Raw genomic sequence first — 70,756 nt, 5'->3', positions numbered from 1 at the left:
AATAAAAAAGCTAGTATCAGTAATGGTGACCATGAAACTACCGGATTGTCGTAAAAACCCATCTGGTTCACTAATGTCCTTTAGGGAAGGAAATCTGCCGTCCTTACCCGGTCTGGCCTATATGTGACTCCAGACCCACAGCAATGTGGTTGACTCTTAACTGCCCTCTGAAATGGCCGAGCGAGTCACTCAGTTGTAACAAATCGCTACGAAAAACAATAATAAGAATGAAACCAGACGGACCACCCGGCATCGACCGCGGCACCGGCTACAGACACGGCAACGGCTCACCCAGCTCAGTCGACCCTGCAAAGTCCTCCTCACCAACATCTGGGGACTTGTGCCAAAATTGGCAGAGCTGTCCCACAGACTAGTCAAGCAACAGCCTGACATAGTCATACTCACAGAATCATACCTTTAGCCAATGTCCCAAACTCCTCCATCACCATCCCTGGGTATGTCCTGTCCCACCGACAGGACAGATCCACCAGGGGTGGCAGCACAGTGGTATACAGTCGGGAGGGAGTGGCCCTGGGAGTCGTCAACATTAACACCGGACCCCAAAAAGTCTCATGGCTTCAGGTCAAGCATGGGCAAGGAAACCTCCTGCTGATTACCACCTACTGTCCTCTCTCAGCTGATGAATCAGTACTCCGACATGTTGAACACCACTTGGAAGAAGCACTGAGAGTAGCAAGGACACAGAATGTACTCTGGGTGGGGGACTTCAATGTCCATCACCAAGAGTGGCTCGGTAGCACCACTACTGACCGAGCTGGCCGAGCCCTGAAGGACATAACTGCCAGTCTGGGCCTGCGACAGGTGGTGAGTGAACCAACACGAGGGAAAAACCTACTTGACCTCATCTTCACCAATCTACCTGTCGCAGATGCATCTGTCCATGACAGCATTGGCAGCAGTGACCACCGCACAGTCATTGTGGAGACAAAGTCCCGTCTTCACACTGAGGACACCCTCCAACATGTGTGGCACTACCACCGTGCTAAATGGGATAGATTCAGAACAGATCTAGCAGCTCAAAACTGGGCATCCATGAGGCGCTGTGGGCCATCCGCAGCAGCAGAATTGTATTCCACTACAATCTGTAACCTCATGGCCAGGCATATCCCTCACTCTACCATGACCAACTGTGGTTCAATGAGGAGTGTAGAAGAGCATGCCAGGAGCAGCACCAGGCATATCTAAAAATGCGGTGCCAACCTGGGGAAGCTGCAACACAGGACTACATGCATGCTAAAAAGCGGAAGCAGCATGCTATAGACAGGGTTAAGCAATCCCACAATCAACGGATCAGATCAAAGCTCTGCAGTCCTGCCACATCCAGTCGTGAATGGTGGTGGACCATTAAACAACTAAAGGGAGGAGGAAGCTCCAAGAATATCCCCATCCTCAATGATGGGGGAGCCCAGCACGAGAGTGCAAAAGACAAGGCTGAAGCATTTGCAACCAACTTCAGCCAGAAGTGCCGAGTGGATGATCCATATCGGCCTACTCCCAAGGTCTCCACCATCACAGAAGCCAGTCTTCAGCCAATTCGATTCACTCCACGTGATATCAAGAAATGGCTGAGCGCACTGGATACAGCAAAGGCTATGGGCCCCGACAACATCCCGGCTATCGCACTGAAGGCTTGTGCTCCAGAACAAGCCGCGCCTCTAGCCAAGCTGTTCCAGTACAGCTACAACACTGGCATCTATCCGACAATGTGGAAAACTGCCCAGGTATGTCCTGTCCACAAAAAGCAGGACAAATCCAACCCGGCCAATTACCGCCCCATCAGTCTACTCTCAATCATCAGCAAAGTGATGGAAGGTGTCATTGACAGTGCTATCAAGCGGCACGTACTCACCAATAACTTGCTCACTGATGCATAGTTTGGGTTCTGCCAAGACCACTTGGCTCCCGACCTCATTACAGCCTTGGTCCAAACATGGACAAAGGAGCTGAATTCCAGAAGTGAGGTGAGATTGACTGCCCTTGACATCAAGGCAGCATTTGACCGAGTCTGGCGTCAAGGAGCCCTAGTAAAACTGAAGTCAATGGGAATCAGGAAAAATGTTCCACTGGCTGGAGTCATACCTAGCACAAAGGAAGATGGTTGTGGTGGTTGAAGGTCAATCATCACAGCCCCAGGACATCGCTGCAGGAGTTCCTCAGGGCAGTGTCCTAGGCCCAACCATATTCAGCTGCTTCATCAATGACCTTCCCTCCAACATAAGGTCAGAAATGGGGATGTTCGCTGATGACTGCACAGTGTTCAGCCCCATTCACAACTCCTCAGATAATGAAGCAGTCCATGCTCGCATGCAACAAGACCTGGACGACATTTAGGCTTGGGCTGATAAGTGGCAGGTAACATTCGATTCACAGAAGTGCCAGGCAATGACTATCTCCAACAAGCGAAAGTCTAATCATCTCCCCTTGACATTCAATGGCATTACCATCGCCAAATCCCCTATCAACATCCTGGGGGGGTCACCATTAACCAGATACTTAACCGGACTGTGGTGTATGTAACCTGTTCCACCTTAAAGAGAACTACCTTAAGAGATGTACTACTTTCTCTTGGCTGCTGTATACTGTAATACCGGTGGTGACCACACCGGTATATAAGTGTTGTGCAAGGATTTGCTGGGCAGTTCAGCCCTGACCTTCGAATAGTAAAGACCTGTTAAAAGTTATTCTTGTTGTCTGTGTCCAGTGATTGATCCTAAACATAACTGGGACATACAGACTCAACAGTGGCGACGAGTCCGATCTTACCCTGCGGCAAATTTACATCTAAGGCAGCTTCGTCCTCAAAACGGGCGTCGAGAAGAGGCATCCGCCCTCATCATCCTGCTGAGCACCAGCGCACGGGAGGCATCGAGAACCCGGGTTAAAAAGAAAAAGAATTCTGACCACGAAGCCCTCCATCAGCGACAGGCAGTGATCATCCCTTCTACCACGGTGGTGGGTAAGCCGATCAGCGACACGAGCAGAAAGTCGGCCGCGTTGACTGTGGAGTAGGGGAGGGAAAACGGAGGAATAAGGGCGGAGAGCTCGACCACGGCCGGTAGAAAGGGCCGGGCTGCAATCGAGGCCGAGAGGCGCAGCGACTGGGGCAGCTTAAGGCTCGAGAGCCGCGGAGAACTCAAACGCAGCCGGTGTACAGGACCGGGCTGCGAGCGGGGCTGTGAGGCAAAGCAGCGTCGGGGAGTTGAGAAGCTTAAGGCACGAGAGCCGCGGAGAATTCAAACGCAGCCGGTGTAAAGGACCGGGCTGCAAGCGGGGCTGCAAGGCAAAGCAGCGTCGGGGAGTGAGAACCGCTGGGGAGGTGAGAACGGCAGCAGCAAGGCAATCGCCATTGCAGCCAGCGGGGGGGAAGAAGGCAAACGCGGGAATCCGCCATTGTAGTCGGCGGGGAAGAAGACGAGCGTGGGAAAGACCGCCAAGCACGGGAAGCCGCCATTTTAGTAGGCGGGGGAAGAAGACAAGCGCAGGAAGCCGCCATTTAAAAAAAAACTTTAAAAATTTTAAAAACTTGCAAGGATGCCTAAACATGGGAGCATTAATACCTTTGATAGTGATGTCGAAGATTGGACCACGTATGTAGAACGCCTGGAAGTTTATTGTAAAGCAAATAAGGTACCAGATGATGAGAAAGCATTAACCTTATTAAGCTCAATGGGGGCGAAGACATACGGGCTATTGAAGCACCTTCTATCACCAAATAAACCGGCGGATCAGACCTTCGCGAATATTGTTACTGTCCTGAAAAATCATTTAAACCCCACGCCGCTGATGATAGCAGAACGATTTAAATTTTACAGAAGAACGCAGTTGAAAGACGAAAGCAACGCTGAATTTTTAATTGAACTACGTAAGCTATCGAAGTACTGTCAGTTTGGGACAGGGCTAGCAGATGCGCTGAGAGATTAATTTGTGTGTGGATTGTTAAAAGGAACACAAAAGCGACTGCTTGAAGAGAATGATCTTACGCTTGATAAAGCTGTCACTATTGCAGCATCGCAAGAAGCCACAGCAAGAGGCACTGCGGAAATGCAGCTACGGTCACCGGAACTCTATACCAATCAAATGGTCTTGAGTACAGTAAAATGTTATCGTTGTGGAAAGACAACACACGATCAGAACCAGTGCTGGTTCAAAAATCAGGAATGCAGAAAATGTGGCAGGCTTGGTCACATAGCTAAAGTATGCCGGTCAGGAAAGAAGACCAGCAACAAAAAGTCACCGCAGGAAAAGTACAAAAAGGTACACAAGGTGACAGAGAACAGTTCGAACGAACAGAAGTCAGATTCAGACGCCAGCAGTAATGAACTGGGTAGTCTAAGAGTACACAATGTTGGGAAGGAAGCAGACCTCCAAACAATTTGGGTCACACTTCAGATAGCAGGAGTCCAAGTGAAGATGGAATTGGACACTGGATCGGCATTGACGGTCATGAATAAGAAAGATTACAAAAGGTTATTCCCACATATTCCCCTACAGGATACGGAGATTGTATTGAAAACATACACGGGGCAAAGAGTATACCCCATCGGGAAGATAGAGGTAAAGGTGGTCCACAAGGGCAAAGAAAACCGAGGAATGGACTTATATGTGCTACCTGAGGGAGGTCCACCACTACTGGGACGGGAGTGGATTAGGAAAATAGATATGGACTGGCATTCCTTAAAAGCACTAACGGTAGATCCCGGTACAAAAGATGTCAAACCAAAACGATTGTCCAGAATATTGGACGATGCTAAAGAGGTGTTCCAACAAGGACTGGGAACACTGAGAGGAATTATGGCAAACATCAAGGTTGAAGAACATGCAAACCCGAAATTTTTCAAAGCCAGACCGGTACCTTATGCAATACGACCTGCTGTGGAAGCTGAGCTGGAAGGGCTAGAACGTTCAGGAGTACTGTCTAAGGTAGACTGGAGTGAGTGGGCCACGCCCATTGTCCCAGTCATGAAGCGTTCATCGAGCAACAAGCCGGGGGAACCGGGGAAGGTTCGCATCTGTGGTGATTTCAAGATCACTGTTAATCCGGTGCTTCACACGGTGCAGTATCCGCTTCCATGGATTGAGGATATCTTCGCTTCGTTGTCTGGCGGGAAACACTTCACCAAGATAGACCTGGCGCAGGCGTACTTACAGATGGAAGTTGAGGAAGAGTCATGCCAGTATCTCACGATCAACACGCATAGAGGCTTGTACCGGTACAATAGACTGGTTTTTGGAGTGGCATCGGCTCCAGCAATTTGGCAGAGGGCCATGGAGCAGGTATTACAGGGAATTCCAGGTACACAATGTTACCTGGACGATATTCTGATTACAGGAGATGATGACGAGGAACACCTTGCAAACTTGGAACTGGTGCTCACCAGATTGAAAGAATATGGTCTTCGAGTTAATCGCCAGAAATGTGAATTCTTTCAGAAGCGGATCTCGCACTGTGGTCATGTCATTGACCAGGAGGGGCTTCATAAGTCTCCTGACAAGATCGAAGCTGTTGTGAAGGCTCCCGCTCTGGATAATGTATCCCAATTGAGGTCGTTTCTAGGGTTGATTAACTATTACCATAAGTTTCTGCCAAATTTATCCACGGTGCTGCACCCGCTGAACGCTCTTTTGCAGAAGGGAGTACCATGGAAGTGGAGCGAGGACTGTAAGAGGGCCTTTCGCAAAAGCAAGGCATTGATCACCTCAGAGGAAGTGTTGGCTCACTTCAACCCAACGCTGCCTATTCGTTTGGCTTGTGATGCTTCTCCATATGGTATTGGGGCAGTACTCTCACACAAGTTGCCAAATGGCCAGGAGAGGCCAGTTGCGTTCGCATCCAGATCATTGACCTCCGCTGAGCGCAACTATGCTCAGATAGATAGGGAGGCTCTCAGCCTTGTGTGGGGAGTAAAGAAGTTTAATCATTACCTGCAGGGCCAAAAGTTTACGCTTCTGACAGACCACCAGCCGTTGGTATCCATTTTTAACCCTAAGAAGGGTGTTTCGGTGATGACAGCACAGAGACTCCAGAGATGGTCCCTTTTCCTAGGGGCACATCAATATCAGATAGAATTCAAAGGTACAAAGCAGCATGGTAATGCTGATGGGCTGTCGCGCCTGCCACTACCTACAGAGGAGGAGGCACCGACGGTTGACCCTGTTGAGTTATTTCACTTGACCATCATCGAATGTTTACCAGTCACCAATGCAAGTATTGAAAGAGAAACCAGGAATGACCCGACACTGTCCAGGGTCTACGAAGTGACAGTGAAGGGATGGCCAGCACATGGTGATCCACTGTTACCGGCATTCTCAGCAAGACGAGAACAGCTGTCCGTCTGTCAAGGAACACTGATGTATGGAACAAGGGTGATTATTCCTCCTAAGTTAAGAGAGAGAGTTCTAAAGGAACTGCATGAAGGTCATCTGGGGGGAGTCAAGATGAAAAGCCTTGCTAGGGCTTATGTGTGGTGGCCGGGTATCGACCAACAGATAGAGGAGCTGATGAAAAGCTGCTCAGGGTGCCAAAAAGTGCAAAATGCACCTCCGATTGCACCGCTGCATCCATGGGAATGGCCTTCAACCCCATGGCAACGTGTACATATTGACTTTGCTGGTCCTTTCATGGACTCCATGTTTTTAATTGCGGTGGACGCACATTCTAAATGGCCAGAAGTGATTAAGATGACTACCACTACCTCGGAAAAGATGATCGCGGTGTTAAGAACGATATTTGCGAGAAATGGATTGCCAGAACAAATATGTTCAGACAACGGACCGCAGTTCGTGTCAGAAGAATTCCAGAGATTCATGAAGAAGAATGGGGTGAAACATTATACCTCTGCCCCATATCATCCGGCTACAAACGGGTTGGCCGAGAGATTTGTACAAACGTTTAAAAAAGCAATAAAGGCCATGAGCGAAGATCAGATTCCACTACAACACAAGGTGGACAAATTCCTACTGGCATATCGAAACGCCACTTATGCAGTGACAAACCAAAGTCCTGCCATGATGTTCTACAACAGGAGGTTGCAGTCCAGGTTGGACTTGTTAAAACCAAATGTGCGGAGGGAAGTTGAAAACAAACAGTTCCAGCATATAAATAACAAGACCACTCGGAGTTTCGAAATAGGACAACCAGTGTTAGCCCGGGACTATAAAAACGAGAAATGGCAATCTGGAACAATTCGGGCCAGACAAGGACCCCTGATGTACACGGTAGATATTGGTGAAAATGTAATACGGCGTCATGCTGACCAACTGGTAGAATCGAGAACAAGGGTCGAACCCATGGTTACGGCAGAGACAACCGTGAAAGAAGTTAGTGAACCTGAAGCATCTACCTCAGAAGTGAATGTACCTGATGATGATGTCCAATCCATAAGAGACCAACTAGATGAGTCACCCCAGCAACGAGAATCAGAGACCCCTGAAAGGCGTTATCCAACTCGAATCAGGAGGCCTCCTCAGAGACTGAATCTTTGAACTGTTTTGCATGAAGTTGTATATATATATGTTATTATGTTATGTTAAATGGGGATATAACTGTTAAGCTAAAAAGGGAGGATTGTGGTGTATGTAACCTGTTCCACCTTAAAGAGAACTACCTTAAGAGATGTACTACTTTCTCTTGGCTGCTGTATACTGTAATACTGTAATACCGGTGGTGACCACACCGGTATATAAGTGTTGTGCAAGGATTTGCTGGGCAGTTCAGCCCTGACCTTCGAATAGTAAAGACCTGTTAAAAGTTATTCTTGTTGTCTGTGTCCAGTGATTGATCCTAAACATAACTGGGACATACAGACTCAACACGGACCAGCCACATAAATACTGTGACAACAAGAGCAGGTCAGAGGCTAGGTATTCCGCGGTGTGTGTCTCACCACCTGACTCCCCAAAGCCTTTCCACCACCTACAAGGCACAAGTCAGAAGTGTGATGGAATACTCTCCGCTTGCCTGGATGAGTGCAGCTCCAACAACACTCAAGAAGCTCAACACCATCCAGGACAAAGCAGCCCGCTTGATTGGCACCCCATCCACCACCTTAATCATTCACTCCCTCCACCACCGGCGTACCGTGGCTGCAGTGTGTACCATCTACAAGATGCACTGCAGCAACTCGCCAAGGCTTCTTCGGCAGCACCTCCCAAACCCGCGACTTCTTCCACCTAGAAGGACAAGGGCAGCAGGCGCATCGGAATACCACAACCTCCAAGTTCCCCTCCAAGTCACACACCATCCTGACTTAGAAGTATATCGCCGATCCTTCATCGTCGCTGGGTCAAAATCCTGAAACTCCCTCCCTAACAGCACTGTGGGAGTACCATCACCACACGGACTGCAGCGGTTCAAGAAGGCGGCTCACCACCACCTTCTCAAGAACAACTAGGGATGGGCAATAAATGCTGGCCTTGCCAGCGACGCCCAGATCCCATAAACAAATATAAAAAAAACCCTCTGTGGGTGGAGTACTGACCTTCGGCGCTCCACTGCGCCAACCAGAGCCACCAAGGCCTGGTCGCTGAAGCGCTGAGCTCTTTCCCTGGGCCTCTCCATTCTTCTTTGCAGCAGAATTCAAGTTCAGGTCTGTCCAAGCCAAGATTCAAGGTTGCAATGAGCAGGGTGTGGCTGGAGAGCAAGATTGACCCGCCCCTTTAAGAACTGGCCGGCGCCAGTGTGTCTGTGTTCCATTGCTAACTGACATTACCTGAGCTTCGCCAGCGCTCTGAGGTAGCACATCACTCCTCGGCGTTAGCGCCTTAAGAGAGGTGTGTAGCGCCTGATTTAGCGCTCCAATCACTTCCAAGGGCAATAGAAGCCAAGTTTGCAGTCGGAGGCGATATAATTAAGGATAGGGTGGCTGAACACCTTGAAAATTTTCAGTTGATCAGAGAGAGCCAGCATGGATTTGTGAAAGGTCGGTCATGCCTGACAAACCTGACTGAATTTTTTGAGGTGACTAAAGTAATGGACAGGGGAATATCTATGGATGTTATTTATATGGACTTCCAGAAGGCATTTGATAAAGTCCCACATAAGAGACTGTTATCTAAGGTAGAAGCCCACGGGGTTGAGGGCAAATTATTGACCTGGTTAGGAAATTGGCTGAGCGGCAGGAGTCAGGCAGTAGGGATAATGGGTAGGTACTCAAATTGGCAGGCTGTGACTAGTGGTGTCCCGCAGGGATCTGTGTTGGAACCTCAACTATTCACAGTATTTATTAACGACTTAGATAATGGCATGGAAATTTGCTGATGACACAAAGATAGGCGGCGTTGAGGCAGTGTAGATGAAAGCATAAAATTACAAAGGGATATCGATAAATTAAGTGAATGGGCAAAACTGTGGCAAATGGATTTTAATGTAAGCAAATGCTAGGTCATCCACTTTGGACCTATAAAGGATAGAACAGGGTACTTTCTAAATTGTGAAAAGCTAAAAACAGTGGAGGTTCAAAGAGACTTGGGGTCCAGGTACATAGATCATTAAAATGTCATGAACAGGTACAGAAAATAATCAAAAAGGCTAAAGGAATGCTGGCCTTTATATCGAGATGATTAGAGTACAAGGGGGTAGAAGTTATGCTGCAGCTATACAAAACCCTGGTTAGACCACACCTGGGGTAGTTCTGGGCATCACACCTTCGGAAAGATATATTGTCCTTGGAGGGAGTGCAGCGTAGGTTTACCAGAATGATACCCGGACTCCAAGCGTTAAATTACGAGGAGAGATTACACAAATTAGGGTTGTATTCCCTAGAATTTAGAAGGTTAAGGGGTGATCTAATCAAAGTTTTCAGGATATTAAGGGGAACAGATGGGGTAGAGAGAAACTATTTCCGCTGGTTGGGGAGTCTAGGACGAGGGGGCAGAGTCTAAAAATTAGAGCCAGACCGTTCAGGAGTGAAGTTAGGAAACACTTCTACACACAAAGGGTGGTAGAAGTTTGGAACTCTCTTCCGCAAACAGTAGTTGATGCTAAATCAATTGTTAATTTTAAATCAGAGATTGATAGCTTTTTGTTAACTAAAGGTATTAAGGGATATGGGCCAATGGCAGGTATATGGAGTTAGATCGCAGATCAGCCATGATCAATCGAATGGCAGAACAGGCTTGAGGGGCTGAATGGCCCACTCCTGTTCCTGTGTTCCTGTTCCTGTGTTCCTATGTTATAAAGCAGGAGGGCGAGATTAGCCTGGGTGTCTCATGTAAAGAAAAACATCGGTGAACACTTGATGTTTCTGTGTCTGCGCTTGAACATTCTACAAGGTCCCCACTCCAAATCCTGCAATTAACCCTGACACTGGCCCCAACAACCTTTTATAAGTTGATGAAGAATGACAATCATACATTTTAATGTAAAAATGTAACTCGCATTCAGAAAAGCACAGCCCCATGTGTTTAAGTGGGTTTGCAATCTGTCTCAGTCTTAGTGATGATAAAGCTCCCTGGGAGAAATACTCCAGAATGGCATCCTACAACTACCTCAATCCTCAGTGATTGACAAGTGAAGGCCATGTGGCCACATAGGCAACGGAGCCCAGCGCAATGGATGAGAGCCGATCGATGTTTGCCGGTGGGGGCAGTTAGGTCTGGCCGGGAGCGGGAGCGGGAGCGAGGCCGCAGTGACGTGTTCAGTTGGGGAGTGGAGGCCGCAGCGAGCGAGTGGCTGCTCAGGTGAGAGAGGCCGGGGAAGTGAGCGCGGGGAGCGGCGTGGGCCGCCTTAATCTGGCAACACCACGGAAAATACCCGAACTCTAAGGGTTGCGCGTCGCCGCCTTCTTTCCCTTCGGCCTCCCGCAGCGCTTTTTTTTGCCTCAGGGAAACGCTACGGCCTTTGACGGATCGAAAGACCGGACGTTGCCGGCGAGGGTGCGGTGCATGCCGGTACTTGTAGTTATATTGCGTCGCCGGTAGCTGCGTCCTTGCGATGTGACGTCAGAGGTGGACACCAAGTCCCAGCGTGCATTGGGGCGCCTGTAGGCCGCATAGATAATTTTTTCCTTACACATCAACCTGCCAGCATTATTGAATGAGAGTTGGACTTTTACGCTGCAGTTCATTCTTCTTTCAGCTTTGAACTCAATTGTACCGATTTTAAGAACGTTCTGGAGTTAAAAGGATACGAGAGTAAATCCCGAGCGGTGCATTGTGAGGGTGTAGTTCCTGACTTGCAAACGCTTATGGGAGGAGTGGACGGGAGGACTACAGTTCCCACAATGCGCCGCGGGGCCGGCGCCTGCATGGATCTTCTCTTACCTGTCTTCTGAGTGCTGTCAGTCGAGCCACGTTGCTTCCAATTGGTGTCTTAATAGTTGAAGCTCTCACCTTCTGCAGAGGTAAAGACCTCGGGCTGAGGCTATGACTAACTGTTTGCAGATGACAGGTGTTTCCTTTGTGGTGTCCTGAATCTTGGGTTTCAGTTTCAGAGAAAGGCAGATCTGTTGTAACTTTGGCATTTAAGGAAAGCTATTACAAATATAAAACCAATTTGATTTTTCACAGTCTGATATTCAAATCACCTAGTTTTGGGAGATGGTTCTTTTGCCATTGATTGTCCCATCATTTTGAGCAGTGCTGACAAGGGCAATGAGATGTGAGCTTTTTGTTGTCACCCATAGTTTTATTTGACCTCAGTCACTGTGACACGAACTCTTCAGTAACCAGTTCAGGGTTAATGTATATGAATTAACTTGCTGTACCACCGGATGTTGTAATCTCAAGAAAAGTACAAATTGCCTTTTTGAGCATTCTGATTTACTGTCTGAAATAGTTTTTCTATTTTTACTTTCTGTGGGGGTGGGGCACTTTGCTTCTTGTTCTAGAGATTAGTGAACGCTCATTGCCGTGTTTCAGTCTTCCCTTGTTTCCTTTTTTATTGTTGCTGTGCAGCTGTTAGAAGCATCCTGGGTGCATTTGTTGATTGTGACGTCAAGAACTGCTACTGGAGGAGTGATGTCGTACTCCAGTGATATCACTGTGAGAACATAGGAACAGGAGTGGGCCATTCAGCCCCTCGAGCCTTTTCTGGCATACAGTTGAATGATCTGTATCTTAACTCCATCTACCTGCCTTGGTTCCGTAGCCCTTAATGCCCTTGCCTAACAAAAATCTAACAATCTCAGTTTTGAAATTTTCAATTGATCCCCAGCCTGGACAGCTTTTTGGGAGTTAAATTGCACCAAAAATGTCCCTTCATGTTGTGTCCGACTTGCAATTTCTGTGAAAGAATATATTTAAGCTTGCTCAGTTCAGAATATACGCTCATCTCTTTATCTAGTAATTTATTATCAATAGGGCTTTGTGGATCTGCTACCACAGAGATTAAGATATTGGCAAATGCTATTACAAAAGCCAAAACAATGTAGGCACATAAAACACCACATAACTCGGCACACAGACCAGAGAATCCCAGATTGGATCACTGGTCTGTGCTGAGTTAGCCAGGCTCAGCCAGAGCAGCAGTTAGGACATTACAGTTGACAGTGCCCTGAGTGACAGCTCCTAATTGTTATCCAGTGATTCCTGCTGAAATCGTACCCCAAGCACGAGCCAGTGTCTTCGGCAGAGGGAGGGTGACAGAGAAAAGTAAACTGCTCCACTGTGTTTAATCTGCACTGAGCATTTTTTAAATATCTGAAATCATTTTCCATTTTTGAAAGTGTTAAGCTCCTGGTGGGTCTCTGTGTGGCCTTTTAACAGCTTTGAGTTATGGGCGAACAGGAGCAATCTGGACTGAATTAACACCGGCTGATCTAACTCTCACTTTAAGCGTATGGTTAACGGTTTCAAACCATTGCCATATCTTGAACACACTGGGATTTCTCAGTGAAACTCAGAATGTGCTAACTTCACATACTCAGTAACAGCAGTTAAGAATATTGCTGCTGATTTTTTTTTTAATATAATGCAGTGTGTGTTTTAGGTAATTCAGGGCAAGCTTTGAAAGGAAGCTCCAGGAATCCCATTGCCTGAAGTAAACTTTTATTGCAGCAAACTTGTGTGCCTCCACTTTCCTGAATTTCAAATGAGGAAATGTTGTTAATTATATGATTACTCAAGTTGTAAGAATCTGGAACATGGTATGATTACGTATAATTACACAGAAGTTACAACATGCAAGCAGGCCGTTCCCTCCCAACCAGCCCGTGTTGGTGTTTATCCTCCACATGAGCAGTATTCTAATCCCATGTGCCTGCTCCGTTCCCATAACCCTTTATCCCCCCTTTTCTTCAACCAATTATCTAATCTATTAAATCTTGACATGGTCTCTGTTTTGGTCCAGCTGGGTGGGACTGCACTCGCCTGGTTCCATTCTTATCGATCTAATCGTAGCCAGAAAATCACCTGCAGTGGCTTCTCTTCCCGCTCCCGCATCGTTACCTCTGGTGTCCCCCAAGGATCGATCCTTGGCCCCCCTCCTATTTCTCATCTACCTGCTGCCCCTTGGCGACATCATCCGAAAACGCAGCGTCAGTTTCCACGTGTACGCTGACGACACCCAGCTCTACCTCACTACCACTTCTCTTGACCCCTCCACTGTCTCTGATTTGTCAGACTGCTTGTCCGACATCCAGTACTGGATGAGCAGAAATTTTCTTCAATTAAATATTGGGAAGACCGAAGTCATTGTCCTCGGGCCTCGCCACAAACTCCGTTCCCTAGCCACTGACTCCATCCCTCTCCCTAGCATCTATCTGAGGCTGAACCACACTGTTTGCAACCTTGGTGTCATATTTGACCCTGAAATGAGCTTCCGACCACCTATCTGCAGCATAACTAAGACCGCCTATTTCCACCTCTGTAACATCGCCCGTCTCCGCCCTCGCCTCACCTCATCCGCTGCTGAAACGCTCATCCATGCCTTTGTTACCTCTAGACTTGACTATTCCAACGCACTCCTGGCTGGCCTCCCACATTCTACCCTACGTAAACTTGAGGTTATCCTAAACTCGGCTGCCCGTGTCCTAACCCGCACCAAGTCCCGTTCGCCCATCACCCCCGTGCTCACTGACCTACATTGGCTCCCGGTTAAGCAACGCCTTGATTTCAAAATTCTCATCCTTCTTTTCAAATCCCTCCATGGCCTCGCCCCTCCCTATCTCTGTAATCTCCTCGAGCCCCACAACCCCCGAGATATCTCTGCTCTTCAAATTCTGGCCTCTTGAGCATCCCTGATTTTCATCGCTCCACCATTGCCGGCCGTGCCTTCAGCTGTCTCAGCCCTAAACTCTGGAATTCCCTCCCTGAACCTCTCCGCCTCTCTACCTCTCTTTCCTCCTTTAAGACGCTTCTTAAAACCTTCCTCTTTGACCAAGCTTTTGGTCACCTTCCCTAATTTCTTATGTGGCTCGGTGTCAATTTTTTGTCATACTGCACTCACGTGCAGTGCCTTGGTCGTTTTACTACGTTAAAGGCACTATATAAATACAAGTTTTTGTTGTTCTTGATCTCATTGAATCTCATTGAAATGTATAAAATTCTGACAGGGCTAGACAGACTGGATGCAGGATGTTTCCCCTGGCTGGGGGGTCTAGAACAAGGGGTCACAGTCTCAGGATATGGGGTAGGACATTTAGGACTGAGATGAGGAGAAATTTCTTCACTCAGAGGGTGGTGAAGCTGTGGAATTCTCTACCACAGAAGGCTGTGGAGGCCAAGTCACTGAATATAGTTAAGAAGGAGATACTGTAGATAGATTTCTACACACAAAAGGCATCAAGGAGTATGGGGAGAGAGCGGGAATATGGTATTGAGATAGAGGATCAGCCATGATCATATTGAATGGCGGAGCAGGCTTGAAGGGCCGAATGGCCTCCTCCTGCTCCTATTTTTCTATGTTTCAATGTTTCTACCACTAACATGCATTCCACAGAATCACAGCCCTTTGTATAAAAAAAAAAGTTTCTCCTGCTCTATCCCAAATCTCTTAAAACCTTTAAGTCCTTCTTAATCTTTGCAGTAGGTTGGTGTTGCAGGTGTCGTTTATTGTTTAAAGATCCAGTGGCGGCATTTGAGAGAGAGCGTTGATATTCCTCCCTCAACCAACACCCCCAGAACAGGTTAACTGGCCATTTATGTCATTTGCCCTTTTGTGGGACCTTGCTGTGCACAAATTGACTGCTGCGTTTGCCTACATATCATTGTCTGCACGTCTAAGTATTTTGTTGGATGTGAAGCACATTGGGTTGCGGTGAGGACATGATAAAGTTCGATTTGAGTGCACATTCTTTCATTTCCTGCCATCCCTTAAAAAAGAGAATGATTGCTAGCAAGAGTGAACCTGACTTACCTGAGGCAGCTTGGGTGGAAACTTCTGACACCAAGCTGTTAATGAATGGCGATTGCTGTAGCAGACCAGGGAAAACGGAAGTAGTTGATATGGAATTAATGCTAGAGTCCATTATAAAAGATGTAATAGCAGAGCACTTGGAAAACAGTGACAGGATCGGACAAAGTCAACATGGATTTACAAAAGGTAAATCGTGCTTGACTAATCTACTGGAATTTTTTGAGGATGTAACTAGTAAAATAGATAAGGGAGAACCAGTGGATGTGGTGTATTTGGACTTTCAGAGGGCTTTCGATAGGGTCCCACATAAGAGATTAGCATGCAAAATTAAGGCACATGGGATTGGGGGCAAGGTATTGACTTGGATAGAGAACTGGTTGGCGGACAGAAGGCAAAGAGTTGGAATAAACGGGTCGTTTTCCGAGTGGCAGGCAGTGACTAGTGGGGTACCGCAAGGATCGGTCCTAGGATCCCAGCTGTTCACAATATATATTAATGATCTGGACGAGGGAATTGGATGTAATATCTCCAAATTTGCAGACGACACAAAGCTGGGTGGGAGGGTATGCTGTGAGGAGGATGTCGTGAAATTCCAGTACGATTTGGACAGGTTGGGTGATTGGGCAGAAACATGGCAAATGCACTATAATGTGGATAAATGTGAGGTTATCCACTTTGGTGGCAAAAACAGGAAGGCAGATTATTATTATTTGAATGGCAATAGATTGGGAGAAGGGGAAGTACAAAGAGACCTGGGTGTTCTTGTGCACCAGTCGCTGAAGGTAAGCATGCAGATGCAGCAGGCGGTTAAGAAGGCAAATGGTATGTTGGCCTTCGTAGCAAGAGGGTTCGAATACAGGAACAAGGATGTCTTGCTACAGTTGTACAGGGCCTTGGTGAGACCGCACCTTGAGTATTGTGTGCAGTTTTGGTCGCCTTACCTGAGGAAGGACGTTCTTGCCATGGAAGGAGTTCAGCGAAGATTCACCAGGCTGATACCTGGGATGGCAGGAATGACGTATGAGGAGAGATTGTGTCGATTGGGCTTATACTCACTGGAGTTTAGAAGATTGAGAGGGGATCTCATCGAAACCTATAAAATTCTGTCAGGCCTGGACAGACTTGATGCAGGAAGGATGTTTCTGATGGCCGGGGAGTCCAGAACCAGGGGTCATAGTCTAAGGATAAGGGGTAAGCCATTTAGGACTGAAATGAGGAGGAATTTCTTCACCCAGAGAGTGGTGAACCTGTGGAATTCTCTGCCACAGAGGGCGGTGGAGGCCAGTTCATTAAATATATTCAAGAAAGAGTTGGATATATTTCTTAAGGCTAAAGGGATCAAGGGATATGGGGAGAAGGCAGGGACAGGGTACTGAATTTGGATGATCAGCCATGATCTCATTGAATGGCGGAGCAGGCTCGAATGGCCTACTCCTGCTCCTATCTTCTATGTTTCTATTCAAAGTAAGGAATCTGTCTGGGAAGGGGAGAATACTTATAATGGACAACTTTAATTGCCCTGAATTTGATTGGATCTTTTTATCTATACTCTTTAAAGTGGAATATCGGTGGTGATATGTCAGAAGAGACAGTACATCGATGGAGCGAGTGAACGAGTGCTTCTTGATGCAGTGTATTCAGTAGGCAGGGGCTGCACGTGATCGGCTATTTAGCAGTCACTTTGACACGGTGGACGGCAGATAGATGGTGTTAAGAGACAGATCAGCCATGATCTAATTGAATGGCAGAACTGGCTTGAGGAGCTGAATGGCCGTCTCCTGTTTCTATGTTCCTATGGTCTTGGGGGACACTTGTGCAGCAGCGATCATGATCCCATTGAATTATAACCTGCGCTCTCGCCTCTGAGTCAGAAGGTTGCGGGTTCAAGTCCCACTCCAGAGACTGGAGCCCGTAATCCAGGCTGACACGCCAGTGCAGTGCTGAGGGAGTGCTGCACTGTTGGAGCTTCCGTCTTTCGGATGAGACGTTAAACCAAGGCCCCGTCTGCGCTCTCGGGTGGATGTAAAAGATCCCATGGCACTATTTCGAAGAAGGGCAGGGGTGTTCTCCCCGGTGTCCTGCCCAATATTTATTTCTCGACCAACATCACTGAAATAGATGATCTGGTCATTTATCTCATTGCTGTTTGTGGGAGCTTGCTGTGCACATATTGGCTGTCGCGTTTTCTACATTACAACAGTGACTACATTGTAAAAGCACAGTACTTCATGACTGTAAAGCACTTTGGAGCATCCCGAGGTTGTGAAAGACGCTATATAAATGCAAGTATTTGTTTCTTTTCTTTTAACTAACAAACTGCATTATGTAATTGTATAAAAGTTTGAGCGTGTCCTTCACACTTCAAAGTTTCCGAAGCATATTAAAGAATGGAATAATTCATGGTGCGGTTGATTACAGGTTAGTTTCCGTTGGTGAGAGGCGTTTGCCAAACATCCCTCATTAACACCAATGACACTAATTGTTCTTGGGACCTGTTCAGAGCATTTCCCCGCAAGGCATTGCGCCTTAAAAGGACAGGCCAGATTCGCACTTAAATATCACAACCGTGCTCCAACACAATGCCGCAAGAGATCTGCTAGTACATTTATTATGAAGTAACACTTGGGACTGGTGGTAATCTTGTCGGAGTGTAAATTGCTAAGCTTTGCTGACTTAGTTTATGATCTTGTATACAATTCAATAAGATTGCTGCCACGTAATCACTCCTGGGCATCCATTAACCTCCAAGAAATTAACTGGCTGCCATTCAATATCAATTATATTTTGATTTTGTTGCGGAAGCTGTAAATTGGATAACTAATTGCAACAAAACTGCTGGTGTTAGCTACGGGGCTGTGACCAACAGAATGCCTCGGTAATTAATGCTGGACTGCTGCTGTTGGTATTTATTACCGACCTCAGAGAGTGGAAGGTTTTGTGAGTACAGTGTCAGAAGTTACAGGTGATAACCAAGTTGTAGCAGGAAGCAGGACACTCTGAATGGTAAGATCCATTTACTAGAGCTGTAGAAACTGGACAGGGCACATGCAAATTACTTTTATTATTGAGAAATCTAATAGGTTAGCTAACGTTATAGCTTGTATAAGACTACTTGGGGTGGTGGGGGTTGGGGAAAGAGTACTGCTGCTGAATGTACAAATCCCAATCAGCTCTCCGTTTGGTATCCAGGACCTAAAGGATATTAGTCAGTGCTAACTGAAGCTTAGAACATAAGAACATAAGAAATAGGAGCAGGAGTAGGCCATTTGGCCCCTCGAGCCTGCTCCGCCATTCAGTAAGATCATGGCTGATCTTCTACCTCAACTCCACTTTCCTGTACTATCCCCATATCCTTGATTCCCTTAATATCCAAAAAATCTATCGATCTCTGTCTTGAATATACTCAACGACTGAGCCTCCACAGCCCTCTGGGGTAGAGAATTCCAAAGATTCACCACCCCGAGTGAAGAAATTTCTCCTCATCTCAGTCCTAAATGGCCGACCCCTGGTTCTAGACTCCCCAGCCAGGGGAAACATCTACCCTGTCAAGCCCAGTAAGAAACTCCAGAGAATATACGCCCAGTCTACTCAATCTCTCTCTCTCTCTCTCTCTCTCTCTCTCTCTCTCTCTCTCTCTCTCTCTCTCTCTCTCTCTCTCTCTCTCTCTCTCTCTCTCTCTCTCTCGAGACAATCCCCCCCCCCCCCCCCCCATCCCAGGAACCAGTCTGGTGAACCTTTGTTGCACTCCCTCTATGGCAAGTATATCCTCCTTAGGTAAGGAGACCAAAACTGTACACAATACTCCAGCTTCTTTGTGATGTCTTTGCTGTTGGTCAGAATCAAAATGCCAGCTCTCTGTGTGGTGTTGTAAAGATGGAGTAAAGCAATATGTTATCTTCTCCCATGTGGTACTGCTTTAAAGTATTTTGTCGTAACTAAGTGAACAGAGCATAGAAGGAAAGAGCTTGCATTTATATAGCACCTTTCAGAACATCAGGACGTCCCAAATCGCTTTTGAAGTGATGAACCTTCTGACTCGGAGGCGAGAGTACTACCACTGAGCCAAGGCTGACCCCTCCCCAAGTAGCCGTATACAAATTTAAGATTAAGAACAAAGGGAGAAGGTAAGAGAATTTTCTTTTACACCGAGGGTTGTTAGGACCTGAAATGCCTTGGAAGAATTTGTGGTGGCAGCAGAATCCATTTGCACTTTTAAAAGGAGAGTAGATAAACATTTTGGGGAAAAGAAAGGTATTGGGAAAATGCAAGGGAGTGGGGAAGAAGTGGCTAGTTTTTTCAGAGAGCTGGCACAAGCATGACGGGCCGAATGGCCCCCTTTTTGGGCTGTAAAATTCTGTGATTGAGGGGCCGGTACACAAAAGCTAGTAGACAGGTACAAAAACCAATCAGAGGCTAATGGAACGTTGGCCTTTATCTCAAGGGGGGCTGGAATACAAAGGGGAGGAAGTTGTGCTTCAGTTGTACAGAGCCTTGGTCAGAGCCCATCTGGACACTGCGTTCAGTTCTGGGCACCGCACCTCAGGAAGGAGATTGGCCTTAGAGGGAGTAATGATACCGGAGCTTAGAGAGTTGAACTGTGAGATCAAGTTGCATAAACTTGGTTTGTATTCCCTTGAGTATAGAAGATTGAGGGGTGATCTGATTGAGGTGTTTAAAATGTTAAAAGGATTCGATAGGGTAGATATGGAGACACTATTTCATCTGGTGGGGGAATTGCAAACAAGGGGCATAATCTTGAAAATAGAGCCAGGCTATTCAGGTGATGGGCCTTCAATAACCACAAAACTAGAAGTTATAGACTTAAACAAGTTGGCTTTTAATCACTAAGATCAGAGCTAACATCTCAACACGCCGACTGGTTCACAGGAATGAACCATACAGATCCTGGGATCTTTATGTAAGAGAAGTCAGGGGCGGAGCCAAGAGCCAAGACCTGGAACCTCCCAGGTTAGTCGGGAAAGAGGAAGTGAAACTATACACAGTGGGGGAGGGTAATATACATGAGTGCAAAACGAATACAGGATCAAGACAAACAGATTTCATTACATTCACCCCTTCTATAGATTTAGTCCATCGGGGTGATGTTTCTTAAAAGTTGGTATAAGTGAGTCTGTCAGGAGGTTTTGCAGTTCTCAGTGATCGGCGCAAAGCCGGTTGGGGTGCCTCTAGGGGAGTGGATTCTGGTTCCTCCGCAGTGTCTTCCAGGTTATCTGCAGTGTCCTCCAGGTTAAAGTTGGGTATTGATACCTCTGGGCGTCCTGTCTCTTTGTAGTGTAGGTCTTCATCGGGTAGTCTCCCATCGTTCTCTCCGCTCCCCGAGGGAGCGAGGTCTTTTATGGAAACAGTGTCCTCTCGCCCGTCAGAGTATATATTCGATATAGGCGTACTGAGGGTTTGCATGGAGGAGCTGTACCTTTTCCACAAGGGGATCCGTTTTATGGCCTCTCACGTGCTTCCGCAATAGTACTGTCCCCGGAGACGTCAGCCACGCGGGTAGAGATATGCCCGAGGTGGATTTCCGGGGGAAAACGAACATCTTTTCGTGAGGGGTAGCGTTAGTGGCAGTACATAACAGAGACCTTATGGAGTGGAGCACGTCTGGGAGGACTTCCTGCCAGCGGGAGGTTGGAAGGCCTTTTGACTTTAAGGCTAATGTGACAGCCTTCCAAACAGTAGCATTCTCCCTTTCCACTTGCCCATTACCCCGGGGGTTGTAGCTAGTGGTTCTGCTAGTGGCTATCCCCTTCGAGAGCAAGAACTGGCGCAGCTCGTCACTCATGAATGACGTCCCCCTATCGCTGTGTATGTAGTTCGGCATGCCAAACATGCAGAATAGATTACAGAGACACTTGATGACCGTGGCACTGGTCATGTCTGGGCAGGGAATGGCGAAGGGGAAGCGGGAATATTCATCAATGATATTGAGGAAGTATACGTTACGGTCGGCAGAGGGAAGGGGTCCCTTGAAGTCCAGACTTAGGCGCTCGAATGGCCGTGTGGCTTTGATAAGGTGTGCACGGTCAGGCCTGTAGAAACGAGGCTTGCATTCCGCACAGATGCGGCAGGCTCTGGTCATTGCCCTGACCTCCTCGATGGAGTGGGGCAGATTGCGGGACTTTATAAAATGGTATAGTCGGGTGACCCCTGGGTGACAGAGGTCGTTGTGGAGACCCTGTAATTTGTCCGTATGAATGCTGGCACACATTCCCCGCGATAGGGCGTCTGGGGGTTCATTAAGGGCTCCCAGCCTGTACATAATATCATAGTCGAATGTGGATAGTTCGATCCTCCACCTGAGTATTTTGTCATTCTTGATTTTCCCCCTTTGTTATTAAACATGAAAGCCACCGACCGCTGGTCGGTGAGCAGGGTGAAACGTTTGCCGGCTAGGTAGTGTCTCCAGTGCCGCACTGCCTCCACTATAGCCTGTGCCTCCTTCTCGACAGAAGAGTGCCTGATTTCAGGTCCCTGAAGGGTTCGGGAGAAGAAGGCCACAGGTCTCCCAGCCTGATTGAGGGTCGCAGCTAAGGCAAAGTCTGACGCATCGCTTTCGACTTGAAAGGGAATGCATTCGTCCACTGCACACACTGCAGCCCTTTCAATGTCCTGTTTAATACTGGTGAAAGCCTCCCGAGCTTCAGCTGATAGTGGGAAGGACGTTGATTTAATGAGGGGTCGGGCCTTATCAGAGTAATTGGGCACCCATTGGGCATAATACGAAAAAAATCCCAGGCACCTTTTTAAAGCTTTGGGATTGTGTGGCAGGGACAGTTCCTTTAGGGGGCGTAATCGGTCAGGGTCCGGTCCAATTACCCCATCTTCCACCACACAGCCGAGGATACAGAGACGGGTTGTGTTGAAGACATTTGTCTTCGTTGTAGGTTAGATTCAGCTTTAGGGCAGTTTTTAAAAATCTCGCACGATTTAGATCGTGGTCTTGCTGGTTGTGCCCGCAGATAGTGACATTGTCCAGATAGGGGTAGGTAGCTTGTAGTTTATTCTCGTCAACCATGCGGTCCATCTCACGTTGGAAGACCGAGACCCCATTTGTTACCCCGAAGGGCACTCTGAGAAAATGGTAGAGGCGCCCGTTCGCCTCGAAGGCGGTGTATGGGCGGTCCTCCGTTCTAATGGGGAGCTGGTGATACGCAGATTTGAGGTCGATAGTCGAGAAGACTCGGTATTGCGCAATCTGGTTGACCATTTCTGATATGCGGGGTAAAGGGTAGGCGTCCAGCTGGGTATAAATATTAACAGTCTGGCTGTAGTCAATTACCATCCGTTTCTTTTCGCTATTTTTAACTATGACTACTTGGGCACGCCACGGGCTGGTACTGCATTCAATAATGCCTTCCCGCAGGAGTCTGTCCACTTCCGCCTTGATAAAGTGTCTGTCTTCCAGACTGTACCGTCTACTTTTGGTCGCTATGGGCCTACAGTTCGGAGCGAGATTAGCGAATAAAGAGGGCGGGCTGATTTTTAAGGTTGATGGGCCACAGACTGTGAGTGGCGGCTGGGACCCGCCATATGCTAGCGTGACACTTTCGTGGTGGCACTGGAAGTCCAGGCCCAAGATTACATTAACAGAGTTCTGGCATCACGAGGAGTTTAAAATCCTTGTAGTCCGTGCCTTTTACAGTCAGTGTTACCACACAGTAGCCCAAAATGTCCGAAGTGTGGGGCTTAGCAGCCATAGCAATTCTGCTCCGTGTAGGGGTTACCGTTGATAAGTGCCGCCGTACCAGGCTAGGGTGGATAAAACTCTCGGTACTCCCACAGTCAATTAAACATTTTGTTAAATTCCCGTTTACCTGTATGCCCATCATGGATTTTGTCAACGGGTGTGGCCTGGATTGATCCACCGTGATCGAAGCCACTGTTAGGCCCTGGGCGGCCGTTGAGTCGGGAGAAGATGGCGGATCCCAAGATGGCGGCCCGCACGGCACGCACGAGGTGGTGACGGAGTTGGAAATCGGATTCCCCCTGCAGACTTTGCTAAAATGCCCCTTTTTCTTACATTTGAAGCATGTAGCGTCCTTCGCTGGGCATCGTTGTCTGGGGTGCTTGGCCTGGCCGCAGAAGTAGCATTTCGGGCCTCGAGACATTGCCGCTGTAGTAGGACTCCTGGGTGAACTTCTGTGTGGGGACTCCGGCGGCGTAGAGCTGGTCTGAGACCTGGATGGGGAAGATGGCTGATTCCAAGATGGCGGCCCCCTCGGCACGCATGAGGCGGTGAGGGCCGCATGGCCGGAAGAATAAGAGTCAGAGTTTCTCTGGGCCACGTCCAGCGATCGCGCAGTGGCCACTGCCTTTTTTAAGTCCAGGACCTCCTTCTCCAGCAGTCTCTGCCGGATATAATTCAATTTGAGGCCCGTGATGAAGGAATCGCGGACCAATTCGTCAGAGTACGCGTTGGCCGTCACGGCCTTGCAGTTACAGTCCCGGACCAGGTCCTTTTAGGCCCTGTAAGAAATCGTCCATTGATTCCTCTGGTCGCTGCCTGCGTGTAGCCAGCAGATGTCTGGCGTACACTTCGTTTACCGGCCTCTGGTATTGGGCCTTCAGGATAGTGATGGCCTCCGTGTAAGAGGTGGCGTCCCGGATGAACGAATAAATCCGATGACTTTCGCGAGTAGTCAGTAGACTCAGTTTATCTACCTCGCTAGCGGATGAGGCCCCCGCGAAGAGTTCGAAGCATTTGAGCCAGTGTCCAAATTGATTTGATGCTTCAGCAGAATGTGGATCCAAGTCCAGATGCTCTGGTTTTAGGAGTCGATCCATCCTAGTATTCTTTAGTGATTAAAATTGATGGGCCTTCAATAACCACAAAACTAGAAGTTATAGACTTAAACAAGTTGGCTTTTAATCACTAAGATCAGAGCTAACATCTCAACACGCCGACTGGTTCACAGGAATGAGTCATACAGATCCTGGGATCTTTATGTAAGAGAAGTCAGGGGCGGAGCCAAGAGCCAAGACCTGGAACCTCCCAGGTTAGTCGGGAAAGAGGAAGTGAAACTATACACAGTGGGGGAGGGTAATATACATGAGTGCAAAACGAATACAGGATCAAGACAAACAGATTTCATTACATCAAGAAAGAAATTCCATCGGATATACAGCACAGAAACAGGCGATTCGCCCCAACCAGTCCATGTCGGCGTTTATGCTCCACTCGAGCCACCTCCCGTCTTTCCTCATCTAACTCTATCAGTGTAACCCTCTATTCCCTTCTCCCGCATATGCTTATCTAGCTTCCTCTTAAATGCATCTATACTATTCGCCTCAACCACTCCCTGTGGTAGCGAGTTCCGCATTCTCACGATTCTCTGGGTAAAGAAGTTTCTTCTGAATTCCCTAATTGATTTCTTGGTGACTATCTTATATTGATGGCCTCTAGTTTTGCTCTTCCCCACAAGTGGAAACACTCTCTGTGTCAGGAAGCACATCTTCACACACAAGGTTGTAGAAATCTGGAACTCTCTCCCCCCCAAAAGGCTGTGGATACAGGGGAACAATTGGAGCTTTCAAGACTGAGATCGATAGATTTTTGTTAAGTAAGGGTATCAAGGGATATGGGGCAACGGCAGGTAAGTGGAGTTGAGGTACAGATCAGCCATGATCTAACTGAATGGCAGAGCAGGCTCAAGGGGCTGAATGGCCTACTCCTGTTCCTATATTAAAAATCCTGTAATACTGTTTCCCTTTGAAATGAGATCTCCCTCTTTTACCATTCAGTATCAGATTTAAGCTTCCTGCCATTTACACACTCTGCAGTAGAAATCTGTGCAGTTCCTTTTCCAGTCTGTTTGAAGCATAACTGGACATTCATTTTGGAATAGAATGGATTCTTGTTACCCACCTCTTCACTTTGCCCCTTAGAGTGATTCTTGGTGGAATTCAGTTCTTGGTGGAATTCAGTTAATATTTAGACCCAATTCCCAGATATGATAGGACAGAAATAAATTGATTTTTAAATCAACTGCTTTTAGTGGGAGAAACTGGCATTACTTGGCTCACTGACTTTCTAAGAATCACAGCAAAATCTTTATGAACCTTTCAGGTAAGCCCTGTGTTCCAAAGCGGCTCTTAATTAACCTCTGTTAGAAGAATTGGTTGCTGTTGTTCGGAATTCAGCCCTATATTGAAATAAATGGGAGGATGAACTTTATTCCTGGATTAATCTTGCTCTTAAGGTAGAATTTGCAGTAACCAGTGATAATCTTGGGCACAACCAGTGTGTGAATAATTAACAGGAGTTTAAAGGTTGCAAGTTAAGCTTAAAGTTAAGGAACAGTTCAGAGTCGTTTTAAAATACTGCCATTTAACTCTGGTGAATTGGTACACGTCCAGTAATGGCTTACAGTTATCACGTAAAGGGAAAACTCTCATTAATGTTATAAACCAAATCCATTTCACTGCTGTAAGTGTTATCAAAAAACAAATCACCGGAATTACAGCACAGAAGGAGCCCTTTCAGCCCACAGTGCCGATCCCGCCGCCAGCTCTTCAATCCGGGCTGTCTACTTTAATCCCATTCCCCTGGCTCTTCCCGTACCTCTTTATATTCTTCCTTTGCAGGTAGTTACCCAGTTGGTTTTTAACTGATATTCAGTCTCTGCCTCTGTATCTATCCCCCTGAGGTAAAGCATTCCTTGTTTCCCTCTAGGTGAAAACACTTCTAATTTCCCCCTTTGCTTTAGTGTCGATGCAGTCTACTGAAGTCATTCACTGCTTAAAATCTGCCAGACTTTTGAAAACCTTGATTACATCCCCCCCCCCTCTGCAGCCTTCACTAATTCCAGTGGGGGAAAAAAGCTCCAATTTCTCTAGGATTTCTTCATAAATATAACCTATCGTTATATTTTAGTGAATCTTTCCTCTTTCCATGACTCCAATACCCTTCCTATACTGGAACTAACTTCCTATGAAGTTAGTACTGCAACTGTTGCCAAACCACTGGTAAAAATTCAACATTATTCCTTGTTTTTAAACTTCTCTCTGTAGCCTCTTAACACAGTATCCTTAACAGATAGCGGAGGTTCAGATTGTGGCCTCCACAGCCCATTGGGAGTCGCTAAAGAAGAAAGTTCTACCTTCAGCTTGTAATGTTTTGTATTTTATAAAGAAAACTCTGTGAAGATCCCAGGTTCAATGCCCAGTCTATATTGAGGCAGCTGATCTCGGTAGAGGTGCTACAATTGGTCTTCACATCCACTTGGGTGAAGGAGGGGAAAATAAGCCTGGGTTCCTGTTCTTGAACACTAGGTGATGACCCCGCTAGAAAGTGTGCATGTCTACTGAGGCTTGGATTCACAGAAAATAGCCCGCTACCGTTCACTGACCGGGTTTGCACAGGAAGAATGATTGTGCGGAGGCGAGACATTTTACTGGAAGTGGCTGGTGTCTGTGGAACCACAGCCCAGTAATAGTGCCATTTGAAAATTAGAGGAATAAAAAAAAAGGAAGTTGTTGGGATGAAAGTGTGGCATGCCTCTGTCCAAATATTGTGCACCCTATACCAGCAGAGCGAGGGATCGTGCACCCTATAGCAGCAGTACGGGGGATCGTGCACCCTATAGCAGCAGTACGAGGGATTGTGCCCCCTATAGCAGCAGTGCGGGGGATCGTGCCCCCCATAGCAGCAGTACGGGGGATCGTGCACCCTATAGCAGCAGTACGGGGGATCGTGCCCCCTATAGCAGCAGTACGAGGGATCATGCCCCCTATAGCAGCAGTGTGGGGGATCGTGCACCCTATAGCAGCAGTACGAGGGATCATGCACCCTATAGCAGCAGTACGAGGGATCATGCACCCTATAGCAGCAGTACGAGGGATCGTGCACTCTATAGCAGTGCGGGGGATCGTGCACCCTATAGCAGCAGTGTGGGGGATCGTGCACCCTATAGCAGCAGTGCGGGGGATCGTGCACCCTATAGCAGCAGTACGGGGGATCGTGCACCCTATAGCAGCAGTACGAGGGACCGTGCACCCTATAGCAGCAGTACGAGGGACCGTGCACCCTATAGCAGCAGTACGAGGGACCGTGCACCCTATAGCAGCAGTGCGAGGGACCGTGCACCCTATAGCAGCAGTGCGAGGGACCGTGCACCCTATAGCAGCAGTGCGAGGGACCGTGCACCCTATAGCAGCAGTGCGAGGGACCGTGCACCCTATAGCAGCAGTGCGAGGGACCGTGCACCCTATAGCAGCAGTGCGAGGGACCGTGCACCCTATAGCAGCAGTGCGGGGGACCGTGCACCCTATAGCAGCAGTGCGGGGGACCGTGCACCCTATAGCAGCAGTGCGGGGGACCGTGCACCCTATAGCAGCAGTGCGGGGGACCGTGCACCCTATAGCAGCAGTACGAGGGACCGTGCACCCTATAGCAGCAGTACGAGGGACCGTGCACCCTATAGCAGCAGTACGAGGGACCGTGCACCCTATAGCAGCAGTACGAGGGACCGTGCACCCTATAGCAGCAGTACGAGGGACCGTGCACCCTATAGCAGCAGTACGAGGGACCGTGCACCCTATAGCAGCAGTACGAGGGGACCGTGCACCCTATAGCAGCAGTACGAGGGACCGTGCACCCTATAGCAGCAGTGCGAGGGACCGTGCACCCTATAGCAGCAGTGCGAGGGACCGTGCACCCTATAGCAGCAGTGCGAGGGACCGTGCACCCTATAGCAGCAGTGCGAGGGACCGTGCACCCTATAGCAGCAGTGCGAGGGACCGTGCACCCTATAGCAGCAGTGCGAGGGACCGTGCACCCTATAGCAGCAGTGCGAGGGACCGTGCACCCTATAGCAGCAGTGCGGGGGACCGTGCACCCTATAGCAGCAGTGCGGGGGACCGTGCACCCTATAGCAGCAGTGCGGGGGACCGTGCACCCTATAGCAGCAGTGCGGGGGACCGTGCACCCTATAGCAGCAGTGCGGGGGACCGTGCACCCTATAGCAGCAGTGCGGGGGACCGTGCACCCTATAGCAGCAGTGCGGGGGACCGTGCACCCTATAGCAGCAGTGCGGGGGACCGTGCACCCTATAGCAGCAGTGCGGGGGACCGTGCACCCTATAGCAGCAGTGCGGGGGGACCGTGCACCCTATAGCAGCAGTGCGGGGGCCCGTGCACCCTATAGCAGCAGTGCGGGGGACCGTGCACCCTATAGCAGCAGTGCGGGGGACCGTGCACCCTATAGCAGCAGTGCGGGGGACCGTGCACCCTATAGCAGCAGTGCGGGGGACCGTGCACCCTATAGCAGCAGTGCGGGGGACCGTGCACCCTATAGCAGCAGTGCGGGGGACCGTGCACCCTATAGCAGCAGTGCGGGGGACCGTGCACCCTATAGCAGCAGTGCGGGGGACCGTGCACCCTATAGCAGCAGTGCGGGGGACCGTGCACCCTATAGCAGCAGTGCGGGGGACCGTGCACCCTATAGCAGCAGTGCGGGGGACCGTGCACCCTATAGCAGCAGTGCGAGGGACCGTGCACCCTATAGCAGCAGTGCGAGGGGACCGTGCACCCTATAGCAGCAGTACGAGGGACCGTGCACCCTATAGCAGCAGTACGAGGGACCGTGCACCCTATAGCAGCAGTACGAGGGACCGTGCACCCTATAGCAGCAGTACGAGGGACCGTGCACCCTATAGCAGCAGTACGAGGGACCGTGCACCCTATAGCAGCAGTACGAGGGACCGTGCACCCCTATAGCAGCAGTACGAGGGACCGTGCACCCTATAGCAGCAGTACGAGGGACCGTGCACCCTATAGCAGCAGTACGAGGGACCGTGCACCCTATAGCAGCAGTACGAGGGACCGTGCACCCTATAGCAGCAGTACGAGGGACCGTGCACCCTATAGCAGCAGTACGAGGGACCGTGCACCCTATAGCAGCAGTACGAGGGACCGTGCACCCTATAGCAGCAGTACGAGGGACCGTGCACCCTATAGCAGCAGTACGAGGGACCGTGCACCCTATAGCAGCAGTACGAGGGACCGTGCACCCTATAGCAGCAGTACGAGGGACCGTGCACCCTATAGCAGCAGTACGAGGGACCGTGCACCCTATAGCAGCAGTACGAGGGACCGTGCACCCTATAGCAGCAGTACGAGGGACCGTGCACCCTATAGCAGCAGTACGAGGGACCGTGCACCCTATAGCAGCAGTACGAGGGACCGTGCACCCTATAGCAGCAGTACGAGGGACCGTGCACCCTATAGCAGCAGTGCGAGGGACCGTGCACCCTATAGCAGCAGTGCGAGGGACCGTGCACCCTATAGCAGCAGTGCGAGGGACCGTGCACCCTATAGCAGCAGTGCGAGGGACCGTGCACCCTATAGCAGCAGTGCGAGGGACCGTGCACCCTATAGCAGCAGTGCGAGTGACCGTGCACCCTATAGCAGCAGTGCGGGGGACCGTGCACCCTATAGCAGCAGTGCGGGGGACCGTGCCCCCTATAGTAGTGATATGTTGGGCTTGTATGTTTAGTGTCTTCATTCCCTGCTGCTCACTTAATCACGCCTTATTAGAATGTGAAATGGTTGCTAAACAACAGACGTGGTTGAAGAAGGGAGTGTCAAATAATAATTTCTGTTTGTTTTAATACTGACTACTGAAGAAAGCTGGGCCAGTTGAATACAGGTTGATATCAGGGTTATATTTTAATTTTTGTATTTTCTCACCCTTCTCTCCAACACAGATGTTGTAATCTGTTTTGACTTACTTCACTGAAATCACTGAAGTCAAGGTACATTGGCCTCAACTTGATGCCGAGTTAAGGGACAACTTTTTGTAACCTGCAGGTTCAAGCAGAGCCCCTTTTTGAAAGTTCAGCAATGTAAGCTTGTTTGTAGAACCTCTAGCCACGTCATCTTTCTTTTATTCTTTCCAGCGTTCTGAGAAGTTGGCATGAATTCCCAGTGTATCTGACCTCGGGACTTGAATGTTAGCAGTTGCCTGCAGCAATGTAATTTTCTTTTTGAAATCCACTTCTGATGACTGGCACACACCTGAAATGTCCAAACCCTCTTTACTCTTTACAGATGCCGTGCATTTCCTGTTGTTGTTTGAATCCGTTACCTTTCCCTGCATTCTTAAAGTGATTGTATAGGAGTTTCAATGGATCGTATGGGTCTTGCAGCCTTCTAAACACCATATATAAGGGATTTTACTCTTTGGTGTTTCCTAGCCAATCGAATGGAAGATTTACAGTTAGGAACAGGAGTAGACTATTCAGCTCCTCAAGCCTGTTCCGCCATTCAATTAGATCATGGCTACTCTATATCTTAAACATAAGAACATAAGACGTCGGAGCAGGAGTAGGTCATTTGGCCCCTCGAGCCATTAAGATCATGGCTGATCTGATCTTGGCCTCAACTCCACTTCCCTGCCCGCTCCCCATAACCCTTGACTCCCTTATCGTTCAAAATTCTGTCTATCTCCACCTTAAATATATTCAATGACTCCGCCTCCACAGCTCTCTGGGGAAGAGAATTCCAAAGATTCACGACCCTCTGAGAGAAGAAATTCCTCCTCATTTCCGATTTAAAAGGGTGCCCCCTTATTCTGAACTCCATCTACCCGCCTTGGTTCCATAACCCTTGATACCAATGCTCCCCTTATTTATTTTTTGGGTGCACGGCCCCTTTAAGGGACTGCGTGGCCCCTTTAAGGGACTGCGTGGCACATTCACAATGTGTGAAACTTAATATTGAGAAAGCCAGTCGCGGGCTGCGTGGAACAGGCGGCCGTGCAGCTTATAGGGAATGTGGCTTGATACCCTCGCCTAACCAAAATCTATCAATCTCAGTTTTGACATTTTCAATTGACGCCCAGACTCAACAGCTTTTTTGGGGGGGGGAGTTCCAGATTTCCACTACCCTTTGTGTGAAGAAATGCTTCCTGACATCACCCCTTGAATGGCCTAGCTCTAATTTTAAGGTTACGTCCCCTTGTTCTGGACTCCCCTCACCAGAGGAAACAGTTTCTCTCTCTCTACCTTATTAAATCCTTTAATCATCTTAAACACCTCAATTATATCATCGCTTAATCTTCGACACGCGAGGGACTATAAGCCTAGTCTATGCAACCTGTCCTCGTAATGTAACCCTTTAAGCCCCGGTATGATTCTGGTGAGTCAGTTGGGGGTTGTTTAGCTGCCTAATGTGGCCTTGCTGTGCAGAGCCAGTGCTACATGCTGGACAGGGCTTGTGCTTTTTAGAAAAGTGTGGGCGATACCAGACTTGGCTAACGGTTCCATGTGGAGCTGCTTATCACAATTAACACTGTGCCCTGGGTAATGTGTGTTGTATGGCTGACAAGTTTTCAATGCAAGTGTTCCATCTGCTGTGTCGCGTGGAGTTCATTAACAGTTTTGTTGAATTTCGGCAAGCTTTGCCAAAAGTTGTTCTGTCAGAACCGGAAATGCTGTGTTTTTAGGGTGTATTTTTTGTATCTTCAGTGTATCATTTAATCCTTTCACACTTCCTGACTCTGCCCTGCTCTCCTGAAACACCCTTCTGTTATTTATAGTTGGGAATTTCTGTTCTTAAATAATTGACAGTGTTGCTTTTAAAGCAAATGAGTGCTGTCAAGAATTAACATTGTTCTGATCTTTTGCCGTTTCTCCTCGCTTCGCACTTGCCGTCCCCCCAAATATGACCTTTTCTGTATCCGCCTCATTACTCGGGAAAATGGGAAAAGTCCAGCCTGGGGCTATCTGCTTCACTTTCTTTCCCTGTCCCAAACCCATCAGCTGGCTCCCTCCCCTCGCTACTCTTCTGTTAGGCTTCGAGATACTGTCCTGGGTTCGGGGCAGTTTGAGCCTGACTGAGCAGTATCTGACCTGCTGTCTCTGTGCTATTTTCTGTTTGTGTGATTTGTACTGTCGATGCTCCTCACATCCTTTCTTACAAGCCTTCATTTCAAGTTTGTTCTGTTTTTGTTCTCTCACTCGAGCAGTATCCGACTGTGTTCTCTTTCAGTTACTGCATCTAATTCTCACCTCCCCAGGAGCCCCCTCGGCTGTCATTTTATGTTGTTTTCCCAGCTTTTAACACTGTGTCCTGATTTTCTCTCTCTGCATTTGAGAGAGAGAGAGAACTTGCATTTATATAGCGCCTTTCACGACCTCGGAATGTTCTAACGCGCTACACAGCCAATGAAGTACTTTTGAAGTGTAGTCACTGTAGGAGATGTGGCAGCCAATTTGTGCACAGCAAGCTCCCACAAACAGCAATGATGTAATGACTGGTTAATCTGTTTTAGCGATGTTGGTTGAGGGCAGACGAGGTCTCCGGTTTAACGTCTCATCCGAAAGACAGTACCTCCAACAGTGCAATACTGTCAGCCGAGATCAGACATCAGCCCACAACCTTCTGACTCGGGCGAGAGTGCTACCAATGAGCCAAGACTGGCACCGAGGTATCACGGAAGACTGAGGGAGGCGAGGAGTTTCTGAAAAAGAATGAGTTGGGCTAGGCGATGGTGTGATTGATTTCAGGTGTCGGAGTGCTACCACTGGGCCAAGGCTGACGCCCTTTTGATTCATTAATACAGGAAACTCTCTCGTTTAAACGGCACCTAAATATCCGGAATTTTCTATTAACCGTCAAAATTCATACTCCGAAAACAACACCTCAATAACCGGCAATGTTGCCGAGTCCGAGTCTCCCGCAGTGGCCGAGTTAGTCAGTGGGGGTAGTTCTCCAAACTGCCACTACTCGGCTTCTTGGCGCAGTCGGAAGTCTGAACACCTCAATAACAGGAGTACAGTACTGTATACAGTCGCTTACTGTATAAGTTTGTTTTACTGTTAAGTAATTAAAGAGTTATGGATTACCCTCAACTGGCAGTACTGTACTTAATCAAGCATCTTCCACCATCCATTTAACACAACATTCTGTAGGTGAGTACCCAGTTACTGTATACTGCACATTTCTTGATTTTTTTATTTTTGTTAAAAATAGCCTCGGTAGATAACCCTCTCCGTCATCCGGCATTTTTAATCAACCGGCAACATGCCAGTCCCGTTGGTGCCGGATACCAAAGAGTTTCCTGTACTTGGTTATCAATTGCTTGTTCCGTGTTGTCAATTGCTTGTTCCGTGTTGTGTATGTGGTCACTATCTGTGCCTGTCCACTACCTTTTCAGTTTCTCTACCTGTCACACTATGGACTTCACATCGCACCTTATACTCCAGTGTTTTTTTTCTGGCTGTAAATGTTGTCCTGGGTTCTGCAGCCTGTTCCCTGAGAAGAAAATAACAATCTTTGACGGCCGAGACCCAGTTCTCAGTCACGCACTGAACTACCGCCAATTTAGCACAAATTAACGATCTCACTCAGAGACCACAGGATGGTTGGAGCATGGGCTTTCTTGAGGTTAAGGCCGAGGCACATTGCTGGGGTAGAGTAGAGGGGCTCTCCCCTGATGCTGTGGGTGCCTGAAGTAGAGAGGTTTCTGTTCCCTTATCTTTAAGTGCAAAAAAAAGTTACAAAAATACAACTTCCATCAAGGTTTTATTTAAAAATAAACCTCTTTGACGGTGCAAATTTGCGCTCTCAGGCTCAGCTGGCTGCTTGTTAGTGGTTTTCTCGGAAAGATATAATCCCATAATTCTGGTTAAAATCAAGAACATTTTATTGGCCTGACATAATAACAAAGGAATTTCACTTATTCCGTCCCCATTAACCAGTGGTCTTTCATCATGACTGGACATAATCATAGAATGTGATCCCAAAATACTGGCAGAAATGGAATTCCATGTAAGTGGCTCTGACCATTGGTGAATATGGATGTTGCGATTGGACCATTTTCCTGAAAAATAATTTGACTTGTGCGTCAGATCTGAGACCAGGGTTGAAGAGCTAACCGATGATAGATCTGTAAACCACTCCCTCCTGTGAAACCTTTAGCTGCCCAATGCTACTCGATCGCTTGGGCTGAATTCCTTCAGTTGTGTTTCCTCAGAGAAAGGCTCTGTCGTGAAACCTGATCATTCTTTGACTGAGCAGCACTGTGCACTTGGCAACAAAAAAAAGAGATGTGGCGTGCCGTCTCTCCCTGAACTCCCCGCGCGGGCACATGACAACGTAACCTCACACAATCTTCTCGGTGTGAAATATCCCATAGGTTGCGCTTTCTGAGCAGTTCCCCGATCCGGAGCTCCAGCCGGATCAGCACACAGGCAGACTGTAAAAGTTTAGACAAGTTACACTGGAACGCTTTTGCTTACTTCAGTGACACTGTTCTAAAAGTCCTAGCAACCCGCTGATTAAAGTTGTGTCCGAAACCGACTACCGTAAAATCAGGTGCATTAGTTGCTTTTGTGCCTAAAATCATCGTAACTTTACAGTTGCTATTTTGGTAAAAATCCACCATCACGAATTTTTACTTGATCTTGCCCATCCCTAGTTGCCCTGAGGGTACTAGGTGTCAGTGCCTGGGATGGGCCACATGTTGGTCAGTGTGGGTAGGGATGGCAGGTTCCCTTCCCTTCCTTGAAGGGCATTAGTGAACCAGTTGGGTTTACACCACAACCTAGCAGTTTTCATGGTCATTTTTTTATAGTGCTGGCCCACAGATTTTATTGTATTCAGTTTCATAACTTGTTGGGGGTGAGATTTCAATTTGCAACCTCTGGGTTGCTGGTCCACTATGCTATTGTACCCCGTACAACTTTAATCGGGAAGAGTCAGAGTGGGATAGGGTTGGCAGCGCTTTCTGTTCAGGATGATGAAACAACAACAACTGGCATTTATTTAGCACCCGTGAAACATACCAAGGAGCTTCATACAGGAAACTTTCTGGTATCCGGGACCGAGCTGGTGCCGTTCCATCAAAACTGCCGTAGAAACCAGCGCTAATGTTAAAACATATGGAGCTCAGAGCTCCGTGTGAAGCAACAAACCCTGTTGCTTAGCAACAGCTTCAAAACAGTCGGCGCAGCTTGCAAACGTCTAGCTGAAGCTGTTGCTTAGCTACAGAGATGCTTGCAGAGCCAGGACTGGAGAAAAGAAGCAACGAAAAGAAAAAAAATTATCTGAACCGACTCCTGAATTTTGCCGGTAGATAGAGCTTTCCGGACATTTAACCTCCAGATAAACGAAAGTTTCCTGTAGTAGGCCGTGAAACTCGAGCAGGGGTAGGATGGAAGTGGAGGAGACTGAAAATATGGTGGAAGCGGTAGGTTTTAAGGAGGTATGTGAAGATGGGGAAAGATGTAACACGGTGAAGGGATTTAGGGAAGGAGTGCTACATTGTGGGGACAAGATGGTTGAAGGTTCTACCACTGAAGGACAGTGAGGGGAGGGACAGGGAGCTGGAGGGGTAAAGGCAATGTAGGATAATCTGTTCATGAGAAATAAGGTGTCCAGCCTCCTCTCCAAATCTATTGTGTTTTTCTATTAGAAACAGTATGTCAGAAGGGGACAGCAGTGGAGATGCCATTCATGGGAAACCATCAGCAGTCGGCAGGTTTTTTACACAGATTGGACAGGTAAGACATCATCATCCTTCTCTCTTCCAACCAACCCCCCCCCCCCCCCCCCAACCGCACCGTGATCGGGTTAATTGACGATCATCTAATCTCCCAATTCACAATGGAGTATTGCTGTCTGTGGGAAGCCAAATCCGGTTTCTTGTAGTTTATTAGGTAATTATAGTTCATTATTAAATGAGGGGAACCCTACATTTATCCACTTTAAGTATGTGAGTTTAACCTAGCAATTGCCCAGCCAAAATTGGAAAAGTATGAATACGCACTATTGGTCTGTAAGGGGATTGATCCCATTGCTGTTGATGGTTCAGAGAAAGCATTTTTTTTTTTATCCCTTCCCGTCAAGAGGGCACTGTTTCATGCTGGGGTATCTTTCCATGGCTACCTGGCTATCCTGTGGCCCACGTGGCCACCGTGTTGGCAGGCTATCGATTTATTGGGGGTGGTGGGGGAGACACAGGCATGGATCTCACAGTTCTTACCTGATGTCCACAAAGGCAGCTTTCAACATGAGTCCCTGCGTAGCGTTCATGAGTAAGAACCCTGGATGACTATCGCCCATGTCTCCTCCCCAGCCCAGGACCCCCCCCCCCCCCCCCCCCGAGAGCCGTTGTAGAACCTCAGCGACTGTCCTTGGCTGAGATCAACTAATTCCGCACCTTCCTGATCTGAATATCACTCCCAGACGGGGCGGTGTATTAATCCGGAGGGTGCTCCAACCTGCTAAAGGAAAAATCAACATATAAATAAGTGCTAAATATTCTTTTCTTCTTAGGCCTACCAATCCTCCTTAGACAAGTCCACACCCTACGGCATTTTGCGATGGATTGTAACATTTGTCTTTGGTGCAGTCTACATGATTAGAGTTTATATCCTGCAGGTGAGTACGTTGTTTTGTACGCCCAGTAACAACGCAACAAAGTCCATTAATCTCACCATAAAAGTATTGTGGCAGCGCAGATTCTAGCCTTGGTCTTCACCAGAAGACTGAGAAGCAAACTCCCACTCCAACTTTTTTCCTTTTGCTGAGGAGATTTTCCAGGTGGGGCACGGTGTGAGGCAGTGGGTTGGACACTGCCCTTTCACCTTTGCGACCTCGATTCAAATCAAGACCAGACTGATGGGGTGAGTTTCCGTGGCCTGATGTAAAAGTGTCCCATTTCGTATCTACTGCCACCTGAACTGAGTGCAGTATTGGCAGCAGCAATGGTGGAAACGCCAGTGAGGCAAACCAGTTACCCTTGTGTTCTGAGCGAGGCCAGGAGCGCCAGCGAATCCTTACTGAATGGAAGTTGTGGCGAATGTAATTGTAGTAGAGGCTGGTTTTAGATCTAATAACGTGTAGTTGCTGGCAAGCATTCTATTTGCCCCTCCCCTCCCCGTTTGCTCTCGCGAACAAGCTGACTCTTTTGGGCTCCAGTTCCACTGTCTGCCCTCTAGTGTCGCACTTCGTGTGCAAATCCAGACAGTGGGTGTTGCCAGGATATTTGACTACATGAAGCATCATAGTCAAAGTCACCTGAAGTCCACCAGCAGCAGCAGTTCGTGGCGAGCAATCAGGAACAAGAATTCTGTGGCCGATTTGTTCCCCCCCGCCCCCCTTTGTAGCCTGGGACACGAAGGCCAACTGCCCCTCCCCACCTGAGGCCAACTAACTCGACATAGACCAGGGATCATACCTGGGATCTTCCTGGTCCACATGCCTTAGATACTGATTGTCATAGGAAGGATCAAAGATGCCAAAAATGGACAATAACTCCCCCTGTTTGACGTTTTCCTGGTCCTGCGAAAGGAACATAGGAACAGAAGTAGGCCATTTAGCCCCTCGAGCCTGTTCCGCCATTCAATGAGATCATGGCTGATCTGTGATTTAACTCCATATACCTGCCTTTGCCCCATGTTCCTTAATGCCTGTGGTTAACAAAAATCTATTAATCTCAGATTGAAAATTAACAATTGATGTAGCATCAACTGCTGTTTGCGGAAGAGAGTTCCAAACTTCTACCACCCTTTGCGAATTTCACTCTTGGAAGATCTCCTCTAATTTTTAGGCTATGTGCCCGAGTCTTAGACTCCCCAGCCAGCGGAAATCGTTTCTCTCTCTATCTACCCTATCAGTCCCCCTTAATACCTTGAAAACTTGAATCAAATCACCCCTTAACCTTCTAAATGCCAGGGAATACAACCCTAGTTTGTGTAAAATCTCCTCATAATTTGACCCTTGGAGTCCAGGTATCATTCTGGTAAATCTATGCGGCACTCCCTCCAAAGTCAATATATCCTTCCTAAGGTGTGGTGCCCAGAACTGCTCACCGTACTCCAGGTGTGGTCTAACCAGGGCTTTGTACAGCTGCAGCATAACTTCTACCCCCTTGTACTCTAGTCCTCCAGATATAAAGCCCAGCATTCCATTAGCCTTTTTGATTTTCTGTCCCTGTTCATGACATTTTGATGATCTATGTACCTGGACCCCCAAGTCCCTTTGGATGCTAATTTGTGGTGTTTTTCTTGTTCAGGGATGGTACATTGTGACGTACGCCTTGGGGATTTACCACCTGAACCTCTTCATTGCTTTCCTGTCCCCAAAAGTTGACCCTTCACTAATGGAAGATTCAGGTACTGAGACTTCAGTGGATTTGTGCGAGTGAAGATACGACGTGTCATTAATTTTCAGCATTGCAGCACTCCTGTTAAATTTGATTCCTTTCGTTTAGAGAAGAATGATCGGAAACATTACTCGATACTGTTTTGGAAAAAGACTCGCCGAACTCCATTTGTATTTGTTGTGGAGAAAAGATTGAGAATGGGGACATGATCCAGGTCTCAACTGATGGGAGAACAGTTGATGAGATAATGCAGATACAAGCAGCATGTGTAATTTGGGCTATGAGTAGTGAACTAGAGGACAGAGTTAACAAACTTCAAGCGATCTGGAGATTAGAAGGATTTATTTCTGCCACAGAGTTGGAGATATGTAGAATATGATCCCAGATAAAGCAGCTGATGCTGAGTCTGTTGACACCTTTCAAAGCACTTTTATGTTATGCCCAGGCCTCGCCAATATTGCTGGTTGACAATGCATGGGGATCACACGGCTCAGTAGTATAACTGGGTCCTCTCAACCACCAGCCTTAATCTCCAAGTATATCTGTGATGTTGCAGCCAGCTGTACGTAACCCAGGTGACAGGATCCACCAGCACAGCATAAAAACCGTTTAAAGAGCCAGCGGAATTGGATTGAGAGTTCTGAGGATAAGTAGAGAGAGATGGTCCTGAGCTGCCTCAACCATGGATAAACATCAAGGAAGGGAACAGGTCCAGGAAGTACAGGAAACTTTGGTTTATCCAGAGGTTGACTGTCCAGAATGCTCGAGCCACCGGCAAAAATCAGGAGCCGTTTCGTTAGTTTTTTTTTCTTTTCGTTGCTTTTTTTCCCCACCGCTCAGGCTCTGCAAGGTCTCGCTGAAGCTGTTGCTAAGCTACAGAGACGCTTGCAAGGTACGGCCGACTGTTTAGAAGCTGTTGCTAAGCAACAGGGTTTGTTGCCAGATACGGAGCTCAAAATCTCCGTATGTTTCAACATTAGCGCTGGTTTGTCCGGCAGTTTTGATGGTACGGCAACAGCTTGGTCCCGTCGGTGCCGGATATCACAAAGTTTCCTGTAGGATGTAAAATCAGATCGATATCCTGGAGGATTCTTTGATTTACTTTTTGAGGAGGCAGATTAAAAAAAACTTTGCCGGATTTTTCACTGGAGGATTAAATGGATTGTCTAGATTCCATTATATGTATGTGGAAGGAACAGGTTTAATGAGCTGAAGAGACACAGCAGGTCCATTGGCCTGAGGGGAGAGGGCAGACGGTCAGTGTTTGGTCCGCGTACCCTTCTTTGAGAGTGGAGAGACGGACAGACCTGTTAAGGTGATCAGAAAAAGGGAGGGAATATATATTTTTAAAAAAGCAAACTCAGAGAGGAAACGATAGTGGAATGATATATTTCAGTCAAGTAAGAAACAAAGACATTGGTTAGACCACACTTGGAGTACTGCGTACAGTTCTGGTCACCATATAAAAATAATATAGAAGCACTGGAGAGGTTGCAAAAAAGATTTACAAGGATGATATCAGAACTGTGAGGTTATACCTATCAGGAAAGGATGAACCGGCTGGGTCTCTTTTTTCTCTTGAAAAGGTGACCTAATAGAGGTCTTTGAAAATTATGAAAGGTTTTGATAGAGTAGACAGAGAGAGAGTGATTCCAGTTGTGGTAAAGAGAAAAACTGGAGGCCATCAATAGAAGATGGTCACCACAAAATCAATTAGGGAATTCAGAAGAGACTTCCTTACCCAGAGAGTGGTGAGAATGTGGAACTCATTACCACAGGGAGTGGTCGAGGCGAATAGTATTGATGCATTTAAGGGGAAGCTAGATAAGCACTTGAGGGAGAAGGGAATTGAGGTTTATGCTGATGGAGTTAGATGAGAAAGGATGGGAGGAGGCTCATGTGGAGCATAAACGCCGCATGGACTGGTTGGGCCGAATGACCTGTTTCTATGCTGTATATTCTATGTAAACAAAGTATGTGCGAAGAGTTGATGAAGTACGAGTGCAGAAAGAATGGGGGAAAATGGAAAACCTGGGGGGTATCAGGAGTGAAATTAAAACCAGTTTAAAAATGAATATATAGCTAAAATAATAGGTCTGTCTGCACCTTATTTTTCAGTTTTGTAGGAGGGTCCACATCTGAAACATTGTCTGTCTGACCTCGCAACAGGTCCTGCTCTCTGCTTCCAGCCCGTTCTGTTTTTGTTTCAAATTTTCAGCAGCTGCAGTATTTTGCTTTTAATTAACGAGCTGAATAGTCTTTTCTTGCTTTGTTATCGTAGAACGTTCCAGCACCGAAACAGGTCATTCCGACCGTCAAGCTAGTGCCGGTGCTTTTCTCCATGAGGCACCATGTCTAATCCCACTCTCCTGCTTGCTCCCCATTCCCTTTAACATTCCTCCTTATCAAGCGGTTATCGACCTCCCCTTTAAAAGAACTTCCAGACTCCTCTTCAATAATGGTTTGTGGCGGAGAATTCCACGTGCTAAGCACCCTCTGTGAAGAAATTTTACCCGATTTTATATTCTTCAATCACCGAGCATGGAGACCAAGGCACAGGCCTAAAGTGTTTTAGTGCGATCGATGTGTTTTGTGATGTGCTCATTTTTGCTTTGTCCCAAAAAGTGTTTTTAATTTAACCCTGGCTTAAAACCCCGATGTCTTAGTGTTCCGTACTCCACGAGGAATGGTGAGGTATCCAAGTTGGCGTCGTTACGGTGGTTCTGGGAGACGGGGAGAGTGGTGCTAAAGTTTGCCCTGTGACCTCCCGGTGCGGTTCTGTCCTGCAATTCCCCAGCTGGCTGGCTGCCCATCCCTGTTGGACCCTTAGAAGGGTCAATCAAGAGATCCCCGCTTCCTGCACATCCAACAGCTCTCTTGACTACCCAGGAATACTTGGGAGGTGCGGAGTTTGCTATCTTTATTTTCATACCGAGCCTGGCGCAGATGGCAGGTTGTCAGTGGGAAAATGGCTTGCTGCTGTTGATGCGCACCAGTGAATGGCTCTGTGTGTGTGTGTGGGTAATAATTACAGCTGCAAAAGAAATGTCAAATTTAATCAATGAGCTTTACTTGTCTGACTTAGCTGATGCTGTGAAAGTGTAGCAATTACACTGCCAGTGAACAGGGGGCTCCCCATGGACCCATAGCTCACGCAGTAGGGAAAAGGCAATTGTTAATTCAGGTGGACTGTTTTTAAATTCACTCTTCACTTGTATATGTTTCCACCTGACACTGTTCTTCCGACTGATACTCGGTGTTTAGCCTCCTGAGAGCACACGAAAAATTTGTGTGCACAAGACTAAGGGTTCACCTGAAGCCACTGACTGTTGTTGGGGTACCCTTCCATGGGTACCAGCACCCCTCTGGTCATGCTTTGTGTTTGAGCCTTGACATTGGTCATCACTATAGCTATATGATGATGGAGGTGATCACAGTTGAGCCCGATCCTATTCTCGCACCTACAGATTCCAGCCAGCACGGGCCACTGGGCAGTGATAGACAGACATTCCTCTGTGCACCATCAAAAATGGAACTAGATTAGTCAGATATGACCCACCCATCACAAATCCATGCTGACCCTCTTTGATCAGCTCACACTGGTGCAAGTGCTCAGTCACTCTGCCTCTGATGATCGATTCCAGTAAAGTCAGGTGGTGACTTTACTCACTGAGCAATTGGAACTTGAGTATAGGTCTCATGAGTAGGAGTACAGGTGAGAATAAAATCCTGCTTGCAACTGAGATTTTTGTCTGGCGCTGTAAAAACTACAAAACGACTTAATTATCATTTTAAAAAACATCAAATAATAGTATACTGCGTGTTATAAATGGAATATGTCCTGCGCAGCAGTGTGATTTGACAAACACAAGTACAAGTGATGTCACAGGTGAGACCGGGTCAGTCTTGGGATTCCACTGTGACCCGCCCTATTTGCCTAGAAGTGTTCTAAAGAGAAACGTTTTGCAGCTTCAGTTACCATGTCTTAAATTGTGGCTGAAATGGATCCATGATATAAAACCATAAAGATCTGTGATCTAGAACCTCCCCATACACAATTAAACAAGAAGGAACATTGAATTGCCGGGTACAGTGCACCCTCTACTGTCAGCCGTGGCTCAGTGGGCAGCACTCTCGTTTCCGAGTCAGAAGGTCGTGGGTTCAAGCCCCGCTCCAGGGACTTGAGCACAGAAATCTAGGCTGACACTCCAGTGCAATACTGAGGAAGTGCTGCACTGTTGGATGAGACGTTAGTCCGAGGCCCCGTCTGCTCTCTCCGGTGGACGTAAAAGATCTCATGGCGCTATTTCAGAGAAGACCAGGGGAGTTCTCCCCGCTGTCCTGGCCAATATTTATCCTTCAAACAACACATCATAAACACAAATACAAAAAGAAAATACTGCAGATGCCAGAAATCTGAAATACAAACAGAAAATGCCGGAGAAACTCAGCAGGTCAGGCAGCATCCGTGAAGAGAGAAACAGAGCTAATGTTTCAGGTCGATGACCTTTCGTCAATAATCTAGTTCAATTTCTGACGAAAGGGCATCGACCTGAAACGTTAGCTCTGTTTCTCTCTTCACGGATGCTGCCTGACCTGCTGAGTTTCTCCAGCATTTTCTGTTTTTATTACATAATAAACACAGATTGTCTGGTCATTATCACATTGCTGTTTGTGGGGCCTTGATGTGCACCTGTTGGCTGCTGCATTTCCCTACATTACAACAGTGACTACACTTCAAAAGCACTTAATTGGCTGTAAAGTGCTTTGGGACGTCCTGAGGTCATGGAAGGCTCGATATAAATGCAGGTTTTTTTCTTTGTGTGAGGCTACTGAGTCACGACTGCTGGTAAACGTTGATGCTATTTCTCTCTCCTCCCCAGACGATGGACCTGCGTTACCGACGAAGCAGAACGAGGAGTTTAGACCCTTTATAAGAAGGCTGCCAGAGTTCAAGTTCTGGTAAGTGATTTGAAGGCGAGAACAATTGTCTTCCACAGTGACAGCACCACCAAATCCAACCTCTCTATCCCTGCTTCACACTGTCTGGCGGCTTGGTCCTCTACCTCTTCCACTGAGCTAACAAGAGAATACAGGCGGAGGACAGTAGAGGGTTTTTAGAATTATTTTTGGATGTAGTTTGTCTGGCAGATGCCAGTTAGCAAGGGCTGCACAGCAGTGTGCTTGTGTCATGATATTTGGCATCGTCACTTCAGCACGCTGATAAACTCAACCGAGTTTACATGCCAAGGGAGGTGATAATGCTGGAGGCAGTTCGAGAGACCCATGAAAAACATTCTGATTACTTTGGACAGGAAGGAACTACTATCTTGCAGTTTAAAATAATTACCAGCAACCGAGCACACCATTGAATTACATTGAATTTACAGCTCAAAAACAGGCCATTCGGCCCAACTGGTCAATGCCGGTGTTTATGCTCCACACGAGCCTCTTCCCACCTCACTTCATCTCACTCTATCAGCATATCCGATTCTTTTCTCCCTCATGTACTTATCTAGCTTCCCCTTAAATGCATCTGTGCTATTCCCCTCAACCACTCCCTGTGGTTGAGGCGAATAGTCCACATTCTAACCATTCTCTGGGTAAAGAAGTTTCTCATTGGAAGTCCCTTCACTGCTCCTACTGGTTGTGTGGAGGCTGGTCTGGTGATAGTGACCTGTTCTGTCGATTGTGCTGAGTCCCACTCTGGAACAAAATAGAAAGCTCTTCAACCCACACATCCGAGAAGTGCTGAGCTGATGTCTGGAAACACTCGTCAGGGGCAGAAGGTAAGTAGCTGTACCTTCACGCAGCCCTGTACAATGATCCTGCAGGAGGATGTGTAATATGTTGTGTTAGGGCTGAACGGGCCCGAGAGCTACCAACAATACCTTGCATTTATGTAGCGGCTTTAACATAGGACATCCCAAGGCACTTCACCAAAGCGTAAGGGAGAAAAAACAGACGTGACCAAAAGCTTGGTTCAAATAGTTGGGTTTTAAAGAAGGTCTTAAAGGAGGAAGGGGAGGTGGAGAGGCAGAGGAGTTTAGGGAGGGAATTCCAGAGCTTAGGGCCTAGACGGCTAAAGGCACGTCTGGTTCAGCCTGAGACAGTCGCTGAGGAGGAAATGGGAGTGGTGGCAGGAGTATGGAGTTTGTGGCAGGGACGGAAGACTGTTGCTGACTCCACTGGTCTTTGTGAACACTCCCTACTCTCCGTTTGGAGGACAGAGATTCTGCTATGGTGAAAAAATGTCCCAATGGTCAGGTTTCCCCCTAAAACTGACCAAAACAAACCCAAAGCAGTAGCCCTCCGATTTATATCGTCCACAGCATTCCCAAGACTCACTAATCCTGCACTCCATACCAGGAACAGAAATGCCACCTGTGTGGATTGCTCAGTACTTTGTTTTGGAGACTGTTAAACATGGCGACGGGTTTCAGTTCATACCCAACACCCAGCTGACTAGACGACTAACTTCCAGCTCATTACACTTTCTTTTAATTTGTCACATGAATCACAAGAATTTTAAAGAGATCTTGTTAAAATTCCAGGACTCCCGATTAAGAGTGTTTGCATTGTTTTATCTAGATTATTGGATACCAGTCAATGTCCCGTGGCATTGCACACAGGGAGTCAAAACCAAGTGTAGTCTTCAGGTGAAGCTGGGCTAGAAGGCCAGGGATAATTGGACCAGAACATGCAAATGTACATAAATTCTGCCCTTATTTTTATGTAATAACTTTGATTCAATATTATGCATAGTTAAATACAAAATGTATGGCAATTTGGGAATCTGAGAAATGGAGTTGTTTGGAGCTTAGCAATTTGTCTCTGGTATAGGACAAGGACCTAGGAGACACAATTGAGGCGCTACAGTGCCAGCACTGGCGGGAGGTTGCAATTACAGTGTGACAAGATTACATAGGGAGTGTCCATTATAAATGTGGATATAGAAATTTATATTGAGGAAAGGTTGACAAAGTTGCATGCACACACAATATTTTTAATATATTGCTAGTATATTTGTAGCTCAGCTTTGAGCTACTAGTCACTGAAGGGCAAATAATGGTTCACAATGGCACTGGAAATGAGAGCCGAGTGTAAAATGGCTGCTGTGTTGATACAACAGGAGTCTCTGTACTTCAAAGCAATTAATTATATGTGAAGCTATTTTAAATGTTACTGTGATGCGACAGTGTGCTATATAAATGCAAGGCTTCTTTCACGCTATGTCCAAATGGAAAGGACTGGAGACTGTGCTGGCCACTGGCTTCTGCACAGCTCATGTCGGAGTTTGGATGATGGAGGAGCGTGGGGCGGGATAGGCAGTTCTTCAGCTGGTGTTGTCTCCTCGCCAACCACCTGGCCAGTACTCACTGTGCACTTCCCCGCAGCCAGGCTGGTGGAGGGGTGGCAGAGAAGAGCAGGCACCTGGGCCTTCAAATCTGTTGCAAAGCACCAATGATCTTGCTGTTCCTCCTTTTTATGTTTTTGATATTGTTCACCAGAAACTCCCCCTCTGAACCATAAAGTTTAATTGTAATGGATGATTTGGTCAGAATTGCCATAACGTATGATGACCTTGCAGTATCTGTTACGTAATTCTGCGCCATCTAACAAACAAAAAACGTAGGCATCGATGGGAAGGAGAGAAAATGCCAAAAGTAATGAAACGAACAGGAGGAGCTTGGTGAAGGATGTAGAGGTCAGCTGAACCCTGCCCTTCCAAATCACCAGAGCACTGTCACACAATGTTAACTGAGAATCAAAACTAAAGAAACCGCCATCAACCAAACTACAATTTTCCCTATTATGGTTTCCAAAAACAACACTTGCAAATCTTTTTAGAAAGAAATTTCTTTCAGAGTCCCTGCTGATAGACATAAGAACAGAAGTATTAGGAGCAGGAGTCGGCCATACGGCCCCTCGAGCCTGCTCTGCCATTCAAGATCACGGCTGCTCTTCCACCTCAGCTCCTCTTTCCTGTCCTATCCCCATATCCCTTGATTCCTCTAGAGTCCAAAAATCTATCTCAGCCTTGAATATACTCAAAGACTCAGCATCCACAGCCCTCTGGGGCAGAGAATTTCAAAGATTCGCAACCCTCTGAGTGAAGAAATTCCTCCTCATCTCAGTCTTAAAAGGCCGGCCCCTTATCCTGAGACTATGCCTCCTAGTTCTAGACTCCGCCAGGGGAAACAATCTCTCAGCATCTACCCTGTCAATCCCCCTCAGAATCTTGTATGTTCAATGCGATCACCTCACATTCTTCTAAACTCCAGAGAGTATAGGCCCAATCTACTCGGGACCCTTCCTGCAAGGAAGAAAATGTTCCATTTATATAGTACCTTATCGCATCTCTCAAACATCTCCTGAGCTTTATAACCAATTAATTACTTTTAAGCGCAGTGACTGTTATGTAAGCAAAGATGGTAGCTATTTTCTGCACAGCAAGATCCCACAAGCAGCAGCGAGATGCATGATCAGTTAAATCTATTTTTGGTGGTGTTGCCTGAGAGGAAGCAGAGTGGCCGCGTCATTAAGGCATTGGACTTGAGATCCAACGGACGTGTGTCCGCGTGGGCGCAAGCCCCACTCCTGGTAGATGCTCACGCAACAAGGCTGAAAATGGGACTTCAAGTTTGTTTATTTTGCCTGAACGGGTGATGGAGGCAGAAACCCTCATCGCATTTAAAAAGTACTTGGATATGGGCTTGAAGTGCTGTAGCCTGCAGGGCTACGGACCAAGAGCTGGAAAGTACTTGGATATGGGCTTGAAGTGCTGTAGCCTGCAAGACCACGGACCAAGAGCTGGAAAGTACTTGGATATGGGCTTGAAGTGCTGTAGCCTGCAAGGCTACGGACTAAGAGCTGGAAAGTGGGATTAGGCTGGATAGCTCATTTTCGGCCGGCACAGACACGATGGGCCAAATGGCGGCCTCCTGTACTGTAAATTTCTCTGATTCTATGAATGTTGTGCCAGGATACCGGGAGCAGTCCTTGCTGCTCTTGAAATGGCACCATGGGATTTTTAATGTCTCCCTGAACTACCAGAGCAGTCGGATGGGGGCCTTAGTTTAATTAGTCTCATCCAAAGGATGGCACCTTCAACAATGCAGCGGTCCCTCTGCACTGCATTGAAGCCTGGCACTAGATTGTGTGCGTAAACACTTAAGTGCGCAAGAATGCTACTATCAAGAAGTGGCGGTTTGGTGACATCAAGCTTGGCTTTTAAAAGACTGTAGAATTGTCGGAGGAAGGGAAGACAGAGAGGTGAGGAACTCCAGTTTTGAGGTGCTGGGGAAAAAGGAGTTAAAGTTGGGGCGATGAGCATCTTGAATTTACTGTCAGCTTGCTGCGGACTGGACACTGAGACTGTGCCAGCTGTCCTCTGTTGGGATTCCTGTCGGCAGCTTTAATAATGTGATGACCAACTGTCCCAGTGATTGAATTGATGAAGGCAGAGAGTAGCTGAGCCATCCTGACCAGGAGGTCTCGGGTTTGATTCTCGGCACGTGCTGAGTTAGCTGATCTCGGCCGAGGTGGTAGTACGGGCACTGCAAATTGCCCCAGTATTCCTTGGCTAGGGAGGGGAAAATCAGCCAGGACCCCTGCTTCTGATCACTTTCCAGTGAGCCCTGCCCATCTTTGGGCATTGGGGGAGAGTAAAATCGTATCTGGCGGTGATTCCTCCTGCGGTCAAATAGCTTGCTGATAGTTGGTGTCTAGGCTCAGCCATTTTGGAGGGTGGCTGGTGTATGTGAATCTGTACCAGACCGTGAGTCAGCATGTTCAGAGGATGAAGAGGGGATAAATTTGCCAAATAAATATAACTGACTTGGTTTTTTTGTGTACGTTTGTTTCAGGCACTCTGCTACGAAAGGAATAGTAGTAGCCATGGTTTGCACATTCTTCGATGCCTTCAATGTGCCCGTTTTCTGGCCGATCTTAGTCATGTACTTCATTATGCTCTTCTGCATTACCATGAAGAGGCAGATTAAGGTAAATCCAATGGCTTGTGTGTGACACGCTGCATTAAAGACAGAATGCAGACTTAAAATGCCAACCCAACAGCACATTTGCCACTGTTAGCACTTTGTGTGAGGCAGGGAGTGAACCCTCCATTTCGGGAGGGTCTCGGTGCCTCTGATGGTAGGGCATCACATTGCTTATACTGCAGGGTTGGTTCTGATTGCAGTCTCGCTGCTCTATTCTGTAATATAGAGGGGCCTCACTGTTAACTATGCATGGGCACTGAGGGTCTCGGGTGGAAGAAATCCCAAACTGCAGCTTTATCGCACAAGACATGGAATCTTGTAAAATACCCGAAGACCTCAAGAGATTGTTCTCGGAGCATTGTGCCTAAAACCCAATTATTTTTCTGTGCTTTATATTATATTTATGCAGATGGGGTTTTGCGGGGTACAAGGAATTAGGATAGTCTTCTCACTTCAAGAGACTGGCTTCACATCCACCCCCCACCTGATGGGATGATGATCCCCCAACCCTGCAGGATGTGCCAATCCCAAGGGAATTGAGTTTGGGTGTTTCCAAGTAGGTCCGAGTCGACAACACAGAACCGCCTACAATTCAGCACAAATGGGGCCTTGTGACGTTGGCTTTAAACCACGTTGGGTCAGTCGAGGGAGCTCTACTTAGTCACACAGGTCAGAAGGCCACTGGTTGGAGCCTCAGTCTGTGCTGAGCTGGTTCAGCAGTCTGGGTCTCTGGGTGGTGGGCCCTGGGATGGGGGAATAAAAAATCAGCTAGGGATCCCACTCCTGACCACTATCCAATGACCAATACTGGAAATGTGCATGTGTGAGGACAGGCTTAGGCTCTGCTGTGATGCCCTTCAAAGTCAAATAGCCTACCAGCACCCATTGCCTTGGATCTCACATTAAGAGGGGCCATTTTGGCATGGTTCTGGACGGCACCCGATACTCGCGTAACCGTACTCCCCGGGACGTGAAGCGGGCTGCTGTGTGGGAAATTGTTCGGAGATGCTGTGTGTGGCTGGCCAATATCATTTAGTAATTTCTCTTCTGCCCTTTTAAACAGCACATGGTCAAGTACAGATATCTACCGTTCACACATGGGAAAAGGACGTACAAGGGGAAAGAGGAATCTACGAAAGCATTTGCCAGTTAGAGAATGTGCTGCTTGGCACTCCTGGATTATCTTCTCCCCTTCCCCTTTACATGTAAACATTGGACAATAATCACAACAGTGACATGACTTTATTATTATCATGTTTGCTACAGGCCTTTCTGAAGGGTACATTTTAGAAGGTGATTCAGTTTTGAGATTTTTTGGCGCAGAGACATTGTCTTTATAATGATATATATACAGACTTTTTTTCCGACCATTTTGATTTAATTTATAGGTGACTTCATTTAAATTTCCCTTTAATTGTATTGCATATGCCAGTTGCTTCAAATGTACTTTCTCTTTTGTCATTTGGAAAAAAAAATTAAAATATCAAACCAGTTCCATACTTCGGTAAATAGATTTTTTACTATGGCTCCCCAAGTTACTGAGGCTTTGGCAAGGAACTGTTGCAGTATTAAGATACAACAATGTCAAGTAGCTGGCATTTATTAGTTGGGAAAGGGATGGCTCTTTACTTCATTTTCAGGGCCTGATAAAATCTTGGAAGCTCAGTTTTCATATCGAGGCCTCTAGGGGCAGGGGGGGGAGGGAATCGGGGTTGCGATGGGAGGGGTTCGGAGAGTGTGAGGAAAGACGGTTGCGAGGGCACTGGAACTCAGGCTTGCGGCCTTTGAAGCTAAAGTGCCCTTTTTTGAGGGCTGCGGAACCAAGCAGTGTGAAGATGGGGATCGGGCATCCCTCCCCTCCCATTTTAAAATCCCAGAATCAACTTTAAGAACATTGGCATCTAGATCCTGAGTCCTGGCATTGTGCTCTGAATTTATCAGGTTAGACGCTAATTTAATAACTGGGGAGAAATCAATTTTTGATCACAACCTTTTATAGTATGAACTCGAGATTCTGAGCTTTGAATTGTAACAAGGCACCAATAGATTCCAGAATTTCAACAAGTATGCGCTTGGGAATTTGCTTTGTTCTGCTTTTTCTTTTAACCGTTAAAGCTCATCTGTTTTCATGTATGCAAGGGGAAGGGAGGAGGCTTTAAGATATAACGGAGCTCTCGTATTGTACTCGCTGAGGCAACTGTGTTTACGGCAAGTAGCAAGCCCACCATAAGGAAATGGGGAGGGGAGAGAAGGATGGATTTTATCGTAAAAGAAAATGTGAGACGGAAATACTCTTGAGATGTAAGGGCAAAAGAAAGGGACACTAGGAGTGTTCCAGAACAGATCTGTAGACATTAAACCAGTTCGATCACTCATTGGGGAATTTGATGGATTAAAAGTTAGGACGGGCACTAACTTGGCCCTCCACTTGGAGTAAGATGGTGGAATAGGGCGTTGGTGTATTCAGGCCCGTAGTGGGTAGCTAGAATGATTTAAAATTAAACATTTATTCATATATAAGATAGTGGGATGGGTTATGGAGGAGCAGCTAGGAGAGACTGTTGTTGTGTAGTTCTGTGATTGGATTATGCTGTGGAAATCAGACTCCAGCTACCCATCGTGGCCTGTAGCTGCACTGATGTCAGCCGAGGCAGCACTCCTGGGCTAGGCAGCAGCCAGGGGTCCTGACCTGCAATCCAGGGAGCCCCAGCTGGGAAGTGCACACCCCTGAACGTCTGGTGCGATATTCCTCCTGGTCAAAGAGCCGGCTGAGACTCTCGCATGAAGCCTGGCTATTTGGATGAGGCACTGGAGAGCTGAGACCCCAATCATCAGCCCGACTCAACTCGACACAATCAGGAGGAGAGAGTAGAGAGGGAAAACTAGCTTATTGTCCCATTGGCCGCTGTGGGGGGGGGGGGGGTATACTCTTCCCTCCCCCCAATTTAAATACTTAATTTCTATGGCAAATTTAACTTCACAACTCGAGAGTATTGCAGACTTTAGGTGTAGGCTAATCACCTTTTTAATTAAAATCAGCCATATAAAAAGCAATTCAGCACAAAAATGGTAGCCCATGCCCTTTAGGAAGTGTCTCATTGTGTGTGAACTGTACTAAAAACTTGCATGTAGAGAAGTCTTACTTTCCCCGTGATACCCGTCTGTCAGTTTAACCCAACTTATTTAAGAATGAGTTTGACTTTCCATTCCAGATTTTATTTACCATATTTGATGGAAGGTACAGTATGTTGCACCTGACTTTAAGATGCACCGACCCAATGGGTTTACTATAGGAGGATTGTGGGCGTGTAAATAATCCTGTACAATGCAGTGTGCTTACGGTGCCCCGGAGAGGTTGGAAGGTTAGTTATTGTAACTCCTGGCTTCACATTACTTAAGGTTGACGTCAAATCTCTCCAGTTTGCACCGGATTTGTTTTATTTTTTAAACTAAGTATTTCATTCTGTTTTTGAATCTAAAGTGATTTCAGCTAGAGGGAGATTTAAATTGCCACAGTTAAGTTTTTCCACATCTCATTTCTTTTTCTCCCTCCCAGCCCCAATCAGACCTGGGTCAGTCAACATATCATAGGACAGAACCCACATCCTGGGATCTGGTGCTGTAACTTGGGAGGCGGCAAGTGCGGGATACTAGGATTGCTCCAGTAACACTGGGTTTGCTCAGCAGGGCAGTCCCACAATTAACTTGCATTTTTGTTTGCCTTGGGGTGTATTTACTATATATATAGATATATTTTTAAACTTTAAATTGCAGCAGGAGTGCACCTGATGAGAGTGATGTGCAGAAGCTGATGCGATTGGATGTCGATTCAGTGCTAAGATTGTTGCCAGGTTCTCCCGACTCTTGTTGGGAGTAGTGTCTTGTCCCACTATTACCTTGATCCTTGAGGGAGGGATTTGCTTTACACTGCCACAAGTTCAGGGACATGGGGAGAGAGAGAGAATCAGCCAGGTCTCCTGATCATTCAAACGATCCCTGCTAAAAGGTGCATATTTCCAGATCCGACTCGGCCATTGTGTTTCCCCCCCCCCCCCCCCCCCCCCCCCACCACAAACGGCAGTACAGATTTGGTCTAGACCGGTACATGAAGAATTACCACTTGAAGGGCAGCCTGCGCAACTGTACCCTAACATAAGTCAGCATGTCGGGAGCTAAAGGGAGAGAACTGGAGGGGACAAAACAGAAATAGATCCTGGAACCGGGGGTGCGAATGAATTGAGGAAAGAAATGGAAGCTTCGTCATCCTGCTGTGCTCACGTTGTGAAGCCGTGTATGTTTGAGCCACACCACGCCAGCAGTTATTTAACGTGTCTCACATTTACAGGGATTGCTTGCCGTTGACGGCAGTTGTTCTTGAGCAAACTTTCCACCTCAGAGCGGGGCACAGGGCAAGAGCAGCCGGCTGGTACACACAGCGTCAAGGCAGCACTGCTGAGCAGGCAGGCATGGAGACACCTTACACTCAGCCTGTTCTCTCCCTCTGATGTCACGGTGAAGCAGCTCCAACAGCACTGTGCTTGTACAGAGATTTTATTTTTTTAAGTGGGTGATTAACCCTGGGTACTGGCTACCTGCTGCTCCACACTAAAAATGCCCCAAGTTCTGCTGTGCCACTCCTTGCATTTCCCTGAAGCATCTTGTACTCTGGCTGGAGGCAAGACTCCCAGCACCCCTCAATCGAGTAAGTCCTAGCTCCCTTTGTCTTCAGAAAGAAAAGGGCCTTTTTTTTCCTGAACTGGGGTTGTGTTGAGCAATGGAACTTTGAGCTCACGAGGGTGAAGTACTGGTGGTTACAGATCTGTTCACTGGGATCGAGAATGGCAATGAATTTAGAGCATCAGGCAGGAAATTTATTGTGCAGCATTAAAGTTGTTTATTTTTTAGCTTAAGTGGGATTTTTGTTCCTGTAGTGTTGTCCCAGTGTGATGATGTAGTCGAGTTTGATGCTTTAAAACTAGACTAGAGGAAAGAAAGGAGCCCTTACGACAGTGCATTTATACAATTTTATATGAAACCAAATCACCAGTCGTGCAAATGGGACAGTTGCTGCATTCTATCAAATATGGTACCACTGTTCCATAACTCCATACATGTATAATTGCCTTTCAACAAAACATGTTTCTTGTGCTAGGTTTTAAGATCTCCTGATTCTGCATCACAGATGTTAATGTTACATTTATTTTACTTGTAATAAAGGTGAACAAAATAATTAAATATTTGTAATGCTGTTTCCTCAGCCCTCTTCCCACTGGGAAAACAAAAATGAAACTATTAAATAAAGTGACTGGCCTGACCATTGAGCTGTGGTTACTTATTTGAATAGTTACAAATTTTCTTAAAGTATAAGCAAATACATTTGAAGCTTTTAAAATTCCCCTCTTTACTTCCTCCCCCTCCCTCCTCAACTGGTGGGATACTCAACCTCAGAGCAGGAAGGTCCCAGGGGTGGGTTGTGCCAGCCTGGGCAACATTCGGTCTCATTCACACATGGGCTCCTGCTCCTGAACGCTCACCAGTGACTCTGGCAGAAAGGCAGCAAGGACGGCACCACACTCTGCTGTGAAGACACTCCACAGTTGAATGATCACCTCCCACACCATCCAGACTCATGCAAAGAACGAGTGAGCTATCGGAGCTGCTGGAGCCAATGGAATAACATTCTGGGGGAAGAAATGGGCAGCTCACTTCCTCTGTAATGCTCAGACTTAAAGATAGGCTTTAAGTCAGCTGTGGCTCAGTGGGTATCACTCTTGCCTCCGAGTCAAGTTTGTGGGTTCAAGTCCCACTCCAGAGACTTGAGCACAAAAATCTAGGCTGACACTCCATTGCAGTACTGAGGGGGAGCTGCACTGTTGGAGGTGCCGTCTTTCAGATGAGACGTTAAACCGAAGCCCCGTCTGCTCCCGCAGGTACACGTAAAAGATACCATGGCACTATTTCAAAAGAGCTGGAGAAGTTATCCCCTGGCCGATATTTATCCCTCAATCAACATCACAAACATTATCTGGTCATTATCACATTGCTGTTTGTGGGAGCTTGCTGTGCGCAAATAGGCAGCCACGTTTCCTACATTACAACAGTGACTACACTTCAAAAAGTACTTCATTGTACTCGAAGCGGTTGGGGACGTCCGGTGGTTGTGAAAGGCACTATAGAAATGCAGTCTTTTTTTCAAACAACACTCGGCGCCAGGGTTCTTGCGATGTGGTGTTGAGAGCAGTAATTGTTGGGCCTGTTTGTCCAAGTGCAGTTTACTGTCTGGCACGGGTCCCTAGAGTGGGCACACTGCTGTCCCAATTGTTTCATGCTATCACCAGGGGTTGCCAGTGATGAGGAGGACCAGTGTCGCTCAAATGGAAGTGCCGTCGGGGGATTTCCATCGAGTCTCCTCTTTCCTACTTCACATTACAACAGTGACTACACTTCAAAAGTGCTTCATTGGCTGTAAAGCGCTTTGGGACCTGCAGAGGTTGTGAAAGACGTTATTAAATGCAAGTTTTTTCATCCTAAACATAATGACGCAAGTAGATGAGTCTATGGGGCTGGAACGTCTCCCGGCAAAGCGGACACTCTGCCTGAAAATGAAATTGAAAACAAAATATTAACATCGGTCTTACAGAAATAGAAAGAAATCAGTGTTGATACAGTGCTTCGAAACAGCTCAAAGCTCTTCACGTAATTATATGTTGCTTGAAGTACAGTGACGTATGTAGATGAGGCACACAATGACTCAGATTGCCTCCCCTTCCCTCCCTATTTAAAAGGAACAGTTAGAAACGTGGTCAGGAGGTATCCCTTATAAATCAGACACAAAGCTACTTCCTCCCTTCAACCCCCCTCCCGTGTCCGCTCGTCCTACAACCCTCGGATCTCTGCGCTCCTCCAATTCTGGCCTCTTGCACATCTCCCATGTTAATTGCTCCAGCATTGGCAGCCGTGCCTTCAGCTGACTAGGCCCTAAGCGCTGGAATTCCCTCCTTAAACCTTTAAGATACTCCTTAAAACCTACCTCTTTGACCAGGCTTTTGGTCACCTGTCCTCATATCTCCTTATGTGGCTCAGTGCCAGATCTTGTTTGAAAACGCTCCAGTGAAGCACCTTGGGATGTTTTACTCTTAACGGCGCTATATAAATGCAAGTTGTTTGTTGTTGCCTCACCTTTGTGTTGCACCATTCGGTGATGCACTCCCAGCAGAAGAGGTGGCCACACGGAGTGGCCGTTGAGTGCCTACGCTCTTCCAAACACAGTATACACCTGGAGCTACGGACTGAAAGGTCCCGAGAGGGATTTCTGTGAGGAAAAAAAAAAGGAAAAAGCAATGCTTCCATCAGTTGCCAACCTGTTCCTATTCACATCATTTTTATTCCTGTCTTAAAAATCTTACTTCTGCGCCCACTTCCTGTCAACGTGTTCCATGATAAAGTCCTCTGTCTGCATTTATAATGGTAATTACCTATGTAAACTTGTCACACTAACTGCACCCTCCCACCAGTTGTGGTGCTGTTGCATGTTGTAAATATGAATAAGGATACAATGTCTGATTTCAAAATGAGAACGGAATTACATCTTTGCACCCAGACGCCCCCACCCAATTGATCTTCTAACCCAGGATGTTAAGGTCAATTAGGTGTTAGCCGTGGTTCAATGAGCAGCACTCTCGCCTCCAAGTCAAATGGTCGTGGGTTGAAGACCCACTCCGGGAACATGATCATAGTACTGCACTGGAGTGTCAGCTTAGATTCTGAGAGAGTGCTGCACTGTCGGAGGTGCCATCTTTCGGATGAGATGTTAAACTGAGGCCCCGTCTGCCCTTTTAGGTAGATGTAAAAGATTCCTTTGCACTACTTCAAAGAAAATTAGGGGACTTCTCCCTGCTGCCCTGGCCAATATTTATCCCACATCCCAACACCTCTTTTCTGTTTATGGGACCTTGCTGTGTCAAATTGACTTTCGCGTTTCCTACATTACAACAACAACACTTCGACAGTACCTCATTGGCTGTAAAGTGCTTTGGGACATCCTGAGATCGTTAAAGGCGCAGTATTAATGCAAGTATTTCCTTTAATTGTAGTGTCCCAACTGAGATCAGGAATTAAACATGGCTGCTCGCAGCTGTAAGGCTCACTACCACATTGGGCAGATCAGTTTAGCCAATATTAATTTTAATAAGTGACGTGTCTGCCACTTCTAATTGGAATACTTGCACTAATTGGAACAGTGGCCATTACTTAATGAAGGTTAGTAACGATTGTGAAAAGCAGGGCACGTCTCGCCCGTACCTCGAGCAAGGAAGGTTGCGGTGAAGTTTCCACTCTTGCCGGGCACGCCGCCTCTGCCGGTGGCTGTTGACCTGCATGGCGACAGTCAGGACCAGCTGCAGCAGAGAAACTTTCCCCAGCAACTCGTAACTCCTCCGGATTCCAGCACCATCACTGAACAGACCTCGCACGCACAGCTGCACAGCACAGAACCAGCAGGAACAGTCAGTAAACCGCACAGTAAAATGGCAGCATTGAGATATACACTGTCTACACCAATCTCTAGTACTCACAGGGGCTGCCCTTCCCCTACAATATACACAGGGGTTAATATACACAAGGTCCCTTCTTGTGTACAATATGCAGTTGCTGCTATACTTTCTCGATCATATTGGTGTAGCAATGCACATATATTATCTACTCTGCTTAATAGATTGGCACATAAAGGGCTTACATAGGTGATGCTGGTGAATCTTTTGGCAATGTGGTAGAAAGCTCCATTGAGGTAGAAGATGCCCAGGTGCAGACGGTGGAGGAAGGAGACCGCCTGTCGCAGGATGTAGACAGTCTGCAGCAGCACTTTCTTCTGCTGCTCGGTCAGGGCACCGACCGCCCCCTGCAGCCAGTGGGAGACCCCCGGCCTTGTCGGCACCTGTCTGTGCTCCGGTGCCCGGAACCCCTCGCTCTCTGCCTGCAGGTCCTGCTCCAGGCGGTTCAGCCCTCGGTCCAGCAGGTAAGGAACGCAGGTGTGAAGGACGATGAGGGCTGCCCGCCTGCCTGGGGAAGGCACCCGCTGCCCACTGCGGTCCACCTGGACGATGTTAACATACTCCTCGCCCAGCGTCTGGTAACCTGCACAGTCGAGATGTCACAATGTTACGCTGGAAACTCCCAGTTACAACAACAAAAAACTTGCATTTGTATCGCGCCTTTAATGTAGGGAAAGGTCCCAAGGTGCTTCACAGGGGCGTAACCAATTATACGTTAAGAGTGTCATGTTACTGTGCCACACAACAGGGAGAAATGGGGTCACATCCCACCCATCCAACGATCAGCCATGATCTAACTGAATGGCGGAACAGGCTCGAGGGGCTGAATGGCCTACTCCTGCTCCTATGTCCCTCCACCTCCCCAAGTGCATATACACACAGTTCCAAGGGTGAGGAGGTCTACACCAGGCATTTTATTTGTTCCGCTCCCGCCCACTGCCAAACCTCCAGAATAAGTGATAGTATGTCGGGTGCATCAGTAATACTTAATCAAAGGGTACAGAGTGATTGCCCCCACTGGCCTCTGCCAAGAACACACTCGACAGTTGATTGCTGGGGGTCAGGTCCCATAGTTGCTGGTTGACTCCATTACCTCGCCTGACTAACCATTCCTTATGTATGAGCCCAGACTGGGTGACTGTGGTGGACAACGTAGCTAAGTCTGACGTCTTAGTGATCAGGAGTGGGAACTCTGGCTGATTTCCCTCCCTAACCCAGGGGTGTTGAGGGTCAATTGTAATGTCATTACTGCTGGCCCAGCTAAGATCAGCACAGATCGGGGATCTACTGGGTGCATTTACTTTATTACAGTGCCTTCCACGACAGTCTAATGGAAAGGCCTAACCTCCCTCTATGTGACAATGACTCCAACCAGCACAGTATCTCTAGGCACACTGCCAGGGCCTCGACCAATAACCCAAACGCCCTGGATTTGGGCACTGGCAGAGTCGAGGCGTATTCCAGCACTCACCCACTCAGGAAATTTAAATGAAAGAGTTTGTCTTGAATTTCTAAACTGGGTACGGCCAGAGGGTGGTACTAAGGTTGAGAGGATGGAGCAGTGCGCCAATATCACATACACAGGCACACGGAGAATTGAGGAGGACAGGGGCAGGTTCATGGTTAGAGACAGGCACAGAAGCAGGGAGACAACGTGGACACATACTGGCGGATGTTAGAGAGGCTGACGGACAAGGGACTCGCAAGAGATAGACAGGCAGACACACAACAGACAAAAGGACTTAAAAAGAGAGGGAGACACGGAGCAGACAGATCTGTTTAGTAGACAGGTTCATGTGATAAACAGAGACTTGTGTTACGAGCAGATACTTAAGAATCAAAGCGGTGCCCAGTAATAACTGAGCCTGACCTGCAAAGGTTGTTAGAGAAAAGTAAGTCAGGTCTGCCAGTAACTCGATCTCCTTCCTCCATTCCAGCCATCGCTTAGCACCTGTACAACAGAGGACACAGACAAATTAACTGCAAATCTGCCCAGCTACAGTACATAGAGTACTGCGCCACTAAAATATGTACACTGGGTAACACACAGGTTTCAGAGCAGTGCGATGCGGGTTCGGTTTCTACAGCAGTGTAATGCAGGTTCAGGTTCATGGGATTGGGGGTAATATATTAGCATGGATTGAGGATTGGTTAATGGACAGAAAACAGAGTAGGAATAAACGGGTCATTTTGGGCTGGCAGGCTGTAACTAGTGGAGTGCCGCAAGGATCAGTGCATGGGCCTAAGCTATTTACAATCTATATTAATGACTTGGATGAGAGTACCAAGTGTAAGAAGATGGCAGATAAGAGTATAATGTAGGGAAGTGTGAAATTATCCACTTTAGTAGGAAGAATGGAAAAGCAGAATTTTTTTTTATTTTTTTAAAAAGACTAGTAAATGTTGGTGTTCAGAGGGATTTGGGTGTCCTTGTATACAAATCACAGAAAGTTAAGATGCAGTTACAGCAAGCAATTAGGAAGGCAAATGGGTATGTTAACCTTTATTGAAAGGGGGTTGGAGTACTAGAGTAAGGAAGTCTTGCTGCAATTGTATGGCCTACTCCTGCTCCTATTTCTTATGTTCTTAGGTCCTACAGCTGTGCAACGCGGGCACATTCTAGAGCGGTGTAATGTGGGCGCAGGTTCTAGACTGGTGTAATGGATAGATTCTTCAAAAATGTGGTTATAACTCCGAATAAAGGGAGACAGGAGAGACTGTGTTGTGGGAGAAGAGCGTAGACAGGCAAAAGGGGAGAAATAGGAACCAATTTCCAAATTCACGTGGGGTGGGGATTAATGAAGCAATCCAACGGTGAGGGGATGGCAGGGAGCCATTTGTTGCAGCACCCACGGTCATTTTAAACGGAAGTGGTGTGAGGAGAAGAGATACACTGTTCTGAAACACAGGACAAAGCACAAGCAGACCTGACATTGGGGGTGAAAACAGACTGTCCCCCCCTCACCCCCCAAAAAACCATGGGACTTAGACAATAATAATCTGTAAAGGTATCTTCACAGATAAGTTCCAACACAGGGTGTCCAAAATACAGCCAATGGACTACAGCTGGGCCCCACCCCACCCCAGCAATTCAGCTCAAAGTCAGAGTGACTCGATTTGCTCTTTATATTATTCACTCGCTGGTTTGTTGTTTGAATATTGTGGGCCCGGGGTGTTTGGAAAAGGGCTGATCTTAAAGCTGTTGTAGATGAATCCTAAATTAGGAAAACGACATCTGAACACGCGATATATGGGAGGAGGGAATAAACTGTATCTCCTGAGTCTCCATGTCACACAGATAAGAAGCTCAGATGCTCTCGCTATGTTGAAGCGGGTCGTGGATCACAGGCACCCGCCCCACAGTGCACAGGTACAGGCGGGCTCACCGGCAAAGATCTGAAAGGCCTCGTTGGCATAGCTCCGCAGTGAGCTCAGGTAGTACTCGTCCTTCTGGTTGGAGCGGATGAAGTGAGGCTGGTTCACTGGCGGGATGGGCATCGCAGATCCTGCGCTAAAGGCACAAAAGCGTTAAGCAGTGAGCATCACCGTACCCAGAGACCCCAAACCCGGGGTCGCCGTACCCCGAGACCCCCAAACTCAGCGTCGCCGTACCCAGAGACCCCAAACCCGGCGTCGCCGTACCCCGAGACCCCCAAACCCGGCGTCGCCGTACCCAGAGACCCCAAACCCGGGGTCGCCGTACCCAGAGACCCCAAACCCGGGGTCGCCGTACCCAGAGACCCCAAACCCGGGGTCGCCGTACCCAGAGACCCCAAACCCGGGGTCGCCGTACCCAGAGACCCCAAACCCGGGGTCGCCGTACCCAGAGACCCCAAACCCGGGGTCGCCGTACCCAGAGACCCCAAACCCTGGGTCGCCGTACCCAGAGACCCCAAACCCTGGGTCGCCGTACCCAGAGACCCCAAACCCGGGGTCGCCGTACCCAGAGACCCCCCCAAACCCGGGGTCGCCGTACCCAGAGACCCCCCCAAACCCGGGGTCGCCGTACCCAGAGACCCCCAAACCCAGGGTCGCTCTGGTGAACAGGGCTGGCGGTGGGAGCTGTTGCAAGAAGCTGGCACACTGGTGATGGGCCGAATGGCCGCCGTCCAACTGCCCCGTATGATTCACATTGCGGAATAATCCCCAGTGTCAGCCATAGATTCATTTAAAGATGCGGCGAGACGCACAACAGCGTCTCCCCCTGTGCCGGGCTTCGGCCCTCGCTCGATCCGCACAGGCCGCCTGCCAGCCTGTCCCCTCACCCCAGAGCCGGGTCCCTGTTGCCGGGGTAACACTAGGCCGCTGCTCCGTCCCCCTGGTCCCGGTCCCGGCAGCGCCACTGCGGAGGAGCTGCTACTAGGCGCCGAGTGCAGGCGGGGAGACCCGGGTTCAGCTCGCAAACTACAACTCATCGCCCCCTGCCGCCCCGGAGCCGCACCACACAAACCAATAAATCAGTGCAGAAACAAATAAATAAGTCAGCCCAGGAACCAATCAATAAATCCACAAATCATATCATACAAGCCACACACTGGTTTGCAAAGTTCACAGAAAATAAGAGGACGAATTTAACAACAACCATCATTAAAATAGAGCAATGTGAAAGAAAAAACTTGCATTTATATAGCATCTTTCATGACCTCAGGACCTCCCAAAGCATTTTACAGCCAATGTAGTACTTTTGATGTGTAGTCACTGTTATAATGTAGAAAACGCGGCAGCCAATTTGCATACAGCAAGCTCCCACAAATAGCAATGTGATAAATGACCAGTTCATCTATTTTTAGGTGTTGGTTGAGGGATAAATAATGGCCAGGATACTGGAATAGTAATGGAATCTTTTACGTCCACCTGAGAGGGCAAACGTCTCTTCCAAAAGACGGTACCTCCGACTGTGCAGCACTCCCTCAATACTGCACTATGACTGTCAGTCTGGATTATGGGTTCAAGTCTCTGGGGTGAGAGTTGCTGCAGCTAAAGCTAAAGGGTGGATGGATCGAAAGGAGCATGGGGGTGGGGGTCGGGATAATTAATCAACTGGAAGACATGGGATCACAGGGGTTGAAAGGAGATTACAGAATCGCTCAGATCAACAGTGCTCTGTAAAACTGTAAGAACATACAAAAATATTTCCATTTCAGAGACTGCCAGGTTAAAGCAGAAGGCCCTGAGTCGCGTTTGACCTCTGCTCCAGATTTGTCAGAGCAGGAAGAAGGTAGCCTGAGTTAACTGGAACCAGTGACAGTCAGCAGTGAGTCACCAAACACAGCAATTACAATAACCACAGGTGAACATTAACTACAGGACTGTCTGTTTTTATTGGTGCAAAAAGTGAACGTGGGAATGCACATATAATCCACTTACTGTCTGATAACACACAGTTAATCTGAATGATTCCATACTTCCTTTCAGCGCATGTGGTATTCCATTCCCCTTTCATTCCGTGTTTCCCTTTGATCCGTGTTCCCCCTTTGATCCGTGTTCCCCTTTGATCCGTGTTCCCCCTTTGATCCGTGTTCCCTCTTTGATCCGTGTTCCCCTTTGATCCGTGTTCCACTTTGACCCGTGTTCCCCTTTTGATCCGTGTTCCCTTTGATCCGTGTTCCCCCTTTGATCCGTGTTCCCCCTTTGATCCGTGTTCCCCCTTTGATCCGTGTTCCCCCTTTCATCCGTGTTCCCTCTTTGATCCGTGTTCCCCTTTGATCCGTGTTCCCCTTTGATCCGTGTTCCCCCTTTGATCCGTGTTCCCCTTTGATCCGTGTTCCCCTTTGATCGATGTTCCCCTTTGATCCGTGTTCCCCCTTTGATCCGTGTTCCCCCTTTGATCCGTGTTCCCTCTTTGATCCGTGTTCCCTTTGATCCGTGTTCCCCCTTTGATCCGTGTTCCCCCTTTGATCCGTGTTGCCCCTTTGATCCGTGTTCCCCATTTTGATCCATGATCCCCCTTTGATCCGTGTTCCCCTTTGATCCGTGTTCCCCTTTGATCCGTGTTCCCCTTTGATCCGTGTTCCCCCATTGATCCGTGTTCCCTTTGATCCATGTTCCCCCTTTTGATCTGTGTTCCCTTTGATCCGTGTTCCCCCTTTGATCCGTGTTCCCCCTTTGATCCGTGTTCCCCCTTTGATCCGTGTTCCCCCTTTGTTCCGTGCTCCCTTTGATCCGTGTTCCCCCTTTGATCCGTGTTCCCCTTTGATCCGTGTTCCCTTTGATCCGTGTTCCCCCTTTGATCCGTGTTCCCCTTTGATCCGTGTTCCCCTTTGATCGATGTTCCCCTTTGATCCGTGTTCCCCCTTTGATCCGTGTTCCCCCTTTGATCCGTGTTCCCTCTTTGATCCGTGTTCCCTTTGATCCGTGTTCCCCCTTTGATCCGTGTTCCCCCTTTGATCCGTGTTGCCCCTTTGATCCGTGTTCCCCATTTTGATCCGTGTTCCCCTTTGATCCGTGTTCCCCTTTGATCCGTGTTCCCCTTTGATCCGTGTTCCCCTTTGATCCGTGTTCCCCCATTGATCCGTGTTCCCTTTGATCCATGTTCCCCCTTTTGATCTGTGTTCCCTTTGATCCGTGTTCCCCCTTTGATCCGTGTTCCCCCTTTGATCCGTGTTCCCCCTTTGATCCGTGCTCCCTTTGATCCGTGTTCCCCCTTTGATCCGTGTTCCCCTTTGATCCGTGTTCCCTTTGATCCGTGTTCCCCCTTTGATCCGTGTTCCCCCTTTGATCCGTGTTCCCCTTTGATCGATGTTCCCCTTTGATCCGTGTTCCCCCTTTGATCCGTGTTCCCCCTTTGATCCGTGTTCCCTCTTTGATCCGTGTTCCCTATGATCCGTGTTCCCCCTTTGATCCGTGTTTCCCCTTTGATCCGTGTTGCCCCTTTGATCCGTGTTCCCCATTTTGATCCGTGATCCCCCTTTGATCCGTGTTCCCCTTTGATCCGTGTTCCCCTTTGATCCGTGTTCCCCCATTGATCCGTGTTCCCTTTGATCCGTGTTCCCCCTTTGATCCGTGTTCCCTTTGATCCGTGTTCCCCCTTTGATCCGTGTTCCCCTTTGATCCGTGTTCCCCCTTTGATCCATGTTCCCCCTTTGATCCGTGTTCCCCCTTTGATCCGTGTTCCCCCTTTGATCCGTGTTCCCTCTTTGATCCGTGTTCCCCTTTGATCCGTGTTCCACTTTGACCCGTGTTACCCTTTTGATCCGTGTTCCCTTTGATCCGTGTTCCCCCTTTGAGCCGTGTTCCCCCTTTGATCCGTGTTCCCCCTTTGATCCGTGTTCCCCCTTTCATCCGTGTTCCCTCTTTGATCCGTGTTCCCCCTTTGATCCGTGTTCCCCCTTTGATCCGTGTTCCCCCTTTGATCCGTGTTCCCCCTTTGATCCGTGTTCCCTTTGATCCGTGTTCCCCCTTTGATCCGTGTTCCCCTTTGATCCGTGTTCCCCCATTGATCCGTGTTCCCCCTTTGATCTGTGTTCCCTTTGATCCGTGTTCCCTTTGATCCGGGTTCCCCCTTTGATCCGTGTTCCCTTTGATCCGTGTTCCCTTTGATCCATGTTCCCCTTTGATCCGTGTTCACTTTGGTCCGGGTTCCCCCTTTGATCCGTGTTCCCTTTGATCCGTGTTCCCCCTTTGATCCGGGTTCCCCCTTTGATCCGTGTTCCCTTTGATCCGTGTTCCCCTTTGATCCGTGTTCCCCCTTTGATCCGTGTTCCCCTTTGATCCGTGTTCCCTTTGATCCGTGTTCCCTTTGATCCGTGTTCCCTCTTGATCCGTGTTCCCCCTTTGATCCGTGTTCCCCCTTTGATCCGTGTTCCCCCTTTGATCCGTGTTCCCCTTTGATCCGTGTTCCCCTTTGATCCGTGTTCCCCCTTTGATCCGTGTTCCCCTTTGATCCGTGTTCCCCCTTTGATCCGTGTTCCCCTTTGATCCGTGTTCCCTCTTTGATCCGTGTTCCCCCTTTGATCCGTGTTCCCCTTTGATCCGTGTTCCCCCTTTGATCCGTGTTCCCCTTTGATCCGTGTTCCCCCTTTGATCCGTGTTCCCCTTTTATCCGTGTTCCCCCTTTGATCCGTGTTCCCTTTGATCCATGTTCCCCCTTTGATCCGTGTTCCCCCTTTGATCCGTGTTCCCCCTTTGATCCGTGTTCCCCCTTTTGATCCGTGTTCCCCCTTTGATCCGTGTTCCCCTTTGATCCGTGTTCCCCCTTTTGATCCGTGTTCCCCTTTGATCCGTGTTCCCCCTTTGATCCGTGTTCCCTTTGATCCGTGTACCCCCTTTGATCCGTGTTCCCCCTTTTGATCCGTGTTCCCCCTTTTGATCCGTGTTCCCCTTTGATCCGTGTTCCCCTTTAGATCCGTGTTCCCCCTTTGATCCGTGTTCCCCCTTTGATCCGTGTTTCCCTTAGATCCGTTTTCCCTTTTGGTCCGTGTTCCCCCTTTGATCCGTGTTCCCCCTTTTGATCCGTGTTCCCCATTTGATCCGTGTTCCCCCTTTTGATCCGTGTTCCCCCTTTGATCCGTGTTCCCCCTTTGATCCGTGTTCCCTTTTTGATCCATGTTCCCCCTTTGATCCGTGTTTCCCTTTGATCCGTGTTCCCTTTTGATCCGTGTTCCCCCTTTGATCCGTGTTCCCCCTTTTGATCCGTGTTCCCCCTTTGATCCGTGTTCCCCCTTTTGATCCGTGTTCCCCTTTGATCCGTGTTCCCCCTTTGATCCGTGTTCCCCCTTTGATCCATGTTCCCCCTTTGATCCATGTTCCCCCTTTGATCCGTGTTTCCCTTTGATCCGTGTTCCCCCTTTGATCCGTGTTCCCCTTTGATCCGTGTTCCCCTTTGATCCATGTTCCCCCTTTGATCCGTGTTCCCCCTTTTGATCCGTGTTCCCCTTTGATCCGTGTTCCCCCTTTGATCCGTGTTCCCCTTTGATCCGTGTTCCCCTTTGATCCATGATCCCCCTTTGATCCGTGTTCCCCTTTGATCCATGTTCCCCCTTTGATCCGTGTTCCCCCTTTGATCCGTGTTCCCCCTTTGATCCGTGTTCCCCCTTTGATCCGGGTTCCCCCTTTGATCCGGGTTCCCCCTTTGATCCGTGTTCCCTTTGATCCGTGTTCCCCTTTGATCCGTGTTCCCCCTTTGATCCATGTTCCCCTTTGATCCGTGTTCCCTTTGATCCGTGTTCCCTTTGATCCGTGTTCCCTCTTGATCCGTGTTCCCCCTTTGATCCGTGTTCCCCCTTTGATCCGTGTTCCCCTTTGATCCGTGTTCCCCTTTGATCCGTGTTCCCCCTTTGATCCGTGTTCCCCTTTGATCCGTGTTCCCCCTTTGATCCGTGTTCCCCTTTGATCCGTGTTCCCTCTTTGATCCGTGTTCCCCCTTTGATCCGTGTTCCCCTTTGATCCGTGTTCCCCCTTTGATCCGTGTTCCCCTTTGATCCGTGTTCCCCCTTTGATCCGTGTTCCCCTTTGATCCGTGTTCCCCCTTTGATCCGTGTTCCCTTTGATCCATGTTCCCCCTTTGATCCGTGTTCCCCCTTTGATCCGTGTTCCCCCTTTGATCCGTGTTCCCCCTTTTGATCCGTGTTCCCCCTTTGATCCGTGTTCCCCTTTGATCCGTGTTCCCCCTTTTGATCCGTGTTCCCCTTTGATCCGTGTTCCCCTTTGATCCATGTTCCCTTTGATCCGTGTACCCCCTTTGATCCGTGTTCCCCCTTTTGATCCGTGTTCCCCCTTTTGATCCGTGTTCCCCTTTGATCCGTGTTCCCCTTTTGATCCGTGTTCCCCCTTTGATCCGTGTTCCCCCTTTGATCCGTGTTTCCCTTTGATCCGTGTTCCCTTTTGATCCGTGTTCCCCATTTGATCCGTGTTCCCCCTTTTGATCCGTGTTCCCCATTTGATCCGTGTTCCCCCTTTTGATCCGTGTTCCCCCTTTGATCCGTGTTCCCCCTTTGATCCGTGTTCCCTTTTTGATCCATGTTCCCCCTTTGATCCGTGTTTCCCTTTGATCCGTGTTCCCTTTTGATCCGTGTTCCCCCTTTGATCCGTGTTCCCCTTTTGATCCGTGTTCCCCCTTTGATCCGTGTTCCCCCTTTTGATCCGTGTTCCCCCTTTGATCCGTGTTCCCCCTTTGATCCGTGTTCCCCCTTTGATCCGTGTTCCCCCTTTTGATCCGTGTTCCCCCTTTGATCCGTGTTCCCCCTTTTGATCCGTGTTCCCCTTTGATCCGTGTTCCCCCTTTGATCCATGTTCCCCCTTTGATCCGTGTTCCCCTTTGATCCGTGTTCCCCCTTTGATCCGTGTTCCCCCTTTGATCCGTGTTCCCCTTTGATCCGTGTTCCCCTTTTGATCCGTGTTCCCCCTTTGATCCGTGTTCCCCTTTGATCCGTGTTCCCCCTTTTGATCCGTGTTCCCCCTTTGATCCGTGTTCCCCCTTTGATCCGTGTTCCCCTTTTGATCCGTGTTCCCCCTTTGATCCATGTTCCCCCTTTGATCCGTGTTCCCTCTTTGATCCGTGTTCCCTTTGATCCGTGTTGCCCCTTTGATCCGTGTTCCCCATTTTGATCCGTGATCCCCCTTTGATCCGTGTTCCCCTTTGATCCGTGTTCCCCTTTGATCCGTGTTCCCCCATTGATCCGTGTTCCCTTTGATCCATGTTCCCCCTTTTGATCTGTGTTCCCTTTGATCCGTGTTCCCCCTTTGATCCGTGTTCCCCCTTTGATCCGTGTTCCCCCTTTGATCCGTGTTCCCCCTTTGATCCGTGCTCCCTTTGATCCGTGTTCCCCCTTTGATCCGTGTTCCCCTTTGATCCGTGTTCCCTTTGATCCGTGTTCCCCCTTTGATCCGTGTTCCCCCTTTGATCCGTGTTCCCCTTTGATCGTTGTTCCCCTTTGATCCGTGTTCCCCCTTTGATCCGTGTTCCCCCTTTGATCCGTGTTCCCTCTTTGATCCGTGTCCCCTTTGATCCGTGTTCCCCCTTTGATCCGTGTTCCCCCTTTGATCCGTGTTGCCCCTTTGTTCCGTGTTCCCCATTTTGATCCGTGATCCCCCTTTGATCCGTGTTCCCCTTTGATCCGTGTTCCCCTTTGATCTGTGTTCCCCCATTGATCCGTGTTCCCTTTGATCCGTGTTCCCCCTTTCATCCGTGTTCCCTTTGATCCGTGTTCCCCCTTTGATCCGTGTTCCCCTTTGATCCGTGTTCCCCCTTTGATCCGTGTTCCCCCTTTGATCCGTGTTCCCCCTTTGATCCGTGTTCCCCCTTTGATCCGTGTTCCCTCTTTGATCCGTGTTCCCCTTTGATCCGTGTTCCACTTTGACCCGTGTTCCCCTTTTGATCCGTGTTCCCTTTGATCCGTGTTCCCCCTTTGAGCCGTGTTCCCCCTTTGATCTGTGTTCCCCCTTTGATCCGTGTTCCCCCTTTCATCCGTGTTCCCTCTTTGATCCGTGTTCCCCCTTTGATCCGTGTTCCCCCTTTGATCCGTGTTCCCCCTTTGATCCGTGTTCCCCCTTTGATCCGTGTTCCCTTTGATCCGTGTTCCCCCTTTGATCAGTGTTGCCCCTTTGATCCGTGTTCCCCATTTTGATCCGTGATCCCCCTTTGATCCGTGCTCCCTTTGATCCGTGTTCCCCCTTTGATCCGTGTTCCCTTTGATCCGTGTTCCCCCTTTGATCCGTGTTCCCCTTTGATCCGTGTTCCCCTTTGATCGATGTTCCCCTTTGATCCGTGTTCCCCCTTTGATCCGTGTTCCCCTTTGATCCGTGTTCCCCCTTTGATCCGTGTTCCCCCTTTGATCTGTGTTCCCCCTTTGATCCGGGTTCCCCCTTTGATCCGTGTTCCCTTTGATCCGTGTTCCCCTTTGATCCGTGTTCCCTTTGATCCGTGTTCCCCCTTTGATCCGTGTTCCCCTTTGATCCGTGTTCCCCTTTGATCGTTGTTCCCCTTTGATCCGTGTTCCCCCTTTGATCCGTGTTCCCCCTTTGATCCGTGTTCCCTCTTTGATCCGTGTCCCCTTTGATCCGTGTTCCCCCTTTGATCCGTGTTCCCCCTTTGATCCGTGTTGCCCCTTTGTTCCGTGTTCCCCATTTTGATCCGTGATCCCCCTTTGATCCGTGTTCCCCTTTGATCCGTGTTCCCCTTTGATCTGTGTTCCCCCATTGATCCGTGTTCCCTTTGATCCATGTTCCCCCTTTGATCCGTGTTCCCTTTGATCCGTGTTCCCCCTTTGATCCGTGTTCCCCTTTGATCCGTGTTCCCCCTTTGATCCGTGTTCCCCCTTTGATCCGTGTTCCCCCTTTGATCCGTGTTCCCCCTTTGATCCGTGTTCCCTCTTTGATCCGTGTTCCCCTTTGATCCGTGTTCCACTTTGACCCGTGTTCCCCTTTTGATCCGTGTTCCCTTTGATCCGTGTTCCCCCTTTGAGCCGTGTTCCCCCTTTGATCAGTGTTCCCCCTTTGATCCGTGTTCCCCCTTTCATCCGTGTTCCCTCTTTGATCCGTGTTCCCCCTTTGATCCGTGTTCCCCCTTTGATCCGTGTTCCCCCTTTGATCCGTGTTCCCCCTTTGATCCGTGTTCCCTTTGATCCGTGTTCCCCCTTTGATCAGTGTTGCCCCTTTGATCCGTGTTCCCCATTTTGATCCGTGATCCCCCTTTGATCCGTGCTCCCTTTGATCCGTGTTCCCCCTTTGATCCGTGTTCCCTTTGATCCGTGTTCCCCCTTTGATCCGTGTTCCCCTTTGATCCATGTTCCCCTTTGATCGATGTTCCCCTTTGATCCGTGTTCCCCCTTTGATCCGTGTTCCCCTTTGATCCGTGTTCCCCCTTTGATCCGTGTTCCCCCTTTGATCAGTGTTCCCCCTTTGATCCGGGTTCCCCCTTTGATCCGTGTTCCCTTTGATCCGTGTTCCCTTTTGATCCGTGTTCCCCCTTTGATCCGTGTTCCCCTTTGATCCGTGTTCCCTTTGATCCGTGTTCCCTCTTGATCCGTGTTCCCTCTTGATCCGTGTTCCCCCTTTGATCCGTGTTCCCCCTTTGATCCGTGTTCCCCTTTGATCCGTGTTCCCCCTTTGATCCGTGTTCCCCTTTGATCCGTGTTCCCCCTTTGATCCGTGTTCCCCTTTGATCCGTGTTCCCTCTTTGATCCGTGTTCCCCCTTTGATCCGTGTTCCCCTTTGATCCGTGTTCCCCCTTTGATCCGTGTTCCCCTTTGATCCGTGTTCCCCCTTTGATCCGTGTTCCCCTTTGATCCGTGTTCCCCCTTTGATCCGTGTTCCCTTTGATCCATGTTCCCCCTTTGATCCGTGTTCCCCCTTTGATCCGTGTTCCCCCTTTGATCCGTGTTCCCCCTTTTGATCCGTGTTCCCCCTTTGATCCGTGTTCCCCTTTGATCCGTGTTCCCCCTTTTGATCCGTGTTCCCCTTTGATCCGTGTTCCCCCTTTGATCCATGTTCCCTTTGATCCGTGTACCCCCTTTGATCCGTGTTCCCCCTTTTGATCCGTGTTCCCCCTTTTGATCCGTGTTCCCCTTTGATCCGTGTTCCCCTTTTGATCCGTGTTCCCCCTTTGATCCGTGTTCCCCCTTTGCTCCGTGTTTCCCTTTGATCCATGTTCCCTTTTGATCCGTGTTCCCCCTTTGATCCGTGTTCCCCCTTTTGATCCGTGTTCCCCATTTGATCCGTGTTCCCCCTTTTGATCCGTGTTCCCCCTTTGATCCGTGTTCCCCCTTTGATCCGTGTTCCCTTTTTGATCCATGTTCCCCCTTTGATCCGTGTTTCCCTTTGATCCGTG

General features: G+C 48.2%; 2 protein-coding genes across 5 annotated transcripts; one reads left to right on the top strand and one right to left on the bottom strand.

Annotated features, from left to right (window-relative positions):
• Window positions 1-10,520: 10,520 nt before the first annotated feature.
• Window positions 10,521-53,757, top strand: rer1 (retention in endoplasmic reticulum sorting receptor 1). Of its 3 annotated transcripts, none has more exons than XM_085967252.1 (7): window positions 10,521-10,698; window positions 35,748-35,835; window positions 36,611-36,715; window positions 38,352-38,451; window positions 43,325-43,403; window positions 48,311-48,446; window positions 49,506-53,757. In XM_085967252.1, the coding sequence occupies exons 1-7, from the start codon at window positions 10,538-10,540 to the stop codon at window positions 49,593-49,595; spliced, it is 759 nt and encodes a 252-aa protein (XP_085823378.1). In that variant the 5' UTR covers window positions 10,521-10,537; the 3' UTR covers window positions 49,596-53,757. The 3 variants fall into 3 exon arrangements, with proteins under 3 accessions (XP_085823378.1, XP_085823381.1, XP_085823380.1); XM_085967255.1 differs by lacking the exon at window positions 10,521-10,698 and adding an exon at window positions 10,803-10,908; XM_085967254.1 differs by lacking the exon at window positions 10,521-10,698 and adding an exon at window positions 10,990-11,360.
• Window positions 52,495-61,425, bottom strand: pex10 (peroxisomal biogenesis factor 10). Of its 2 annotated transcripts, none has more exons than XM_085967250.1 (7): window positions 61,257-61,425; window positions 60,378-60,502; window positions 58,862-58,942; window positions 57,177-57,574; window positions 56,744-56,919; window positions 55,622-55,754; window positions 52,495-55,038 (listed from the first exon to the last, which is right to left on the bottom strand). In XM_085967250.1, the coding sequence occupies exons 2-7, from the start codon at window positions 60,487-60,489 to the stop codon at window positions 54,970-54,972; spliced, it is 969 nt and encodes a 322-aa protein (XP_085823376.1). In that variant the 5' UTR covers window positions 60,490-60,502; window positions 61,257-61,425; the 3' UTR covers window positions 52,495-54,969. The 2 variants fall into 2 exon arrangements, with proteins under 2 accessions (XP_085823376.1, XP_085823377.1); XM_085967251.1 differs by having other exon boundaries at window positions 60,378-60,497.
• Window positions 61,426-70,756: the final 9,331 nt, after the last annotated feature.

Source organism: Somniosus microcephalus, chromosome 25 (assembly GCF_052327205.1).
Source record: "Somniosus microcephalus isolate GS21.2 chromosome 25, FLI_Smic_1.0, whole genome shotgun sequence".
Classification (NCBI taxonomy): Eukaryota; Metazoa; Chordata; class Chondrichthyes; order Squaliformes; family Somniosidae; genus Somniosus; species Somniosus microcephalus.
Note: the sequence above shows the minus strand (reverse complement) of the source record. Positions and strands in the feature narration are given on the sequence as shown.

Bases quoted from the DNA above. Each gene is read 5' to 3' on its own strand.
- rer1 (XM_085967252.1), top strand. From the start codon at position 10,538: ATGTGGCCACATAGGCAACGGAGCCCAGCGCAATGGATGAGAGCCGAT. The intron at 10,699-35,747 runs GTGAGAGAGGCC...TTTTTCTATTAG, and splicing joins GCGAGCGAGTGGCTGCTCAG to AAACAGTATGTCAGAAGGGG. The intron at 38,452-43,324 runs GTACTGAGACTT...TCTCCTCCCCAG, and splicing joins TTCACTAATGGAAGATTCAG to ACGATGGACCTGCGTTACCG.
- pex10 (XM_085967250.1), bottom strand. From the start codon at position 60,489: ATGCCCATCCCGCCAGTGAACCAGCCTCACTTCATCCGCTCCAACCAG. The intron at 58,943-60,377 runs GTGAGCCCGCCT...TCTGTTGTACAG, and splicing joins GGCCTTTCAGATCTTTGCCG to GTGCTAAGCGATGGCTGGAA. The intron at 55,755-56,743 runs GTACGGGCGAGA...TTTTCCTCACAG, and splicing joins CGCAACCTTCCTTGCTCGAG to AAATCCCTCTCGGGACCTTT.